General features: G+C 37.8%; 1 protein-coding gene, 2 long non-coding RNA genes and 1 pseudogene across 3 annotated transcripts; 1 reads left to right on the forward strand and 3 right to left on the reverse strand.

The window, feature by feature from the left end:
- The first annotated feature begins 8,524 nt into the window (after nt 1-8,524).
- Nucleotides 8,525-24,551, forward strand: LOC125258541 (annotated as a pseudogene).
- A 2,488-nt stretch (nt 24,552-27,039) lies between these two features.
- LOC125258090 lies at nt 27,040-28,821 on the reverse strand. Its single transcript, XR_007182531.1, has 2 exons — nt 28,716-28,821; nt 27,040-27,229 (listed from the first exon to the last, which is right to left on the reverse strand). It is a non-coding gene; the product is annotated as an uncharacterized LOC125258090 (long non-coding RNA).
- A 3,656-nt stretch (nt 28,822-32,477) lies between these two features.
- LOC125258074 lies at nt 32,478-40,117 on the reverse strand. The gene is made up of 7 exons (XM_048174897.1): nt 39,960-40,117; nt 39,526-39,582; nt 37,323-37,495; nt 35,869-36,023; nt 34,989-35,446; nt 34,650-34,858; nt 32,478-32,962 (listed from the first exon to the last, which is right to left on the reverse strand). The coding sequence occupies exons 2-7, from the start codon at nt 39,539-39,541 to the stop codon at nt 32,765-32,767; spliced, it is 1,209 nt and encodes a 402-aa protein (XP_048030854.1). The 5' UTR covers nt 39,542-39,582; nt 39,960-40,117; the 3' UTR covers nt 32,478-32,764.
- A 4,894-nt stretch (nt 40,118-45,011) lies between these two features.
- LOC125258089 lies at nt 45,012-53,728 on the reverse strand. The gene is made up of 2 exons (XR_007182530.1): nt 53,657-53,728; nt 45,012-49,706 (listed from the first exon to the last, which is right to left on the reverse strand). It is a non-coding gene; the product is annotated as an uncharacterized LOC125258089 (long non-coding RNA).
- Between the last annotated feature and the right edge of the window lie 18,361 nt (nt 53,729-72,089).

Genomic DNA, 72,089 nt, shown 5'->3' on the forward strand with positions numbered 1-72,089 from the left:
TGAAACCCTTAAGCTCAACTACAAGTCTCTCAGTGACATTGTCATTATTTACATCATTTTAAAAATGTAGTGTATTTTCCCAATTGCAGTCTCTAGGTCTTCTGCATGGCAGCAGATCTCCAAAACTGAGACTGAATTATGACCAAATCTTTTCTTTTATAAATTTTTAGTTTCACTCTGTTTTGCCCAGCTTTATATTTCACACACAAAGGATTCCAGTGAGAGATTTTTCTCCTTTTATCTATTGGTTCATTCAATCAAAAGATTTTTTCAAGTTAACGTGACCATTTGCTTATTTTCACTGTTGCAACATTGTTACAGCAAAGCAAATAAACATCTAGCTAGGTTTTAATTTACACCCCTTTTGTTGAATACCAGAATAAAATTTGGATGCTGTTACTCCATTATAAGGTTAATCTCTTGTTGTGTAGGCATACATGGGTTGCATCGTCTATTTCTTTGAGATCTTCTCTCCAGATTATTATTTATTTATTTATTTTCTTTATTGCAGGGTGCTTGATCTCAGTTTTTGTCTTGCAGGAAAATCAAGTCTTACAGTCCACCCCTGGCCCCTTGTGGCAAATTCAATCAGTTCTGAGGGACTACTTTCCTGCTTCCATATATTGGTTGTTGTTTTCAGAGTGTTCATAGGCTGGCACCTAGCAGCGTCAGTCGATGGGTGCAGGAGTCAAGTCGTCACCTGAAATAAGAACATTAAGGCAGGTAAAAGTACTGCAGAATGCATCTCTGTGGCACACAGTCCCTTTAGGTGTGTACTGTGCTGACTGGATGCTGCAGCCGCTGGACATGATGTCTGTGATCCTCTTGGTCAGGTTTACTTCCAACTGCACTTGGCTGTGATGGTATTGTGTCTGAAGAATGACTGTTGTACCACGTCTGTTGGGTTGGTCAGCAGAACGTGTCAGGAAAGTCTCACTACACTTTATGGAAACATTTGTGTCCGCCCCAGGTTTAATTGATCCTGTGACAAGTCCTCGGTTACCTTCAAGCAGAAGGTTTGGTTTGCCGGGCAGGCCAAATCTCAGTGGGATTAATTTCACTGATGATGCTCCATTGCGTGCAGGACACCTGAACAACTTCTGAGTGACCATTCAATACTTGAACACTAATGAATTTGGTGTCATTGTAAGATGAGAAAAAGGGTTGTTGGATGAACACAAGAACACAAAATAACACATGATAAACATGTCAAAAGTGCGAGTGGTAAACAAGGTGTCTATCTTTAGTGAGCAGATCTCATTCTAATCACCCGATTCTTCGACATGGTACTGAAATTGGTCTGGATGAGTTAAAGGAAAAGTAGCAAAGAGTCAAAATAACTAGTATATTTACCAGTGGTATGTATAATTAATATATCACATACTTAAACATAGAAATGCACAATTTCATGATTACAATTATAAAACTGTCTATAATAGTTGTTTTAACTGCTAATCCTTAATGCAAAACTAAGGTTTCAATCAAGATAATTAGAGAATGGAATTTACAGAAACAGAGATTTAAAATGTCTTGTTTAGCTTTTACAAGCATCATATGTGCATTTGATGTACAGGCTAAGTCACACTCACGAATACAGGTCTGGGAATTGAGTAACTGATTTACAGAAATGCCTGCATTTCAGTTGTAATTTCTTAGTTAAATTTGTCATTAGTCATATGCTGGAAACTAGGGGGCCCTCCTAGAATGCATAGCATCTAAACATTAAACCTAACTGTGTCACACATCACTTACAGTAAAGCAGTCATGTGTTTTAAAGAATAAACTCAACTAGTCTAGATGCACATGTAGTAACACAAACAACTAGAATGTGTTCTATGAGAACAATGTGTCTAACACAATTACAAATTCGAATCCTTCCATGGATTCCTTATAATTCTTCCAGCACTGATAGTGCTCCCAACTTCTGTCTACATTCTGTTCCATCTTACATCAGATGCTTCTAATTGCTTCTGCTCTTCTTTTAAAATTGTTTCTTTTTCCAAACCATTGCTTAAATTATCATGAGATTAAAGACAATCCCTGTTCATTATAATATAATATATGTCATAATATGATCATTATATTAAAATAGTATGAATTAAAAATAATTGTATTTGCTCAACAATTCTAAAAGGCAAATAAGAATGGATTTACCACAACAGCTAAAGAAAGAGAAGATGATCAAACCTCTTGCTTGTTGCAAATCCTAATTTTCCGCTGAAAAGACACTCGCCAACTGGAAATGGGAGATCACGTCAGGGTCACCACTTTGTAGGAAACCCCCATCGGCCCAAAAACGAAATCCGATGGCCTGGGCAAAGGTTAACGTGTGTATGTCTTTTCAGCGTCGCTGTGATGATCACTTAATTTCACTCGTTTCATCTTACTCCAATTTCAATGGATTATTACTCTTAGGTTGTGTTTCCAATTAGAAATTAATCATTGGTTATGTAATAATTTAGATATTTGATTATTCTAGGTATCCCATACTTTCAATTATTCGTTCATTAGTTAGTTAGTTAGTTAGTTATTTTATTTATAAGGCACATATAAAAACAACCACAAGGTTGACCAAAGTGCTGTACATTAGAAACAATATATAAAAAGAAAACTTCAAACAGCAGAGTAAAATACACACAATAAAATTAATTTGTTGTTAAACACCATAGATAAAAAATAAGATTTTAGCTTCGAATAAAACATGGAAAGAGATGGTACCGTTCTAATTGACATTGGTAAGCCATTCCATAGATTGAGGCCAGCCTTTGCAAAGGCTCTGTCCCCTCTATGTTTTAGCTTAGTCCTGCACACAGAGAGTAATCCAAGATCCCCTGACCTAAGTGACCTAATTGGGTTATGAAGGAGTACCAAAAGGGAAAGGGTCATTAAGGACCCATATTGCTTAGAGTCACACGCCCCGGGTTTGCGTGAATCTCACAAAACAAATTCGCCAGTTCAGATTCTTAGTCAGAGGGTGCAGAGTTTACTAATGCATTTGAGTCAAACCGCCACGTGCTTGTTCATACAAAAACACAGTTTTCTTAGTGACAATATTGCAACTTGCAAGGCCAGCTGTTAGACAAAAATCAAAAAGTTCCATGATGTGCTTACATGCTCCTTTCACGGGCCTTAAGTTTGAATCTATCCTGACACAGATTTGCGGAAATATGGACTCCAATAATCTACTGGTTATAATGATTTCAGAGGAATCCAGAGTAAATCAAATATAAAATTTGTCAAGTAAAAAATGTATCATGCTAAATACATAGTTGAACAATTAGAGTTCAGAAATAATAAATGGTTAACATTAATTGAAATGCACATACACACAGTGATGTGTGAGTGTCTCCAAACATTCACCAATCTCTGCATGGGGGTTTCTGGCTACAGAAGATCCCACATGACTGCTTTGCACTTTACCTTATATACCAAGACCAGAACAAAAGGATTGTACATTTTTATTACACCAACACCTGTTTTGGGGGAAGAGGAGTGGGTTTTCAGATATCTTGAAGAAACACCACTCAAAAGGAGGACAGAATTCTCCTTAGTGTTCAATCTTCTTCATAATACCAGTGACTGCTGTGAAATTGAGACCATATTACCAATCGAATTGAGAAATTTGAAATGATACCAAACATGAAAAGAAAAAACAATAAATACACAAGTTACATTGTACATCTTGGAGAACTTTCAGTGACTTGAGTCAGGGGGAAAGGAGGGTGTGTGTGTGTGTGGGCGGGGGGGGGGCAGGGGTTGCATCCCGTAGATGTGTGAGGGCAAGGCGTTGTTCTATGCTATTTCTTTGAGATCTTCTCTCCAGATAATTTTTATTGTTTTATTGCAGGGCGCTTGATCTCAGCTTTTGTCTGAGCAGGAAAATCAAGTCTTACAAAATAACTAGTATATTTACCCAGGAGCGCTGCTAAGTGGGGGGGCTTGTAATTATTTACACACCTGTCATCTATCATCATCCACTCATCACCACAGCCCTACATAAGCACACCACTCACCTCACTTAGTTGTCCGTTCTCGTTTATACGTATTGGACTGTTCCCTGTTGATACCTACCTATTCCATCCAGCATGCTTCCCAGTCTTCGTGCCTTGTATCTGTGTGTGTGTCATCCTACCGTCTACATGAGCCTGATTCACCACTCAGCTTCCAGCCATCCACAAGTCATCTACCTGCAATACAATAGGTTAAAGAGAAAAAGTATCCTCCTTGTCCAGCCCCATCAGAAACACATGTGGCCTGGTCAGCTCAACTTCCGCCGGTTCCCTCCACATACCCCTTCAGCAACTCTGTCCATTCCTGCCTGCCTAAAGATCTCCGAAATCACAAGATGGCCACCATCACACTGCCTCGACATAAGATGGCTGCCACTACCTCAGAGCCTCGGTGCAAGATGGCCGCCGCCACACCTGAGTCGCTTCGCAAAATGGCCACTGCCACTTTAGAACCTCGGTGCAAGATGGCCATTGCCAAATTTTATAGTTTTATAATTGTAATTATTAAATTGTGTATTTCTATGTTTAAGTATGTGATATATTTATTGTTTAGCAATTGTCATTCAAATACTTGAACCATTTGGACCTCCACCTGATATTAACATTTCACACAACTTTAATTACATGTCCAGTAAAATAACTTCCCTGATCAGGTTGATTGTTTTAGTTGATAAATACTGGGCATCTTTAATTTTTCTCATTTAAGATTCTTGCACAGATAGAAGATGAAGAAGTTGTTTCCCATTAATTAGATTTTCCCTTCCATTTTCTTTCCTAACAATTGAATTAATGAAATTGTGAAGCATGTTGTAGCCTTATGGCAGTTATATGCTCCTGTACATGGTGTAACTGCAGCTATACAGAAGATAGCCCAGTGTTCCACTTAGGAAACAAACAAATTCAACATAGACACACATACAACTTGAAATTGTTGTACATTTTCAGTATTACAGTTATTCCAACTTACACAAGATAGATGGTCTAGAATGCATAGCATCTAAACCTTAAACCTAACTGTGTCACACATCACTTACAGTAAAGCAGTCATGTGTTTTAAAGAATAAACTAAACTAGTCTAGGAGCACATGTAGTAACACAAACAACTAGAATGTGTGTTCTATGAGAACAATGTGTCTAACACAATTACAAATTTGAATCCTTCCATGGATTCCTTATAATTCTTCCAGCACTGATAGTGCTCCCAACTTCTGTCTACATTCTGTTCCATCTTACTACATTCTAATTGCTTCTGCTCTTCTTCCAAAATTCTTTCTTCTTCCAAACCATTACTTGAATCATCATGAGATTAAAGGCCATCACTGGCCATTATAATATAATATATCATAATGTGATCATAATATAAATTATATTATATTAAAATAGTATGAATTAAAAATAATTGTATCGGCTCGGCTACAAGTCTCTCAGAGAAATTATAAATATCATTATGTACATCAGTTTTAAAATTTAGTGTATTTCCCAATTGCAGTCTCTAAGACTTCTGCATGGCAGCAGATCTCCAAAACTGAGACAGAATTATGACCAAATCTTTTCTTTTATAAATTTTTAGTTTCACTACTCTGTTTTGTCCAGCTTTATATTTCACACACAAAGGATTCCAGTGAGAGATTTTTCTCCTTTTATCTATTGGTTCATCCAATCACAAGATGTTTTCACAAGTCAATGTGAATATTTGCTTATTTTCACTGTTGCAATGCAAATAAACATGTAGTTGGGCATTATTTACCTCAAAATTTAAGTTTTAATTTACAGTCCTCTGTGGAATACTAGAATAAAATTTGGATGCTGTTATTCCAATTTAAGGTTAATCTCTTGTTGTGCTGCTATCATGTCCCTGATAAAATGTGGTTATCTTATTCTCCACCCCCACCGGATTTCGGTCTCCGGTCTTAAATCTGGGTATGCTGACCCATTCTACTAATGTGTCTATATTGGATGCGGTTAGCTTTACCTCAACACTTCTAAAAGGCAAATAAGAATGGACTTACCACAACAGCTGAAGAAAGAGATGATCCAACCTCTTGCTTGTTGCAAATCCTAATTTTTCGCTGAAAAGACACTCGCCAACTGGAAATTGGAGATCACGTCGGGGTCACCACTTTGTAGGAAACCCCCATCTGCCCAAAAACGAAATCCAATGTCCTGAGCGAAGGTTAACGCATGTATGTCCTTTTTTTAGCACCCCCTGGAAATGGGAGATCACGTCGGGGTCACCACTTTGTAGGAAACCCCCATCGGCCCAAAAATGGAATCCGATGGCCTGGGCGAAGGTTAACGCATGTATGTCTTTTCAGCGCCCCTGTGATGATCACTTAATTTAACTTGTTTAATCCGACTCCAATTTCAAATGATTATTACTCTTAGTTTGTGTTTCCAATTAGAAATTAATCATTGGTTATGTATTAATTTAGATATTTGATTATTCTAGGTATCCCATACTTTCAATTATTCGTTCATTAAGTTCACTTTATTTCACTCGTTTAATCTGACTCCAGTTTCAAATGAATATTACTCTTAAGCCGTGTTAAGACTGCACGATTTTAGCCCCGATTTTGGCTCACCGACAGGTTTTGGGAAATCGCCGACAAATGCCCGAAATCACAGGCAAATCGGTGCTCGTTCACGCGAGTGACAATCACGCAGTGTGAATGAGCAAAGACGCGATCTGAGAGAATCGCCGACGAGTGGCCGACGCCCGTGAGATATTTGGCATGCTAAATATCTGGACCTGTCGGCGACTCAAAATCCTGCAGTGTGAAAAGTGTTCTGACTGAAAACTACATCGGCGATGACCGACAGCCAATGAGAGAGCAAGATACAGAGCAGCGGGGAGGAGTTATAAACCAAAATATCAGCAAGCATGGCTTCGTACATAAACATTACAATTCTATCAAACAGAACCAAAGCACAAACCTTTGCTTGACCATCAACAGCAGCACATTGAAAAGTTATGTATTTACCTCCAACTCTCGTTGCAGAACACACACTCCACAGTCTCCCCAACCATTTCCTCCTCCATATTCTTTTTTTCTTTTTATTGTTTTCGCTGCAAATCAGCACACCGGCAATTCATATTGCAAGCTTCTTGCGGGGTACCGTTTTTAATAATAATAATAACTCCGGTCTTGCACGCATGATATCGCGTTGTTTCCTTGTCACATCTCGCATGTGTTTGGTTGTGAAACGTAGTTTGCATGCCAGACAGAGTTGTCGGCGATTCTTCCTATTGTAAAGTCATGGAGTGTGAAACCTTCTGTCGCCGATCCATCGTGCAGTTTGAACACAGCAGCGACTGAATGCTGGCCAAGACAGTCATGCAGTGTGAAAAGAACAGTGACCCGACTGCTTTGAAAATCGCGGAGTCTGAACTCGGCTTTAGGTTGTGTTTCCAATTAGAAATTAATCATTGGTTATGTATTAATTTAGATATTTGATTATTCTGGGTATCCCATACTTTCAATTATTCATTCATTACAGACCCATATCGGTTAGAGTCACACACCCTGGTTTGTGTGGATCTGACGACACAAATTTGCCAGTTCTGATTCTTAGTCAGAGGGTGCAGAGTTTACTAATCCATTTGAGTCGAACCGCCACATGCTTGTTCATACAAAAACACAGTTTCCTTAGTCACAAAATTGCAACTTGCTAAGCCAGTTGATAGAAAAAAATCAAAATTTCCCATAATGTGCATCAATTGAAATGCACATACACACAGTGATGTGTGAGTGTCTTCCAACATTCACCAATCTCTGCATGGGCGTTTCTGGCTACAGAAGATCCCACATGACTACTTTGCACTTTACCTTATATACCAAGACCAGGGGCCAGATTCCTGAACATCTTCTTAAGAAAGAAGTTAAGAAAATTCTTAAGATAAATACTTCTTAAGATAAATACTACTTCAGAAGTTCTTAAGAATGTTCCTAAGTGCAATTCTTGAAAAATTCTTAAGAAGATCTCAAATATTTTCTTAAGAACATCTTATTTTTTTTCTTACGAATAAAATTAAAATAGCTATGGCTACAACAAATTTATTATCGCCACATTTTAATTGTATCACTTTATTATAGCCTACTTCTTTAAAGTAGCAACCACATCCCAATCGTGCTTTTGAATGTAAAGCGCATGCATGTGTAGGCTAGTTTAACGAAATTAACCGTCAAAAGAGAATTTACTCTCAGGAAAGCTAACATGGATGACAAGAAAAGAAATAAAAACGTAACTAGGCAAGAGCTGGAGGTTCTTGTCGAGGAAATTATTGCAAGAAAGAAAGTACTACTTGGGAGACTGGATAACAGTATTTTGATGCACAATAAGTGACATGCATGGGAACGGGTGGCGGAGGCCGTTTCGGCTGTGGCCAACTCCATTAGGGATGCGGATGGGGTGAAAGAAATGGGCAGACCTAAAGTCGGCTGTTAAAAAAAAAGGAGCAGAAAGATCAAGGGAGCAAAAAATGACAGGTGGTGGATCACCATCTATTATTCTTGATGCGTTTGAAGAGAAGATTTTGTCAGTCATATGAGATGCAGCGGTCACAGGCATCAAATCCGGTTTGGATACTGAAGAAGGTAAGCAGTTATCCCTTTCGCTTAGGTAGAGCGAACATTCAGATAACTATTTTTTATTATTCACATACCAGTATTTTTTAATGAAACATTGCTAGTTACATATGCTCATTTAAATGTCCGTTAAAACGTCAATATGCCTCTTTATTTACTGTTATAATCAGCGACAGAAGAAATTTTTTTAACATTGACCCAAATATCAAGTCAGCAAGCGCTAACGTTACTGTTTGATTTACTGTGCAGTGACCGTGACTTTGGAGCTCTTACCAGTTGTTTCACCTTCCACATTGGACCTTTCTGAGGAGAGAAAAGTTGGAGAGGTAATCTCTCATGAATTTTATAATTATTACGTATCCTTGTGTCATGAAAGTTGCATTTATTTTGTTTAAGGCCCTCCTGGAGCCTGAGATGAGTTTATCACAGATCCTGTTAGATGGCAACCCTCCTCTGTGCCATACTCCCAAACCAAAGAGGTTCCGCACAGAGGAGATGATTGACATCCAGACCCAGCTGTTGAAAGAAGTTGCTGCACTCAGGAGGAGTTGCTTCAGGTGGAGAGAGACACTAGAAATAAAGAAATGTAAACTGTAGTAATTCAATAAATATTTATGACAGTATCTCTCAAGAAATATATTTTATGACAAAATTATAATAATTCCATAAATATTTTGTGACAGAATTGCAATTGTATTGTATTGTAATATTTTTTACTAGCAAAAGTATTTATTAACCAAATGTGTCATTGTTCTAATTAACAAATGCAGTTAAGTTTTTAAAGTAACAGTATTAACAGAAATTATTATTTATTAGTATTATTTAGTATTATTAAATAATTAGTATTAGTATTATTTTCTCAGGTGAATCATCTGGCTATAAGATTATTGCGTGCTTGCAATATCTAAAAATATAACTTATTCATGTATTACATATTATTTAGGCATACGTTAATGGCAATGTGTGTTCCATCCTCTGCACCCAGTACATTTGGAAATGCTGCAATCTCAAAGAATTTTAACATGGATTTGTTCTGCTGCTGTTGATGGTGTAAGTCGACAGAACCTTTTCAATGAACCATTTGAACAAAGCTTCATTTTGCCAAAAGATCCATTTCCTGAGAAACACCTAGCCTTAACCGGAGTTGACACTTCTTTTAACAAAGCTGTCTAAAACAATTCTGCACACACTGGATTGATTCTACAAAACCCTCTTGATTATCGGACGGAACAGGAAAACACCCATAACGGATTTAAAGACCTGTCACAATACCTCCCTTGTATTACCCGGTTCGTGACCCCGGTCAAACTGCTTGGAATGATCGAGAAGCAAAGAATCATAGATGTAATTACTAACATGCAAATGTATTCAATATGTGGGTTTTCATTATCTGAAGTATCAGTAATATGTGTGTAAGAAGTGTGTCGGGAAGTGGAGAGGATGTTTTTGTTTTTTGTTGTTAATAAAACAGGAGAATGTTCTGCAAATTATCTCTCAGAATATGTGCCAGATACATTACTGAGTTTCTTGGTAGCCTATAAAGTCTAAGCAGAGCATGATCAGGAAGGGTGAGAGGACCACACCAGCCAGCAGCATCTGCTCGATCTCTAAGAGGCCTTTCTGGCTGTCTCTCCCTATTGACAACCCACGGCACTTCCATCTGGAACATGTATGTATGTGTGTGTGTGTGTGTGTTTAGCAGTTTCCTGTACATCTAATTAGCCAAGTATGCTAGTTTATATAGTTTATGTAAAATACTCTAACCTAATTTTCGTAAAATATTTAAGTAGTTACACAGTTTAATATAAGTTTTATAATTTTGTAAGGTTTAATATTTTTCCCAAAAAAAACTGCATACATTTCATTAAAAACGGGAAGTGGAGAGGATGTTTTTGTTTTCTTAACTTTTGGGGATTTACAAATAGTATTCAGTTATCCTAACTTTAAGAAGTTATTTAAGATGATTTTTAAGAACGTAAGGTTTATTTTGAAAAAAGCATTTTTAACTTTTGGGGATTTACAAGAATTTGAAGTTTTCTTAAGTTTTGTCTTAAGAAAAATCTTAAGAAAAAAGATAAGATTTTTGGGAATACAAAATATTCTTATCTTTTTTCTCAAGTTAAAAAATAAGAAGAAATTTGCAGTTAAGAAGAATTTTATTCTTAAGAACATTTTGTGAATCCAGCCATAGAACAAAAGGATTGTACATTTTTATTTCACCAACACCTGTTTTGGGGGAAGAGGAGTGGGTTTTCAGATATCTTGAAGAAACACCACCCAAAAGGACGACAGAATTCTCCTTAGTTTTCAATCTTCTTCATAATACCAGTGATTGTTGTGAAATTGAGACCATTTTACTGAGAAATTTGAAATGATACCAAACATGAAAGGAAAAAACAATAGAAACACAAGTTACATTGTACATCTTGGAGAACTTTCAGTGACTTGAGTCAGGGGGAAAGGAGGGTGTGTGTGTGGGCAGAGGGGGCAGGGGTTGCATCCTGTAGATGTGTGAGGGCAAGGCGTTGTTCTATGCTATTTATTTGAGATCTTCTCTCCAGATGATTTTTTTTATTTTATTTTTTTATTGCAGGGTGCTTGATCTCAGTTGCTGATTGTCTGAGCAGGAAAATCAAGTCTTATAAATTGAATTACACATCAGAATATGTTGTAATTCAAAATTTTGTTAGAGAATGTGTTTATCTACCCCTCTATGTGCTCATTCTTTTGGGGATTCTTTTGTTCTGGGGATTATATTTCATTAATTATACATCAGAATACAGTATGTTGTAATGCAGGATTTTGTCAGACACTGAATATATCTATATATATCTCAGAAGTTTTTCTGAAACAGTGTTTTACCATGGTTTCAATTTGAACATCTCCATTCTTTTTTTTGTCTGTCATTGTAATTACCAATCCACTTTGTCTGAAACATTTTTCCTACTTTTCCTACATTTAGCTGTAATGCACTAGCACCTTTTGGTGTTCTCAGTACCTCTTTGTTCATAGCATTTGGTTGATTTATTACAATTATGAATTAAACCTTCATTTGAGTCATTACCATACTATATTATTCTAGTTTATATACAAATTTTAGTAACTGTTTGTTATTATTCAGAGTGTTATAATTTTATTTGTTGCAATCTGCTTTTAAGGACTACACCCTACCTACACTGTTAGACCTTGCCAGGCTTTTTTACAGTAAACCACTGGCAACAGTGTTACAGTTTATAACTGTTAAAATACATTTTGTGGGTGTGTCTTTTTATATTACACCTCTTAACCCTTTTAAACCCCATGGAAACATCCTCTAGTGTCCACGCTACAAGAGTAAAAGTAACATTGACACTGTGTTGCAGTTGAGATAATTAAGTTAATATGTAAGTGATGATTGAGCATTAATGATGAACACCTGCTGTTAACAAGCAGAATCACTGAAAAAAAGGAACAACAATGGGAAAAACAATCAGAAACTACAACTGACTTCCAGCCATTACACATTATTACACTTATTACTGACTGTTTAACTTCAATCAATTTTTATTTTCAATAAAACATCAACATCCATATCTGTTAATTCTCAACAAGAACTTCTGTACATGTATGAAAGAAATAATGTTACACACTGGTTTGTGAACTGGTTTCACACTCAGTGTGGCTGAAGTCAGTTGTAGTTCTTGTGTTTCTGCTCGTCTCATTTTTCTGGTCTTGTTTCTCTGTCCTTCAAGTGATTCTCATTATCAGGTGTTCATCAGTGTCTGAATTCACTCATTAGTGGAATTGCTTTGGCATGGTTCAAATCGTACTTATCTGACCGTTATCAGTCTGTAATAATTAATGAAGAGATGTCGTATCGATCACAGGTTCAGTATGGAGTACCACAAGGCTCAGTACTAGGACCGTTGCTTTTCACTCTGTACATGCTGCCCTTAGGAGAGATAATTAGGAAGCATGGTGTTAGTTTTCACTGCTACGCTGACGATACTCAGCTCTATATTTCCTCGCGCCCTGACGAAACCTACAAATTCACAAAACTAACAGAATGCATAGCTGACATTAAAAACTGGATGACAAGAAATTTCTTATTATTAAATTCAGAAAAAACTGATATCCTAATCTTTGGACCAAAAACTTCCTCACGAAAAAACCTTGAATACTCTCTAACACTTGACGGGTGCTCCATTAAATCTTCGTCCTCAGTTAGGAACTTGGGTGTGCTCTTCGATACCAATCTTTCATTTGAAAGTCATGTTTCTAGTATCTGTAAAACCGCCTTCTTCCATCTAAAAAATATATCTAAATTACGACATATGCTCTCAATGACAAATGCGGAACAGTTGATTCATGCATTCATGACCTCAAGACTAGATTATTGTAACGCTCTACTGGGTGGTTGTTCTGCTCGGCTTTTAAACAGACTACAGTTGGTCCAAAATGCGGCAGCTAGAGTTCTTACTAGAACCAGAAAGTATGACCATATTAGCCCAGTTCTGTCAACATTACATTGGCTCCCTATTAAACATCGTATAGATTTTAAAATCTTGCTACTTACTTATAAAGCACTAAATGGTTTAGCTCCCCAGTACCTAAGTGAGCTCTTAATGCATTATAGTCCTTCACGTTTATTGCGATCTCAGAATTCAGGCCAGTTGATAATACCCAGAATATCAAAATCAACTGAAGGCGGCAGATCCTTTTCCTATTTAGCACCTAAACTCTGGAACAATCTTCCTAGCATTGTTCGGGAAGCAGACACACTCTGTCAGTTTAAATCTAGACTAAAAACACATCTCTTTGCTCTTGCATACACATAACACATTATCAATACATTAACATTTTTCAAATCCGTTAAAGGATTGTTACGCTGCAATAATTAGGTCGGCCGGAACCGAGAACATTTCCTATAACACTAGATATACCTGTACATCAGAATAAGAATGGCATCTACGCTAATATCTGTCTCTCTGCTTATCCCGAGGTTTTCCGGGTGCTGGATCCAGGCCGTATCCAGATCAGATGGAGAACCTGTGTCTGGACCTGACTACAACGCAGCCCAGGAGACAATGGGCCTACAGATCCAGTTCTGGCTGCATAGATTTTTAAATCCCCGTATCCGCTTACAAATATATATATATAATCTATTTTTAATCTCTATAATAAAAAATTATAATTCAGATTTTGATCTCCATATCCATTTACATATATTATATATATCTTCCAAGGGGTTTTTTCCCTCCTAGGACTTTTTTCCCACGCTGGGTTTTCTCCTAGGGGGTTTTTTCCACCCCTGGGAGTCAGCCGACATTGGCTTAATGTAGCACCATCTTGTATATGTTACATATTACCACGCTTGTTTGTACAGCTTATTTTTAACCACTTCCCTTTTTTTTCTGTGCTTCTAATATGTAAAGCTGCTTTGAAACAATTACCAATTGTAAAAGCGCTATATAAATAAATTTGACTTGACTTGACTCTCTTCTTTTCATTCACTCTCTTAAGTGTACTATATAAGTGAATGAGGGTATAGGATGTGATTTGAAACACAGCCTCTGAGTGTCGATTTTGAGCACTGTTAACTCACAGTATATTCCTGTAGGCTACTTTCTTAGAAAATGACAAATATTACCCAGAATTCATTGTTTTCTACAGTATATTGTACAGTATATACAGTACTGTTTTAATGGAAAATGGTTTGTTGAATCCAGCTGCTCTCTGTGAAGGCGTGCACTCATTTCAAATGTCAATCCACTGAAACATGGCATGCCGCAATATGTAACGAAGCAGGTGAGAACCAATGAGCGTTCGATATCAGTGCCGTAAAGCTTCTCGAAGGTGGCGCTACTTTCACATTTGAATCATAACGAACGCAGGCTTTGACTGTGACGCTGCTGCTGAGAATAAAGATGAAGATTGATGGATAAAGGGCTGAATTCGGATCTGTTTCTTATAAACATATGGATTATAAAGATATGAAGTACAGCAAACAAACAAAATTGATGTGATTTGTTAATTTAAGTTGTGCTTTGCTGTATCTTATGGTTGTATTGTCAGTTGCTGCATAGGAGAAAATGCTTTCTAAATATTACAAAATGATTAAACAAATACAGAATTTATTTCCATAAGGTTTTAAATTGTAGTCTTGTTTAACATTTGTAATCTTCCGAGACGAGTTTGCAGCACAAACAGAAATGTTATTTTCATATTAAGTAGATGAGTAAACTGCATTCAGTAAGTTCGACTAAAACATGTATTGATATCACAATTGAATACAACAGAATTTAAAACATTAATGCCATGATTTTAATATTAATACATGGGAATTCATATATATTCACACTTTACATAACACGTTTTATTGCTGTTAATACGTGAGTATTTTTACATTTTAGTGCTATAAATACATCTATCTTACACGTTTTTGTGTGTATGAAAACGTAAGTAAATGTACGTGTACCACACTTTACGTCAGTGTTTCTCAACCCTGGTCCTGAAGGACCCCCAACACTGCAGGTTTTGTCTTTCTCCCTAATTAAACACACCTGATTCAACTCATCAGCTCATTAGAAGAAACTCCACTACCTGAAATGAGTGTGTCAGACAGAGGAGACTTTCAAAATGTGCAGTGTTGGGGGTCCTCCAGGACCAGGGTTGAGAAACACTGCTTTACGTGAAAACACACATGTGTTCTCATGAGATCACGCTGGCCAGATGTGGGCCGGATCTGGGCAGACACAAAGTTGTTATCTGGGTTTAATAACAAATAATTTATCGGTTTATGCTGGGATGTGTAGGTTGTGGCTAGGCGACATGTAACATGAAATTTCATGGACGTACAGAAAAATCTATTCATACATTTTTGCAGGTGGGAGTGGGACAGAACATGAACGTTGCAGGCGGGAACAGGAGAACGTAACGTTTTCATTCTCTCTGAGGGAGTAGACATGGTGGACATATAGTATAAAAGCACCAGATACCTCGTTCTCACCATCACTTGCTCAAACAAAGGTAAGTGTTTCACTTAATATTTTTATAATAATTTTCAGATATCCTTCTAGTTACATACTGCATTTTTAATAAAACTGTTTTTCCCATTGCATAGCTAAACCGACTAAGGATGGCTGATAGCAAAAGCAAGTATTAGCTTATTTCATCAAAACAGATTTGAAAACAATACCAGCCATCATTTTTTAGTCTTTGAAAATATAGAATGTTTTTTTTTTTTCACCAGTGGCTGTGACCCAATGGAGCCCAGAGTTTGTACAAAGAGCTTCTCCCTGCTGCAGAGAAGACAGCCCTTCTCTATCCATCTATCTTACCTGTGCCTGGCCAACTTCCCCAACCTGGAGAGAATCATCCGGAGTCGGGCTGTGGAAACCCAGCTTCTGTTTGGCTCCTCTGATGCAACTATGTTGAAAGTAAGTTTCAGATTTCTCTTGATTTCAGTATTTTCATCTCTGTCACCTAGAAGAAAAAAAAGAGAGGGTGAAATCTGTGTCAATTCTAGCTAGAGATTAAATTTAGCTAAATTAGTTATGATAGTCTTGCCCTTTACTGAAAATAAATACATAATTTGTCACAATATCATTTTTTTTTTTTTTTTTTTTTTTTAACTGATATTTTACATAAAATCTTTAAGAGTCTGTACACATCATCTTGGTTTGATATGCTTATACAATTTTAAATGCATTTCTTACATTTTTCTTTACATTTTAACTTAAATTATAATAAGAAGAAGTTAATACAGCAGCATTATGAACAGCAAGATTTACCGGACAAATACAGACAATAATAGTTCTGAATGTTTTTGAATGTTTCGTCAACCATCATTGTCATTTTTTTAAAGTCTGAGATACTTGATCTTGTGTCTCTGTCCTTTCTCTCAGTGTATTTTGACCAGTCAAAACCTGGTTGAGTCGCTGTTTCCCATGTTGGTGAAAGCTGTGGAGAAAAATAAGGCTATTTTGGCAGTTAAATTCCTAGAAAAAGCACGAGTCTGGATCCAAGACATTATCACTGATGTGGAGAAGATAGTGGAGAAGTAAGAACATTTTCCTCATGAAAACGTTTTTCAGAATTGCCTTGAGCAATTGAATTATTCTTCTTCTATAATCCGGCAAAAGTATGAACATGTTTTCAGCTAAACTTTAGTTACACCAGCCCAATGTTATAAAATGTTAATTTCAATGCAACATTTCTTCAACATTGTATAGATATGATTTACACAACAAAGATGTAGCATCGTCCACCAGTGATGTTGTCAAGGAAAAAGATGATACAGATAAAAAGATTACAAGTAGCAAGACCAGGAGTTGAAGCTGACTGAAAGTGCACTGAATACTCTGAAATCTCTGCACCAAAAAACAATAGAAGAGCTTGCTGAAACTGAGAAAAAGATAAACCAGCAAAAGCCAAGAGATTCAAGAATTTGCCAGATCCATGAACCAAAACAAGTAGAAGGCCTCGGCATCTTCGCTGCACTCGTTCCATTCATCGGGCTAATTGTTAAAAGCATTTATGATGCTGTACATGATCCTGAAAATATTGCACGAATGAAGGCTCTTGAAGCTGAATTGAATATCTTAATCGCTGATAAAACTGCTCTGAAACAAAAGGAGTGGCAGACGAAACTCCAAGTCGATATCATTGATGGGCAGATGAAGGCTGCCAAAGCCAGTTTTGACCGGAGTGAGTCTGTTTTCTTTTATGTTTAAAGTATACCTATATGAAAAGTCATGCTTACAGGAAGACTGTGCCAAGATTCAAGTCTAGTTTAAGAAGGGAGCAAACGTGTGGCTTGTTAAAACATTTATTTCTCCCTCTGCAGATTCCATACCCGAACCCCATCCATACCTAAAAGAAGTTCAGAGTAGCTTGTCAAAAATTCAGGCAATTCTCATTCAGCTTAAATACTTCTGGCTGAGTGTTTCTGAAATGCTGGACTACCTGGAAAAAAAGACCTTTGTTGGAGAAGATCTTATTGAAGACCTTGCTGACCTAAAAGATGAATTTCTAGAATCAATCGAAATAGCCAAACAGGTAAAATTCATGTTTACATGATTACAAAAACATTTCCAGTAAGATATTCTAATATATACTAAGGTTTCATCTAAATGTTTAATGTGTAAATGTTTTATTTCCACAGGCTTGGAGCAGTTTTGGTGAAGGCTGTAAAAAAGCATCTGTCATCTTTAGGCTCCAAACCAAAGATTCCTACAAGTTTCTGGAGGTCAGTCCTTCCTCTCTCTCCAAGGTGGAGTGGGAAAAAGAGTATGAAAGTGTAAAGGAACGACTGGAGAAAATAGATCCACCAAAAAGTGTGCCATCCTGTGTTACACCTGCTATTTGTCAATGATCAGGGCTGGGTTTCCCGAAACCTTCTTAACTCTACGTCGTTCTTAAATTATACCTTAAGCTGTACCTTAACGTTAATACGTGTTTCCCGAAACGTTCTTAGTTAAGTATACCTTCTGTAAGTCATACTTTCGTAAGGTTGGTCTGGACCACTCTTAGCTATACCTTATCACTGTTTATAGTCAATACGAATATAATTCTGAAGCTGTAATACACCCAGTGTTCGATTAGGATTATGGCAAAGAATAAAATGCAAAAAATTCACTGCTAAATTCAAATGTGCTTTAGCGCTGATCCAGAGACAGACGCGCGCTCTGCGCTTGTCATGTAACTTTATCACAACTATTCGGTGTTTTTAACCTCATCGCGCTTTATTTTAGGTTTCAGACATTTAAATACACATTTGAATTAAGTAGGCTACTGCATAAAAAAGACATTTATACTTTGTTAAATTCAAATTACACTGATGTCTACGGAAGCTGCAACAACCCTTTTTTCATATTTGATATGTTTTATTCATATCAGATACACATTGTTTATGAAACAATAAAGTTTACTTCTCCCAGTTCACCGGCCACATACTTTTATGTATTTCGGGGAAGATTTCGTATAGGCTATCCGACAGCTCTAACTGCCGTGCAAACTCATCGCGTGACAAAACACATTCACTTCCACATATTTTACAATCGTAAATTCATGATATAGTTAACAAGTTTGTGAATATTTAAAAAAAAAAAAAAAAAAAAAAAAAACGATTGTGGCGAGGGGGGCGTGGTTCAGCGAAGGTCTGCAACAGGAGAGAGAGCGTCTGGGGACGCGCGGTTGAGTGAGTGGGTTAAATGCAAATCACGAACACCTGTTTCTCATTCCAGTAATTGGCGTGGAGACAGGATAAAACGCCAGGAGAAGGCAGGAGTGGCTGAGAGAGAGAGGACTGCTGACTGAGTCGTGTGAGCCGTGCTCGCTGAGTGCTGTGAAGCTCGTCCTGGATGTGGAAAGTTGAGTGAAGCCCGTCCTCGGATGTGGAAATTTGAGTGTGCCTGTCTGCACCGTCCTTTTGTTTGTTTTATTTTGATATTTGCTCTGGTGAAATAAAGACTGTCAGCAGTCAAAGCCGATCCCTGTCTTCTTCCTTCCTGACCCCACGAGAACCTTACCACACTGGTGCCGAAACCCGGGAAGGAAGAAGAAAGCCGTCGCCATGCAGGCATCCCCCGCCGCTGGAAAGCCGTTTGCGGACATTATCAGCATCCTCGCGGTCCTTCATCAGGAACAACATCAGGCCCTGGTGGATCTCCGGCAGAGATCAAGGAGCGCCGCTTTTCGAAGGCCATCGTCCAGGGCCAGCAGGAGGACCGCGAGAGGTTCCGGAGCTGGATAGACCGGGAGGTTCCTGCGGAGACCACGTGAACAGCTGCTGGTCCCCTCCAGCTGCCACTTCAACAGAAATGGGCCCACAAGACGACCCGGAGGCCTTCCTGGACCTATTTCGAAAAGTCGGCGGAGGTGTCAGGTTGGCCCCGGGACCAGTGGCCCATGCGGCTCGGTCCCCCTGCTCTCGGGCGAGTCGCCAGGTGGCAGCACAGCAGCTGCCCATCCAGAACCTCCTGGTCTTCGACGACCTGAAGAGGGCCATCCTGCAGCGGGTCGGCCGGACCCCTGAGCAGCATCGTCAGCGCTTCCGCTCGCTTGGAGCTGGCTGAGTCCGGGCCGGCCCTTCGTGATGGCCCAACAGCTCCGGGACTCCTGCCGCAAATGGCTGATTGGCCGAGGGAGGCGACGTGGAGCAAGATCGATCGATCGGTGGTGCTGGAGCAGTTTACCACTCGGCTCCCGAAGAAGACAGCCGAGTGGGTCCAGTGCCACCGGCCCACGTCGCTGGACTCGGCCATCCAATCTCGCGGAGGACCACTATGGTGGCGTGCCCAGGGGTCGGCGAACCCCTGCCATCTGCTTCTCTCTCTCCCTCTCTTCCCTCTCTCTCTCTCTCTCAGGCCTGTCCCTGTTACCCAGGTCACGTCCGCCCGGATATCCCGCCTCATGTTCCCGCCCCGGGGGCGGGGCGGAACGGATTACCAGGCCAGTTCGTGGACGCCGAGGTGCCCCGCCCAGGAGGGCGGGACCTCGGTTTCCACGCCGGGCTGGACCCCACTCCTGCTTCTCCCCTCTCTCCACGCCAATCATTTACCGGCCCGTTCTCCTGCCACTGGAGCGGCGGGCAGGTCTGGGCCGGCCTGTTGGCGTTGCGGGGACCCGGAGCACTTTCATAGACCGGTGTCCAGGTGATGGAGGTTGGGACGCTGATCCGGGTCCCGGACGACCTGCAGGCTGCCCCCGGTCAAGCTGGCTGGTACCAAATACCTGTGAGTATCAAGGGGGGTACCTATCAGGCTTTGGTGGACTTCAGGATTGTAACCAAACCTCCGATGCATCAAAGCCTGATTTCATCCGGGGCATTGGATACAAGGCCGCATGGTTAGGGTACGGTGTGTGCACGGGGATATCGCGAGTTATCCGTTAGGTGTCAGTCGGGATTATCCAATTTAGGGGACAAAAGCATAGTGTTGGAGGTGGCAGTTAATCCGCACCTCCGGCATCCCGATAATTTTGGGGACGAATTGGCCCGCGTTTAATAAATTATTGGGACATTTATGTTCGGATGCCTCTTGGGGGACTAGATGTTCGCGAGGAAGGGAAGTGCGAGTGCAGGCGGGGGAGACTGATCGGGGACCAGTGAGTGACTGCCTCAGGGGAACAGAGCGGAAATCGGGAGACTGAATTCTCTCGGACCGCGATGATTTTCCCCTGGAGCAGTCTCACGGATGAGACGCTTGAAAAATGCGTTTGAGAGGGTCAGCACGATCGACGGTCAGCCTCTCCAGCCTGGACGACCACTGACTTATCCATATTTTGCGATTATTAAAGATAGGTTGTATCGAGTGACCCAAGGACACTCAGTCAAAAGAAGATACAACCCAGTTGTTAGTTCCAAAGAGCCGCAGGGAAATGCTTTTCCATGCGGCTCACTTCTAATCCCAATGGCTGGACACTTAGGACAGGCAACAGCGACACTAAATCGCCTCATGACCCGATTCTTTTGGCCGGGCATTCACGAGAACGTGCGCAGGTGGTGCGCGTCTTGTCGTGAATGTCAGCTGGTGAAATCCACCGGCCACTCCAAAAGCGCCTTTGCGCCCCCTTCCATTAATGCAGGTCCCCTTCGAAAGAATTGGTATGGACCTCATCGGGCCATTAGAGCGATCAGCGAGAGGGCATCGCTTTGCATTAGTCATTGTGGACTATGCAACACGATATCCAGAAGCAGTGGCTCTCCGCAACATTTCGGCTAAGAGTGTTGCGGACGCACTGTTCAGTTTAATCTCCCGAGTGGGGATTCCGAAAGAAATCCTCACTGATCAAGGCACGGCGTTTATGTCACGTACGCTTACGCGAACTGTACGAATTATTGGGCATTAAATCGATTCGTAACCAGCGTCTTTCACCCACAAACGGACGGGCTGGTCGAACGTTTTAATCGCACGCTTAAATCCATGATTCGTAAGTTCGTTCAAGGAAGACGCCAAAAATTGGGATAAATGGTTAGGAACCCCTGTTGTTCGCTGTGCGAGAGGTCCCGCAAGCCTCCACGGGGTTTTCCCCCTTCGAGCTTCTCTTTGGACGCCAGCCCCGCGGGGTCTTTGGATGTCCTAAGAGAGTCTTGGGAGGACGGACCATCTCAATCAAAAAACGAAATTCAGTATGTGCATGGACTTGAGAACAAAACTCCACACTTTGGGGCGGCTGTCTAGGGAGAATTTGTTACAAGCCCAGGACAGAACAGAGCCGGTTGTATGACAGGGGAACTAACCTTACGTAAATTTGCACCGGGAGAGAAAGTGCTTGTATTGCTCCCTACGTCAAGCTCAAAATTACTTGGCGAAAGTGGCAAGGACCATTTGAGGTCACACGGCGAAATGGGTGATCTCGATTATGAAGGTAATACGGTCCGATAGGAGAGGGGCACGTCAAATTTATCACCTCAACCTCCTGAAAAAATGGAATGAGGCGGAGTCAGTGATGCTGGCGACGGTGATTAGCGGAGAGGATGATCTCGGGCCAGAGGCGAATGTAAAAAACCAATCCCTCGCTCTGGCCCCGGGGGAGATCACCTCTCGCCCTCACCAGCTCACTGATGTTTCTAAATTACAAGGCAGAGTTTGCAGACGTGTTCTCTCCCCTACCGGGCCGTACTGACCTCATTCAGCACCACATCGAGACAGAGCCGGGCGTGGTGATTCGCAGCCGGCCGTATAGATTACCTGAACACAAGAAAAAAGTGGTTCAGACCGAATTAGAGGCAATGCTTGATATGGGGGTAATAGAAGGAATCCAGCAGTAACTGGGCGAGCCCGATAGTTTTGGTTCCCAAGAACAGGACGGCTCAGTTCGGTTCTGTGTGGATTATCGCAAGGTGAATGCAGTGTCGAAATTCGACGCGTATCCAATGCCACGTGGTGGACGAACTTGCTTGACCGGCTCGGTACAGCTCGCTTTTATTCGACACTGGACTTAACGAAAGGGATATTGGCAGATCCCCTTGTCGCCATTATCCAAAGAAAAGACAGCTTTCACGACGCCGTTTGGATTACACCAATTTGTGACCCTTCCGTTCGGGCTGTTCGGGGCACCGGCTACCTTTCAGCGACTCATGGATAAGGATCTTACGGCCCCATGCTGCATATGCTGGCTGCCTATCTAGATGACATTATTATTTTTAGTAATGACTTGGCAGCGGCATATGCAGCATTTGAGGGCCGTCCTGAGATCGCTGAGAGGGGCTGGGCTCACGGCCAACCCGAAGAAGTGTGCAATTGGGCGCGTGGAAGTAAGGTATCTGGGCTTCCACTTGGGATATGGACAGGTGCGTCCCCAAATTGATAAGACAGCAGCAGTTGCGAACCTGTCCGCGTCCCCAAGACCAAAAAGGAGGTCAGACAGTTCCTCGGGCTGGCGGGATATTATAGGAGGTTTGTGCCTAATTATTCGGACCTCACCAGCCCGTTGACTGATCTGACTAAAAAGGATGCACCAGATACGGTCCAGTGGTCGGAGCTGTGCCAGCAGGCCTTCACCCAGGTAAAGGCTGCTTTATGTGGCGGGCCGCTACTTCATTCCCCTGATTTCTCTCTCCCTTTTATGTTGCAGACAGACGCGTCGGACAGGGGGCTGGGTGCGGTCCTGTCCCAGGAGGTAGAGGGTGGAGGAGCGGCCGGTGCTGTACATTAGCCGCAAGCTCTCTAAGAGAGAAGCTAAGTACAGCACCGTGGAAAAGGAGTGTCTTAGCCATCAGGTGGGCCGTCCTCACCCTCCGCTATTATCTCCTGGGACGGGAGTTCACCCTCTGTTCGGACCATGCCCCTCTGCAGTGGCTCCACCGCATGAAGGATACCAACGCGCGGATCACTCGTTGGTATCTAGCTTTACAGCCTTTTAAATTCAAGGTGGTCCACAGGCCGGGTGTTCAGATGGCTGTGGCCGACTTTCCTCTCCAGAAATGGGGGGGGGGGGGCTGCAGGCCGGACGGCTCCCCGGCCTGAGTCGGGCGGTGGGGGTATGTGGCGAGGGGGCGTGGTTCAGCGGGGTCTGCAACAGGAGGGAGCGTCTGGGGACGCGCGGTGATTGAACGGGTTGAATGCAAATCACGAACACCTGTTTCTCATTCCAGTAATTGGCGTGGAGACAGGATAAAACGCCAGGAGAGGCAGGAGCGGGGGAGAGAGAGAGAGTCTGCTGACAGTCGTGTGAGCCGTGCTCGCTGAGTGGTGTGAAGCTCGTCCTCGGATGTGGAAAGATTGAGTGAAGCCCGTCCTCGGATGTGGAAATATTGAGTGTGCGTTGCACCGTCCTTTTGTTTGTTTTATTTTGATATTTGCTCTGGTGAATAAAAAGACTGTCAGCAGCCCAAAGCCGATCCCTGTCTTCTTCCTTCCTACCCCACGAGAACCTTACCACAACGATATAAACGAAATATGTCTGTCAGCTGCATGACGCGTCTCCAAGGAATTAAAACTTTATTCTAAATAAAGGTCGCCTTAAACTCACGCTGATGGGAGTCCCGAGCCCCCAGAATATAGATAAATTACAATATAGATTTAGTTTTCATTTTGGATTACTTTTATAACATCCCATGAATCCTGATAAATGCAATTTCTACTTTTGAAGTGCTTATTTTTATAAAGAACACTGATTTCTCACATAACGCAGTGAAGCAGCCCCTGTATAGAGTGAATTATCGATTCTCGAGCCATCGATATCAACCAAATCAGCACCGCCGCCATGGACAGCACCTGATAACGTCGCACTTAAGAAGATATACCTTAAGCAACCTCCTAAGGGATAGTTCGGGGAACACGCCTAGAAACGGTACATCTTCAGTTAAGGTCTACCTTTAGAGTCTTCGTAGCGCGCTAAGAGACAACGTTATCGGGAAACCCAGCCCAGAGCCCTGACACACACAAGTACATCATCCTATTTGATTTCTGTCTCATGATGCTGGTAACCTGCTGATGATGTTTAGCCATTTAAATACTGTACTTGTAAACTGCAGAGTTCTGTATTTTCTTCTACTTAACATCTAAAACAGTGTTCACATATACTCTTCTCCTTATGTATAATCCTTTTATGAGCTTTAGTAAAAATACTCTTGTTGAATAGATATGAATGGATAAAAATGAAATAGTTTTCCGAATAAAGTTTGATAACATCATTATTGACTTTTGTCTCTGTTTTAAACAATCTTGTCTGATTTTTTTAAATGTTTGAAGCCATAGTTTTAAGATTCTGCAGCAAATATTTTGTAATCTCAAACTACTTTTGATGTCACTGGTTACACAAAAATTGTCACATTAACACAGGTTACAAAATATTTCCTTGTTTTCTTCTGATAATGAATAAGCTCCCTTATGCAGATGATTTTAACACTGCACTGTTAAAAATTTATTGTAATTTTACAGGGAATTCCAGGCAACTAATTGCCGTAAATTTAAGGAAAGTAATATACTGTTTATATATATATATATATATATATGATATATCATTGAATTCTTCTTCTTCTATAATCCGGCAAAAGTATGAACATGTTTTCAGCTAAACTTTAGTTACACCAGCCCAATGTTATAAAATGTTAATTTCAATGCAACATTTCTTCAACATTGTATAGATATGATTTACACAACAAAGATGTAGCATCGTCCACCAGTGATGTTATCAAGGAAAAATGTGATACAGATAAAAAGATTAAAGAACAAGACCAAGAGTTGAAGCAGGCTCAAAATGCACTGAATACTCTGAAATCTCTGCACCAAAAAACAATAGAAGAGCTTGCTGAAACTGAGAAAAAGGATAAACAGCAAAAGCCAAGAGATTCAAGAATTTGCCAGATCCATGAACCAAAACAAGTAAAGGCCTTGGCATCTTCGCTGCACTCGTTCCATTCGTCGGGCTAATTGTTAAAAGCATTTATGATGCTGTACATGATCCTGAAAATATTGCACGAATGAAGGCTCTTGAAGCTGAATTGAATACCTATATTGCTGATTTTATTTTTATTTTATTTAACCTTTATTTTACCAGGCAAATTATTAAGAACATGTTCTTATTTTCAATAAAGGCCTGGCAGGAGAACAAAAAGTCTCCTGAAGGACATACAGCCATACATTAAGATATACATACACCAAAGAGAAAAAAAAAAAAAAAAAAAAAAAATCAGTTAAAACATTTACAGGTTGTAATAAGAGCACTCATTAATAATTTTTTTAAATGCACAAACTGAAATATATGTCTCTAATTTCAATAACTTCTGTAATACATTCCAATCATTTGGGGCAGTAAATTCGAAAGCAGAACGACCATAAGTAGTTTTCTTTCTAGGAATAGTCAAGGAGATATAATTAGATGATCTAGTTGCATATGTATTAGTTTGTAATTGCAGTAAAATTTTGATAATTTGGTAGTAACCCTAGTAAAGCTTTATAAATAAAGATATACCAGTGTATTTCTCGTCTTGTATGCAATGATGTCCAGTTCAGAGAAGAATATAGTTCACAATGATGCGGTTCTGTAGGGTGCATTAGTAATCAATCTAATTGCTGCATGATACAACACATCTAATTGTTCCAGAACACCTTTACGTGCATTTCTATATATCACATCACCGTAATCAAACAAGGGTAAAACAGTGGATTCAACGAGATATTTCTTAGCTGATATAGTAAATACAGATCTGTTTCGATATAAAAAACTAAATCTTGATTTAACTTTCTTCTGAAGTTGATTTATATGATAAGTGAAAGTCAAAGAACTATCGAGCCAAATTCCGAGATATTTATATGAAGGTACTACTTCAATTTTTGCCCCATCTAAGGATGTAATATCTAAAATCTACCTTGTTGATTTTTCCCGAACCACATTACTTTCATTTTTGTACTATTTAGAACCAATTTGAATTCATTAAAAGCTTCTTGAATTTTATTAAAACAGTCCTGTACCCGGTTTAAGACTTCATCGTATGATGATCCTACAACGTAAAGAATAGTATCATCTGCATATAAATGGATATAGGTTTTCTGACTACAGATCACCTGAGAGATATTGTTAATATAGATTGAAAACAAAGTTGACGCTAACACAGAGCCTTGTGGAACACCCGTGTTAATAGTTAATGGTTCAGATAATTGCTGATCAATCTTTACATATTGGGATCTATTAGATAAATAATTAAAAAACCAAGATAAAGTTGGATTTGACACACCAATATTACTTTAACCTAGATAATAGTACAGAATGGTTCAACTGTGTCAAACGCTTTAGCAAGGTCAATAAAAATAGCTGCGCAGAATTGTTGTGTTTCTAGTGCATTATAGATATCATTTATTAACTATTTTGTAGACCTAACACAGTGTTTCTATGTTGAAAAATCAGGTTTTCTTGAGATAAGTTCAGGCGTTCCTCAGGGTTCCATTTTGGGAACTGTTTTATTTTCTATTTTTACAAATGATGTTGAAAAAAAGACATTCAAGCTACACTTGTAATCAGATGACTCTATTATTTATTCATATGCTCCCTATAGGCAGTGCAAAAGCTTCAGATTGCATTGTTTTTCCAGAAGGTTTGCTTGCAGATGGTTAATGATGCTAGTGTTTTCAGGTCAGATGGTAAATCCATTGGAAGGGTGTTCTTGTGCCAGTATTTGGGTATAATTTTTCAGGTAGCAATAAGAGGCTGGAAAAGTTAAATGTACATATAAGGAACAGCTGGATGGACCAATTTGCAACTTATTAATTTTCTCAGAGAAAAATTGCAAAGAGTTTGAAGTTATCATCATCTACAGTACATAATATCATCCAAAGATTCAGAGAATCTGGAACAATCTCTGTGCGTAAGGGTCAAGGCCGGAAAACCATACTGGATGCCCGTGATTCTTCAGGCCCTTAGACGGCACTGCATCACATGCAGGAATGCTACTGTAATGGAAATCACAACATGGGCTCAGGAATACTTCCAGAAAACATTGTCAGGTGAACACAATCCACCGTGCCATTCGCCGTTGCCGGCTAAAACTCTATAGGTCAAAAAAGAAGCCATATCCAAACATGATCCAGAAGCGCAGGCGTTTTCACTGGGCCAAGGCTCATTTAAAATGGACTGTGGCAAAGTGGAAAACTGTTCTGTGGTCAGACGAATCAAAATTTGAAGTTCTTTTTGGAAAACTGGGATGCCATGTCATCCGTACTAAAGAGGACAAGGACAACCCAAGTTGTTATCAGCGCTCAGTTCAGAAGCCTGCATCTCTGATGGTATGGGGTTGCATGAGTGCGTGTGGCATGGGCAGCTTACACATCTGGAAAGGCACCATCAATGCTGAAAGGTATATCCAAGTTCTAGAACAACATATGCTCCCATCCAGACGTCGTCTCTTTCAGGGAAGACCTTGCATTTTCCAACATGACAATGCTAGACCACATACTGCATCAATTACAACATCATGGCTGCGTAGAAGAAGGATCCGGGTACTGAAAATGGCCAGCCTGCAAGTCCAGATCTTTCACCCATAGAAAACATTTGGCGCATCATAAAGAGGAAGATGCGACAAAGAAGACCTAAGACAGTTGAGCAACTAGAAGCCTGTATTAGACAAGAATGGGACAACATTCCTATTCCTAAACTTGAGCAACTTGTCTCCTCAGTCCCCAGACGTTTGCAGACTGTTATAAAAAGAAGAGGGGATGCCACACAGTGGTAAACATGGCCTTGTCCCAACTTTTTCGAGATGTGTTGATGCCATGAAATTTAAAATCAACTTATTTTTCCCCTTAAAATGATACATTTTCTCAGTTTAAACATTTGATATGTCATCTGTGTTGTATTCTGAATAAAATATTGAAATTTGAAACTTCCACATCATTGCATTCTGTTTTTATTCACAATTTGTACAGTGTCCCAACTTTTTTGGAATCGGGTTTGTACATAAAAAGTAGACTGAAAGTACACTTTATTTTTAGTTTAAAAGAAGTATATAAAAGCACACTTTTTTTAAGTGTAACCATGGTATTTGTAGTAAACTTTGATTTTACAAATGGTAAATGCGATTTTTGCGATAATAAAACCATAGTTAATTTTTGTAATGCTAGTTGGTTTAACCTAATTAGGATAGCCACTACAAAGTATATTTAAAGTAAATTGTGAATAGAAAGTATAATACACTTACCGTATTTTCTGTGTTCTCCTGAAAGACTTCAGCTGTCTTACGCTTACAGACAGCAGTATTTATGCCTCAAATCAGATATCATGTGATGATGTGGTGAATCAAGGATGGAATTATGACTTGCCAAGGCCCTGGGGCCAATTACCTGAGGGCCCCTCCCCTACACATTTTTCCATTCTTTCCCGTAACTGCACATTCACAGTAATAGAGAAAAATGATGATGATGAATATTCAAACTATTCTGAAATCTCTTCATATAGATTCATAACAAGCTGAAAATATTTTCCAACTTCGTAACAAAAGAGGTCTTTAACATTGTGTTATTTTCCAATACTTGTCTCACAAATACTGAAGCACAAAGAGTGGTTCAAATAAATAAAATGGGATGGGACAATAGTTTCATAAGAGGTTTTTGAGGCCTTCAAACAGTAACAGAGCCGAGAGCCTTGTTTAAGAGGCCTTGTATATGCTATGAGACACTTATATTCAAGCATAAATAAACATTTCTTTTCACTGTTGATGGGTTTTCTGAATGAATTTTTTTTATTATATTATAAAATATAATATTTTTCTTTTCAGTAGTACATTGCAAATATGCTTACAAATTTTTTTTTACCATCTTTAAATATGTAAAAAGTATATTTGCATCATGCTTTTACCTATTTTCACAATACGACTTTTAACACTTTAAAATAGTTTTCTAAATAGTTAAAAATATTTAAACTTCTGTGTAATTTTTAGTGTCCTTACTTGAACATTCCCAGGTAAAAAAAACAAAACAAAACACTTCCATAATGTACTTAAAGTGCTCTATTTTCACACACAAATTTTGTACTAAATATACTAACTATTCTTCTTTAGTTTAAGATCATCTTAAGAACACCTAAGTGTGCTCAACTGTGCTATTTTGAAACACCATGAAATATGAACTAAATGTGCTTTTAACATACATTTAGTTAACATTTGTAGTACACTAAAAGTACAAAAAGAAGAATTTTTAGTTTATATTAAGCACCAAAATTAGTGCGTGAAAATAGAGCACTTTAAGTACATTATGGAAGTGTACTTTTTTTCACCTGTGTTATTTTAAAATATATTTCAGGTTTATTTTAAAGCTGAGATCCCACAGTGTGACATGAGGATCATGTTCGTACAGTATGACAAGCAACTATCGTAAAGGACTGTTATAAATCGCACAGTGTGAACCCGGCTTTAGTTTTTCAAGACAAGCCATATTCAAAATTAATGATAGAGATGCCTTTTTCACCGTTTCAGTCCTGCGTGTAATGCAGCTAACTCTTTCTCATGTTGTTCCATACCTGTAATAATTTCTTTCTTCTGCTGAACATTTTGAAGAATGTGGGTAACTAAACAGTTGCTGGTCCCTATTGACTTCATAGAAAAAATATACTATGGAAGTCAATGTTATGTTTATGTTCAACAGAAGAGAGAAACTCATTCAGGTTGAGAGTGAGTAAATGACAGAATTTTCACTTTTTGGGCAAACTATTCCTTTAAAGGGTTAGTTCAACCCAAAAATGAAAATTCTGTCATTTATTACTTACCCTCATGCCGTTCCACACCCGTAAGACCTTCGTTAATCTTAATTAAACAAAATAACGACTTATTTAGTGATGACCGATTTCAAAACACTGCTTCAGAAAGCATCGGAGCATTGTGAATCTGTGTGTCGAATCTGCAGTTCGGAGCGCCAGAAGTCACGTGATTTCAGCAGTTTGGCGGTTTGACACGCGATCCGAATCATGATTCGACACAAAAGATTCATAACGCTCCGAATCTTCCTGAAGCAGTGTTTTGAAATCAGGCCATCACTATATAAGTTGTTATTTTGTTTTTTTGCCGAAAAAGATGCCCTGTGCTGTCTGACAGCATTCACCAAAAATATTCTCGTGGCTTTATAATATTAATATTGAACCACTGTACTCACATGAACTGATTTAAATATGTTTTTAGTACATTAATGGATCTTGAGAGAGGAAATGTCATTGCTGGCTATTCAGGCTACTGAGCCATCGATTTCAACTAAAATATCTTAATTTGGTTCCAAAGATGAATGAAGGTCTTACGGGTGTGGAACGGCATGAGGGTGAGTAATAAATGACAGAATGTTCATTTTTGGGTGAACTAACCCTTTAATGTTAATAAATGTATTACTGGTATCTTGTTACAGGTCCATCTGAACTTCATTTTATGTCATTATTTAAGTATTTAATTTAATATTTGCATTTCGTACATTTACATTTCTTTATATATATATATATATATATATATATATATATATATATATATATATATATATATATATTTTTTTTTTTTTTTTTTTTTTTTAACCAAGGGACCCCCATATAAAATTCTGGTTAGGGTCCCATTAAGGATTGGGCCGGCCCTGATCGAGATCCTTAGGAATATGATTTCCCCTTTGTTTTCCTCCACCTGTTCTGGCATTCTGGCACACAGCAGCTGTCCAGCATAAGTTTTGTAAGGTCTAAACATGTCTGGTTTTAAATTATTGTTCGACTACTATTGATACCAATGCTACAGCCTCTCTAGCGCTCTCTCCTGATGGCCTGCCAAAGTGGCGGAGTTTAGATTACGTGATGTCAAACTCTGGAGCTCTATGATTTTAGCCATCAAAATGATTAAATGACCTTTGAAACTAATGTCATTACACTGTTATACCAGTAGATGGCAACCAGTGACTGTTAAAATGTATTTGATGTATCACAGAATCGTTTAATTCAAGAGATTTGTTCAAAAAACACTGTCTTCATTCATTTCAAACGATTTTTAATTAATTGTTTTAAATTAATAAATTAATGCAATTTAAAATTACAATTAAAAATATTTTTAATATGCTTTTAAAACATTTTACACATTTCTAAATAGACTGATTTATAACATTAAATTACTTGTTTAATCTTTTGTTTTAAATTCATGTTTAGGCTGATTTAATGTTTTGGTCCATGATGGTTTTGGATAAATCATTCAGTGGGGTTTGACCTGTAATGTGATGCAGTTAGACAAACAAGCTTATTATGCAAATCCACAAGCGCCCCATTCCGAGCCATTTCTAAGATAGGCAGAGTGAGAGATCAACTCATTAATACTCTTTAAATTCTGAGAAAAAAAAATAGATTCAGCAGATTATAAAATATATAAAATGATAAATTAAAAATAAATAAATTTCAACCCTTTTAACCATTGTTTAAGAAAAGGGATGAGTCAATATTATTAGATATTCTAGATACATTGTTATCCAAATCGTTATGATTTTTAGAATGCACAGCTTCCCTTAAAACTGGATTCAACTTTAAACATGTTTATAATAGTTGATTTTTTAAGCAGTGAACTGAGAGGTTGGCATCCAAAATATTCTACAGTTCATTGACCATCTTGATGTTTAAGAAAACATTGTTTGGAGGAAATGTTATATATGTTTAATGTTATTATAGAATATTGACGAGTCATTGAAGTCATTGAAAGTAAAACAAACAAACAAAAAATCTTTTCAACTAGAGTCCCCTTAGTGAATATCAGCCATTTCCAGTGCTGCCTGTAACCGATCACGTCAGCGTGCCGGCAGGTTTTAGCATATCATTACTGTGCTGGGAGTCTCAAGAGAAGCCAGGTTATCTCAGTATATTTTTCTGTTTATATTTAGATTTAGCAATATAGCAGCTGAATTATTGATATGATGATTCTTTTCTCCAGATGCACTTACAAATTAGAGAAAGACTTTTTGAATGATTTTGCTGCAATGAATGTTTAATGTCTTTTAAGCATTGGTCATGTGACCAGACCACGCGATTTATAAACCATAATGAAATGCAAAGCAATTTTAATAGAGATAGAGAAATACATTCCTAACATCAACTCAATTTAAAATATGCATGTGGAAGTGTAATTGAGCATGTAAGAGAGCAGTTATAATGATTAAAAAGCATTACAAAAATGACAAGTTAATTGCATTAATATGCATATACCTTATAAAGAGCGTTTAAAGTGTGAAAGAAGCGTCAGATCTCTGTCTGTCACTCAGTGATGGTGGCTGTGGTCGAGCCCTGAGGATTGATATTCTTCAGCTTCTCCATGATACACTCATAATGCTCCATCCTTTCATCCTCTGAGAGTGAAGATGGATTGATCTCCAGGAATTGATAAGCATCCTTATTCTGAATGCTGAAGATGCCCTGTGCCCTCTGACAGCATTCACCAAATGTCTTCCAGTACTGAAAGATTGAAGGCAGCATTAATCACACTGTTAATTAAACGGTTGAATTCTTTTTGCTGGTGGGATTCTCTGTCCTCCAGCCATGATTAAAGCATGTTCTAGGACAACAACTGGAGTCTCTGGTTATTGTGCAGCACTGCAACTTAGACACAACTGAGAGACTCTTAGGTTTGCAGCTTTTTTTATTCCTGCTCTTAAAGTCCAATGTGGGGAAAATAAATTTTTAATGCTGTTTGTGTGGTGTTTTTAATATGCTTTAAGACAAATTCATCAGTCAACACCATTGCTGAGTATCTTCTCTTTAAAACTGCAGTGATCTAAAGACATGCGGTTTGAAATCACTGGTGTTTCTGACGTCACACGTTGGTACATTGTAACCAATCACGTCAATGCGCCGGCATATCATTAACTATGACGGCTCTTAAACAAGGTTATCCCTGTATAGTTTTCTGCTGATATGAAAAATCGTGTAGATTTAACAATATAGCAGGTGTATGATGTATATTACAGTGTCATGATGAACTATATGTCTTTCTCCACCAATATTTTGAGCCAGACAAGTAATTTCACTCGGCAGCCATCTTTAAAACACCTCTCGGGCATTCAAGTGCAGCTCCTATCTCTTTTAATGGAGAAACATCAAATTCCCAAGCTTTCAATTAAATTTCTTATTTGAAATCACCAATGAAACCTGACAACATCTGTCTCATAAATTTTGTTTCTAAACGCTTGAATCATGACAAAAAACTGTATTTTTCAGGCTGGATCAAGCTGTGGAAGAAATTTTGAGTTTCTGTATAATTTACATATGTTTTACTTATATGCTTGCGGCTAAATTATTTTGTTTGTCTCAGAAAGGTGCAATATGTAGGATTTCTGTCTGCTAGGGCTATTCAAAACAAAGGTGTAACTTGATGATGCCATGTTTGAGACGTGTGGTCTTCATCTCAACGGACGGTGCAAAAGAATAGGGATAGGAAGAAATCATGTTCATGGATGCGATTATTAACGTTACTGTAGTATGAAGCAGAGCAGGAGCGAGTGTTGTGGAGCTGAACGAGGAGCTGGAGCGACTGATCGACACACGCCTCACGAGCAGCGGGACTTTTATTATGACACAGTCGCTGGCACTCGGTCCTGGAGGGTTCAAACGAACTCTCGTGTGGTTCGAATGATATATGAATGCAACATGGACCAAGGACATGTAAACAAACCAAAAACAGGAAGATGACACCCTAAAAAAACAGAATGTTCATGCATATAGTTTTTTCTAGTCATACTCATCTAGTATCTACTGCCCATCACAGTTCGGTACAGATGCGTGTCTAGTCTGGGCCACAAATGGGCCGTCATTCTTTAACGGTATGAGGGCCGAGGGAAATGGGGTTGTGTGGACCGTAACTGGGCCAGAAAAAAAAAAATGCTATGTGGGATGATAACTGAATGGAGTATATGCACATTTGGGTTTTTGTTTGTTAGCCAATTAGCCTGTACAATTTTAGTGTTTGAAATTTTGTCCAATTTTGACCTGCACAATTAAATTCAAAACAATTCACCCAATCTGGCAGCACTATCAATAATACCCAAAATAAAATAAAAAATAAAAAAAGTTTCTTTTTAGTTTCTTATAGAGTTACTTAATAATAATCAGGGACATAATAAACTTTAATAAGCATTTAAGTTACCATTCCTGCTGTTTTAATAGAGGTCAGAAACTCCTCCTTCAGGTCATCCAGCTCTTCAATCAGTGCATCTCCAGCAAAGGTCTTGTCTTTCAGTGTGTCCAACGCAACACCCACTTTCTCCCAGAACATTTTAAGCTGAACCAGAATTTTCTGGATTCGAGAAAGGCACTTCTGGACATCGTTCAGGTGGACAGGACTGGGAATCACACCTGGACAAACAACATACAACGGATTTTGATTTAAACTCTCATGATCTCATGAACTTGTAAAAGCCATGATATGTATTCTGTATGTGTTCCTTTAGGTGCTTCAGCACAAGTTCATGAGAAAATCTTTCACCCATCTGTATTTTGGAAATCGCCAACTTCAGCTGAAGGTCAGTCAGTTTGACTTGGATGTTCCACTCTCTGTTTCGCAGATTACTCTTTTCAGAGGTGAGACGGGACAGTTCGGCGTTGAGATATTGAGTTTGAGCAGCAACACCAGGAGAAGTATCATAAATGGACTGAATAAGGGGTCCAATAAATGGCACCAAAACAGCCAGGATACTCATACCAATGTTGTTTCTAGAAAGTTCTTTAATATGATCCTGCAGCTCAGAGTTTATTCCATCAATTTTTTTCTCAATTTCCTCTACATTTTGGGCAGTTTTTCTCAGCTCCTCTTCAAGCTTGGCCACGGCCTCCTCCAGACTCTTCATCTCTTCAGAGTGTTGAGTTAGTTTTACTTCTGTCTCTTTTTGTTCTTGAATCACGTCACTGGTGCACGACGCCACACTTTTGTTTTGTTGATCATACCTGAAAATGGTGCATAAATGATAGGAGTACAATTATATGATTTATACATCACTGTGTGTAATTCCTGACTGAGATATGGTGCTACTCTGTTTCAAGTTTTCAGAGCCGCACGACTCACAATGATATATGTATAAAGATATTAGGACTTCAATCTATTTTAAAACAAAGCTCACTAAACATTCATGATTAAAAAATAAAAACAATTTGCTAGTTGTATTTTCTTGCTTTTCAAGACAATGTTTTTCTAAAAGACAAAAACTTATAAAGATTTTTTATCTGTGAAATAGGGGGAGAGTGGGATAAGATAAGCCAGTGGGTGACCCACCCCCCTGTATCTTGGCAACCACACACTTGAGCCACAGGAACACTTTTTTTATAAGAAGATACATACTTCAAATATTCAAATAAACTAATGTTTTCACCTCTTCACCATGTCATCCACGGCTCTAATGATGTCATTGATCCACGTTCTGGCTTTCTCCAGGTACTTCACAGCCAGAACGGGTTTGTTCTTCTGAACGGCATTCCTCAGCATCGGGAACAGGGAGCAGACCAGGTTGCAACTCGTGCAGACACACTACAAGAAAACTCTTTATAAGTCATGACAATTCACAGTGACCAGTGACCACTTAACAGTAGAAGAGTTAAAAGCACCAAAGCAGTATCATAACTGTAGTCTGTGTAACTTGTGAACCATATTCCAAGTCGTGTTCATTTCTGTTCTGAGACTCTAATTTTGAAGTTTTTTTCGATGAGTTTTTGCTCGATTGTATCTAGTTTGAGTCAACATTGTCCTGTGTACTTGTTCTCCTTAGTTCTTCAGTTCACTGTAGGTTGTTGTCTTTGTCTTTTGATACAAAGCCGGCATGTTTAAGTTTGCCATTGGATTATTATTATCTTCATGGATCAACTTGTTTTTAGACTGCTCCTCAGTTCCCTGGCTCCGCCTCCTTTCCTGGTTCCATCCTGTCTTCTAGTCCCACCTCCTCCACTGGTTCCATCCAGTTCCCTGGCTCCGCCTCTTTACCTGTCCTTTCTTGTTTCCATCCGGTCTCCTTGCTACACCTAATCTGGGGTGCATTTCCCAAAGTGAACTATGGTCGCAAGTTCCGTCGTTCCCAATAGAGTTCAATGGGACTTGCGGCCATAGTTGGCTAACGATGCTTTGGTGGTTACATCAAGTTCCCTGGCTCCACTTCCTTCCCTGCTTTTATCCATTCTCCTAGCCCTTCCTTCTGCATTGGTTCCATTCGGTTCCCTGGCTTCACATCCTTCGCTGATTCCATTCAGTCTTATAATGGAAAACATGAGACCAAATATGGAAGTGGCCCATATCAGAATCAAAAAGATCAGATTCCATGTGGTCTGTGCTGTTCACACACTGAAAATATCATGTCTGCACATTATTTGTTATGATCATAAGCGTATTCACGAGAGTGCAGAATTTAGTGAGCACCGGTAATTGTTCACTGCATTGGCTACAATGCTCAATGCTGCAAAAGCATGTTGATAATAGAAATCTTTGAGACACAAGGAGTAGATCTACATTTAATGCAGTAATCCGCAGTTTTCATGATTAGGTAAAGGTGGTTCTAAATCAGGCTCAGACTCTAGCTCAAACATGCATGGCTGTATTGTCATTATTCATAATCCTGAGTTTTAAAAACAGTTATTCACTTAATACTTTCCCATATATATATATATATATATATATATATATATATATATATATAATGCTTTTATAAATGCTAGTGGGTGTTTACATTGAAGTCTTAAAGGAGAAAATACCTTAAAATGGAACTTTTAAATCGGAAGGCCAGATGGACACCTCTGATTGTTGACATTGATGGTTATGATATGATTCATTATGTCTCACCTTCAGCAGAACAGTTTCAGAGGATCCAAACAGCATTTGTGTTTCAAGAGCTCTCTCTCTGATCATATACTCCAGCTTTGGGAAGCCTCCCAAACACAGGTAAGACAGATGATAGAGGAGAGCCGTTCGCTGTGCAGACGGAAGAAGATCCTGGACGAACTCTGGACTCCACACTGAAAAAAAAAATGTGTTAGATTAACAAAAAAATACGTACATTGGTTGCACATATTTATTTTATGTTTTCTCAACATGATTTATCTTCATTCTGGTTGCCTAATTTATGTGTGTCAAATGAACATGATTTTTAAATATTGTATTAATGCTTTTTGTTAAATGTTAATTTAACATTACTTTTGTCTAAATAAAAAAAAAATTACTTGGGAGCCATGGATGAAGTTTGTATTAGGTTAGTACCCAGCATGCATTGCAGTATTAAGCCTTAAAAAAGGGGAAAAAGGAACTGTCACCATTGTTGTGATTCCTACGTTGATTCTTAATGTCTGTATGAGTCAGCATGATGCAGATAAATTCATATCGTCTGATTGCCACAGCACTGCTGGTTCTCATGTTGTAGAATCACAGTTCAACAGCACAAAGCTAATAATGCATCATCCATTTCATCAGAGATTAAACTCTGAATAAGATCAAGTCACTAAATGATCCCTAACATCACTTAACCATCAGCACTTTATCATACATTCTCTTGACTTTTGTGCCATAACAAACGTTTCAAAAACACTCAATTTCAGCAGGCAGAAAACAGCTGATGCAATAAAGAGCCCAATTAAAGCCAACACTGACTTAAAAGATGGTAACTTCAAATAAATCTCAACAAATCATCAACATCTAAACATCTGTTAATTCTCAGTAAGAACTTTTGTAGATGTATGACAGAAATAAAGTCAATCTGGTTAATAATGAGTGAAGCTGGTAATGTGTTGAAGAGTTTGTAAAGTTGTTTAATCAGATCTTGAGAGATTAAATGTCTTTCATCGAAGGTAGTAGGCTTGTTCAAGATGATCCCGTTTAAAGCACCAGACAAAATGGTGATTTGCAGCAGTTTCATAACTACTTTATTTAGCTTCAACACGACTAATTTTAATTGATTGAACATTCTTAATAAATAAATAAATTGAACAAGATTCAATTATGTTTAGATGAGAAACATAACTTAATCATGTAGGAAATACGGAATGCATATTTAAAAATTCAACAACCTCACCACTGCCATTTTTTCAGTGCATGGTGAATCACAAATGACAAGCTCTGAGATACAAACCAAACATTAGTGATGGATAACAACCACTGAAATTCAAACAATAGGTGAAACGGGTCAGTACTGCATAAGTAAAAGGATATTGTTCAGTTTTGGTTTTAACTTCTTTTAATTAAAGCATGTGTGTGTATGTATGGGTGGTTATGTGCCAGCCTGCTGAGTCTTGATTCCTCTCAATGTTTCTTGCTAATCTACAGGGCAGCTCAAACATGCAGAAGACCTTAATTGCAGTTGTTTGTCTGTTACGAAGAAGCAACTCTATAATACTCAGGGGTCAAGAGCTCAACTAAAGCAAACACTGATCCCCATGATGGTGACCTCAAACCAAACATCTAAACTTCTGTTAATTATCAATAAGAGCTTCTGTAGACGTGTGACAGAAATAAAGTCAGTCTGGTTAGTATTAAGTGAAGCTGGTAATGCTGTTTGTGGAGTTGTTTAATCAGATCTCCAGAGATTTAATGTCTTTTATCTTCAGATCATCTAAGGCTGTGGCTGAAGAAAGTTAGTTTGTTTTCTTATTTCTCTTTCTTTCAGTGTTTGTTCACAGCAGGTGTTTGAATGATTGAAAGAATGTTTCAGGAACATCACAATAACCTTTAAATAACATTCAACTAACATTAAGGAAACTGGATATTTTATGTTCTTGGAATGTTACAAATCAACGTTCCTACAATGTTGAATTCTCAATCAAAGTTGAAAGAATGTTTGAGGAACGTTATACCTTATAAAAACGTTCCTGTAACATCAAGAAAACTGGATGTTTTTAATGTTCCCAGAACAACACTGAATATTTAGAGAATGTTCTTATAACAAAATTCTGTTAGCTGGGTCTCCACCTATTAACATTCCCGGCATATGTAATGTATACACACAGAACTGTTATTTCAGGCTAAATTAATTAGTTTGAAATGGAAAGTGACTCACCTTTGGAATCAGCCATGTTTATAATGATCGTACACTGCAAGTGTCCAACTGTAAGAACTATAACAGAAGTACATTTATTGAGGTAATGTTTTAAATGACTCAATGGCAATATTTTATCACTATATATAATGGGTTATGTTTGCATCTGTTGTGTCATGCCGTTTATGCCTGGTGTAGACACAGTGGTTATTTTTAGCTTTTTAACCACAAACTAACCTTCCCAGAACATTACGTGCATGCTGTTTAACTGTTTTCTAATGGTTACACTTTTAATAATCAAAAGCAAGCAATACATCAATTTGGACAATGACTGACAATAGCGTAAGATGACATTAATTAAATCCAAAATTTAAAAATGATGTTTTATTGTATATAATACAATTATTGTTATAATAAAATAATATCCTGAAAGGAAAAGTTGGTAGGCTGCTTACTTGTGTACTGTCCAGCAGCAACTAAGTCAGCCAAAAATATATGATGGTGAAGATACAAATTTTAAATCAAGTGATTTATAATTTGAAGAATTATCCAACTGCAGAGACGCAGCGCAGTCAGCCAGTCTGACAAGTAGGATGGAGATTATATACAGTCTCGTTGTTGTGGTATCCATGAAGGGTGGAGTTTAGTTCTTTGGGGGTGTTTTTGCAAAAAGGTCTTTTGTGGTATCATCCACGCATGCAAATTTGTTAAAGTAGCAGCCTAGTTAACAAAGTGTCATGGGAAGTCAAACTATCTTTACTTAAAATTTTTAATTTCCTGTCATCTCTTGGAATATCTGAAAGCCAGGTTTTTCCTAATATCTGTCATTATTAGCAGAACACATTTTACACATTGGGAAAACCAACTGTTTAGTCAATAATTCAAGAAGGTCCTCACTTGTAATTGTTTAACTATAGCATTTGTTATAATTAAAGGTAAGACCATTGATGGCTCCTTATTACCATGTTTAGGCCAATGTTAACTTATTTCTTTCTATATTTTTTATATTTAGCATTTGTTATGAAAAATAACAACATATACATTTACTGTAGAAACTATAGCTACAACATGCAGTTGTAATATAAATCTTTAGTGAAAAATGTATTCCCTTAACAGATTATCTATTATAAATTCTAGTTGAAATTTACCACAATAAATACAACAGAAAGTGAAGGTAAAGATGGTCATGAGTAAATCTTTCCAATTTATTTTGGTGCAGAACGATGTTTTCCTCTCTTTTTATCAGTCTGTTTAGTTTATGTGGCTTTTTTAGATCATGTTTGCCTTTCTCCATAGAGTTTTACTACATTCTTAAATAGAATTTGCACATTTTGTTATCAGCGTAGCATTTTCTCTGATCACCGCTGCGTGGAGACAAGGAACCGAGCAACTGTTGAACTCAAAAGTGAACTATAGCAGTTCTACAACGAGAAGGCTCGAAGCTGCCAGATCAGACAAAAAATAAAAATAAAAATAAAAATTCAAGATGCTCTGAATCCGGTAAGAAGACATTTAATCGTTCGAGTGTGTCCTAATGCAATTTATGTGCTTTTTAACGATTAGATTATTATTTTCACTTCATTATATTTAGATTGAACAGGTCCGTGCTGTTAAAAAAATTAGTTTGTATCATACTCTGTCAAACTGAGTGACGTTCACAGCGCCGTCATTAACATTTTATAAAGCCCATTCGCAATTTAAAGCATGTTAACATCATTGCAAAGGGTCAACTATAAATCAACATCTATTCGCCTAGTATGATAATAGTAAGTTATCTCTTCCTCGTGTCCCTCATTGTCCCGCAAAATCAGTTCTGCTGACCTGCAACAGAACAAGAGCCAGGTGTTCACCCTATACTACAGAGATTTCATTTGACTCTGATGTGAGCACCAGTTATCTGAAAGCAGTAGCGTGTTTACCCACCACGCAAAGCACGCACGCAATTTCTCCCGAGGGGGACCCCACACTGGTGTAATCTACAGGTATATGCCTTAAAAAAGCGCGAGCATACGGATTCGCCGCTCTTTGATGTGTCGTCGTGACCATACACTGTAACAGATTGCTGTAGCGCAGCTCAGTTAAGAGAAGAGGCAGCGTGAAGCGCACGTGAACTGATCCTCTCCTCCGTTTTAACACCGGGTTACAGCGCGAAATAAGCATAAGTGATCATCTAAAGGTATGGTAAAAAGATACAGCAAATCCGTATCGTGTCTCGTGTAATCGCTCAATCAGTGCTTCAACCTCGGAAAGAAGTCAATAAAAAGCTGATAACGTCACATTTACCTCAGAAAAACATATTTAGTTACCATAAACTCATTAGTCAGCTAGAAAAGTGGAGCATTTAGCTAAATATATGCACCATATTACATATTAATTCTAATTTTTAATGTTCTTTAATGCATGTTTGAATAAATCCATAAAGATGACAGCCACCATTTAAATGTTTATGTTTCAAAAAACGAATAGAAATATAAATAATTTTAAATTTAGTAAACCTATTATAACTTTATTATTATAAAAATGTCCTTAAGTGGAATTTAACCTTGTATACAAATCAGTTCATTTTAATTAATATAATATTAATATGATTCCCATGTATATTTACAGCATTTTTTTTTCTTGAGTACTGTACCTGATATACAGTATAACCAAAATAACTGATAGCCTATCAAATTGAATTGCAAGCTTGTGAATCGAAATGCAAAACTATGATGACAGACTGACAGGAAATGTGCAAAACAGAAAACAAAGTCCAAAGAGGGTGATTTTGTGACATACTGATAAGCCTCATCTTTCCATTGTTGTTAATAATAATTGCAACCTGCACTCTTAAATGTGCATTGAAAATTATCAGCTGATAAACCCCCGGGGACCCCAATAACCTGAAAGGATGTATCGGATCACAGAAACATCATTCGCCCTGTCTACAACAGAACTCTGGACCTCTAATCAGTGATGGTGTGGTTATAGCTGTTTGCAGATTTGTATAGTCTAGTCATAGCTTATGTATGTATTCCCTGTCCTTTTGCCAGGCACCACTGCTTTGGCTTTCTTCTTACATGATTTATAATTTGAGCACCTCCACAAGAAAACCCCCAACACTATAGGTATCCATGAAAGGAGGATTTTGGCTCGTTGTAGTTCATGCCATATTAGGCTAACTCATCGAAAAGAAAATCCTTGGGTAAACATGTTCTTTTCTCTAGGCAGCAAGTTATCCTTCACGTGATTTCTGCATCTGTGGGTTGGCTATAATTACCACTGTGAGTGAGACCCAGTTGAAGACTGCTTTCAGAAGAACACGGAATATAGGCACTGTAAGTGTACCAAACTTTCTATTTACAATTTAGGCTACTTTAAGTATACTTTGTATATTGTATATAGTATCCAAACTAGAGATAGGCGAGATATGTAGGTGTAGCTAAACTAAACATTTAATATTTGACAGTTGTTTTACGATAGAAATGTTAAACGACAACAGAAATAATCAGGGATGCAAACTAATAAACTTTTGTCTAATTTCACAAATTGAAAATATTTAATTTACGCGATTCATCATGTAATGTATTTTTGTAACTGTCACGAGACAAGAAACATCAATATTTCCATTAGCCTAATATTAATAAGGAATGTTTGTGAATGAATTTAATGAGTTACTTAGTTGCCTAACTTTCCTGATAGGCTTCAGTAAATTCACTTGTCTAAGAATATGATTCATAAAACATATATCAGTTCACCCTATATTTATACACTCAAAAAAATGATTTTTGATGCTGTTCAGTTTATTTAAACAACTTATTTTGATTCAACACCATTGTATCAGGTTTCTGGTTTAAATGTGATTGATACATGTTAAATTGACTTGAAATGATTACTTTTTGACTTAACTTGATGTTTTCATATTGGAATAACATGTTTCAATCAAGTAAACCCAACCAGGACTCAATCAAACAGGATTTTCACTTCCCAACATGCTTTGCAAAGGGGCTGAACTAGGAGTGTAAATGTTGAAATAAAGTGTTATTTTAAGCAGTTTTTAGGAAGATGAGAAAATGGAAAGACTTTTTAATGTTTACTGTTCTATTATGTTGGTATTTAAAAGTTTCTGTTAATTAATAGTTTTGGGGTTACCATTGTTGTGAAGTGTTGCACTTGTGCTTGGGTTGAGGACCTGCTAACAAACTTTCAAATTGCTTTAATAAGAAAGTAATCACTGTGTTAGTGCTTTGGGTTGCATTTCCCAAAAGCATTGTAAGTCTATGTTGATTGTAAAACCATTGCTACCTATGGACTTATGGTCAATTTAGGCTTTACAATGTTTTTGGTTAAGGCAATTTAGGATGAGTTCAGTATCACATCTAGATTTCTAACACAGAACAATTATGTAAATCACAAAATTAAACAAGAATAATTAATTGGAAAAATCAATGTATATGAAAACAATTTATTTTTTATTTATTGCTTTTTATTTATTTTATTTTAAATGAACACAGTTGATTCTAGTTAATTTAACATGGTTGATTCTATTGGATTTTACTTGTGTCAATCATGTGGAACCACTGTCCATGATTGAATTCAGTAAATTGGACATAACTATTTTACATAGATTCTTCCTTAGTCAGTTGTTTTGTCACAACTCAAGGATTTTGCATAGAGTAAAAATAAACCTTTAATGTTAATAAGAACTAAGTTGGCTGTGTTGACCCAACGTAAGTACATTAAATTGGAATAAAAGAATTGCATAATGCTGAAATAAAGCAACTTAATCATGTGGAAATCCTTTCCATGATTTTTTTTATGTTCGTTCAAAGAGTTTTTTTTGAGTGTACTTTCTTCACTGACACGAAAATGAAAAGACTATCAATCAAAGTTTAGCTTTGCTGAGGGAGATACAGGGCAAGAAAAGGAAAAGAAAAAGAGATGGTGATGGAGATGAGAGATGAAGGAAGGTATTTGGAAGAATGTTTGCTTTTTTATTGAGGTGGGAACTTTATATATACAATCTAAAAAATGCTGGGTTAAAAACAACCCAAATTGGGTTGAAAATGGACAAACCCAGCAATTGGGTTGTCTTAACCTGCTGGGTAATTTTACCTTAACTCAACTATTGTTTAAAAATTACTGTATTGCTTGCTTAAAATGAACCCAAAGTTGGAAATTAACATTATTATGAATTTTATAAATAAAATAGCCTGTAGCTACTGAAAGCTACATTATTTCTCAGCATTGAGGTGATAGCTTTGCTGTTTTTGTAATTAAACCAACAAGTTTCACTATTGGGCTACTCTCTCTCTCTCTCTCACGTTCATTAATTCAAATTCAGTAAAATAAATGCCATCTTACCGTGCTACTTTCATTTCATTACAGAATTCTAGATAATGAGCCGTAGATAAAATAACAAATGAAAATTTCAGGGCCTATCCGTTCAGTCAGATTTTGTGCTGCAAAACCTCCATGACAGCTTTTAACTTATTCATACTGGCAAGTAATCATGGCCACCCGACGGGAATTATGAAAGTAATTTTAATAGCACAGGCATTCAAAACCTGAGGGTCATAGTAAAGCGACCACAGACAATAATTTTGGGCAGGGATTAATGTAAAGGCAGATATCAGATACCAGTTCCTTCTAAAGAGAATGTAAACAGTCTTTTTTTGTGTGTCTCTAGAGTCCTTACTCTTGGAGACTTCACCAGTATACACTCTGTAAAAAAACATGGCTGACGGCAAAGGTGAGAAACTCACTGGATTTTCCAGTGAAAGTCAGACTTCTCTCTGGTGATGTATTCTTCAGTCATTTCAAATTTCATTCAGATTCTGCCCCTGAAATCTCACACTCATCTGCATACACTAGAGTACCATACCCACATCTCAACATTCATTCAACAAACAATTGATCCATAGAACCAAGTCAGGATTATTGCATGTATTTTTTCAACTTCTCCCCTCTTGCAAGCAGCAAATGTTGCCAATCACTTAAATCCAACCGCAGCCGAAGTCAAACTCCTTATTCACATTTAGTAGGCCTACTAATATTTGTATAGGCTCCTTCATCATTGTCATCACAAATATTACCATATTAGAGTACAATACCTGCAGCAACAGGGACAACTTTTGCTTGTTTAGTGTTGCTAGCCTAAAAATGAACCAAAGCACTAACAATGTTTGGTTTGTATCTCAGAGCTTGTTTCCAGTGACTCCACAAGCAGTCCAGAGTTCATCCAACAGCTTCTCCCGTCTGCGGAGCGAACGGCTCTCCTCTATCACCTGTCTTACCTGTGTTTGGGAAACTTCCCAAAGCTGGAGCGTCTGATCAGAGAGAGAGCTGTCGAAACACAAATGCTGTTCGGATCCTCTGAGGCTCTTCTGATGAAGGTATTCATCCATGATCATTTTCCAACAACTTCATGGTTCATGATACAAACAGTGAACAATGATCCCTTCTTCTCTCTTATTTCTGTCTTTACAGTGTGCAGGAACCAGCGAGAACCTTGTCACATCTCTCCTGCCCAGTCTGAAGGTGGCTGCTGAGAAAAACAAACCACAATTAGCCCTGAAATTCCTAGAAAAAGCCAAAGAATGGATCGGTGACATCATAACGGATGTTAAAGAAATTGTGAAGAGGTAAGAATATGAATGAGGAAAATTCCAAATGAAATAGTTGCGTAATGTACAATAACCATAACTGATTATTAAAATTAAATATTTTGAAATATCTGACGCACATCCAGGTACGAGAAACACAACAGTGATGTAGCCGCAACGACCAGTGACATCATCACTGAAAAGGAGGAGACCAAGAAGAAGCAGCAGGAACTAACCAGTCAGATGGAGGAGCTTCAGAAGATTATTGATGTTCTGGAAGCAAAGCATGGTAAAATCAGTAAAGACATAGAAGACTATGAGAAAAAGATTGAGGTGAAAAACGCAGAGATACATAAATTCATCAGCAGCATCACTGACACCAAGGAAGAAAAGACGACGCAGATGCCTGGTGTGACGCCCGCGATGGGATCAGGTGTTGCTATATTTGCAATGATTGTGCCATTTGTGGAAAGTGTTATGAGTTACATTTCCAAAATGGTGATGGCTACTTCACAGGAATCTATGGTCAGATCTCTTTGTGCTGGTTTATCTGAGCTCACCACAGCACAGCAACGTATGAAAGAACAAGAGTGGGACATCCAGAACAAGTTGATGGACAACCAGCTGAATCTGGCCAAATTAAAAATTGAAAATGGTGAGACGCTGCTGTGTTTTCTTGTTAATATTTAAACCTCATGTGGATTTTAGGTTTGCTCATCTGTTTACTTCTGTATTTGACATCACAGGTCAGGTGCCTGACGTCATACACCTTGATGAGGTCCAGAAGTGTCTGTCTCGCATCCAACAAATCCTGATTCAGCTTCAGAAATTTTGGGAGAAAGTGGGATCTTTGCTGGATATGCTGAAGAAAAGGACCTTTGCTGGGGAGATTTGGATTGAAGATCTTGAAGATCTGAAGGAGCAGTTCCTGGAGTCCATCACCGCAGCTAAAGAGGTAAAAGATGATGATGTTGATGATGTTTCTGAAGTTCTGCTGTTGTTCAAACCTCTGATGTTTAATTTAATTTGAACAGGGATGGACAAAGTTTGGCATCAGCTGCAAGAAGGCCAACAACATCTTCAGCATTCAGGCGAATGACGCCTACAAGTTTCTGGAGATCAATCCTTCATCTCTGTCTAAAGAAGAGTGGCAGAAAGAGTATGAGAGCATGAAAGAGAAACTACAGAATATAAGACCAAACGCTGGCAATCCTCCAGCCATTACACAGTGAGATCTACAAAGATGATTAACCAGGAAATATTAGTGCAGCAATGCTTTTGCTTTCTTTCATATTAACTCTGACCTGTCATGATGAGTTGAGCTTTCTATAACTATAGGGCTTTTCACGCTTGAACTCATTAACCCTGGGTCATTCTAAACCCTGGGTAAATGGAACACAGGGTTATTTCACACTGCTCATAATTTACTCAGGGTTAAGAATAGAGTGAGTGCAGGGAAGACGTCAGAACCCAGAAAACTAATTAACCATTGGTTCCTTCGAGATTTTCCTATGGGGTTTTATAATTTTCAATTTTTGAGTGAAATAGATCCTGTGGTAAACATAATTTGATGATACTTTGACGTTTTGTTCTACAACATAAACTGCACACACTCACAGCCCAAAACTGTCTTATCTAGTTACTTATTAAAAATGTATGTTTTCAAAAATGGACATAACTGCTTCAAAATTCTAGTTTTCTGTATGGGTGTGTGTAATTTACACTGTAACCCTAACCCTGCAGAGTTTAGCTCCAACTCTAATTAAAAACACCTCATCCCGCTAATCAGGGTATTTAGGTTTACTAAAAACTTCCAAACATTGAAAAACAAAGGAAAAGTAGCGCATCAAAAAAGCGATGCTAACCCTGCTCTGGAGCAGGGCTTCATAACCCTGGGTTAAAGTGCTAACCCTGCCTCTAAATTACAAGTGTGAAACGTTACTTTACAAGTGTGAAAAGCCCTTTTGTGTCTAATAGCAAGGGTGATAAATGTAGGCTATTAATCTAGTCCTGTAATCTCAATATTTTCTGCAGCAGCATGCTTCATGTGAAATAAAAGCTTTTATTTGACCACTTTGTGTATGTGTAATTTTTCATATTTGAATTTATACAGTTATATTCTTTTGATTGTCTTTTATTCATTTCTTTAATTAATTTTTCCTTTTTATGAATCTTATTAATCTTTTCTTTATGAATTCTAGTCAATGATACACTGTAAAGCTTTGCAGTGTAAATTTGCAGTAATTAACTAGCAGCAGCTTCATCTGCAAAGTACTGTTGTAAACTAATAGTAGTTATAAACTAATAATGTGATTTACTCACCCAAAACTTGTCATCAAGGCTACTTTACTTGAATGTGAGTGCATTAGCAGGTAGTTTCTGATCGCAGGTGTTTGATTTATTAGATGAGGAATTGACTGCAGCTGGTGATGAGGCTCAAACCAGAACATACAGTAGACTTTGACTATTTAATTTGACTTAACATTGTTTTATTTATCCGCTATATTGACAAGACCTTTTTGATGGATATTGGTTTACTTATGGCCTTTTTGTGCACTTGAGCTCAACTGAGACTTGAGAGTTTGTAGACGTTTAAAAGGTTGTTGTGTCGACTTTGATTTATTGCGACATTGAGGTGTTCAGTTTTATTTGCCCGATGGGAAACTTCCCTCTAAAAACTTTATAAGGATGTTAGGGAATAATGTTCTAACAATGTTATCACTAAACCTTTTTACAATGTTTGTAATTAATGTTATCCTACATTTTTAGGAGAATATTCTGGGAACAACAATAAAACTTGCTGCTGAAAACATTTGCAGAACATAGCATAATGTTCTCAAAACATTCTTAGAACAATAACATTTATTGCACTGGATGTGGACTCCAACGTCACCCATAGACGTCAAATTTTGATTGAATATGAAAATCAGGTTGATGTCTAAAAACAAAATTGTTTTGATGTCAATGTCATTAAACAACTCCAAAACCAGCATTACCAGCTTCACATTACAAACCAGATTGATTTGATTTCTGTCATGTGTGTATAAAAGTTCTTATTGAGATAAAAAGAGATTTAGATGCTGATGTCATTTGAAAGTAATAGTTTGGTTTGATGTCACCATTATGGAGAACAGTGTTTGCATTAGTTGGGTAGTTCGACTTAACTTTTTAATGTTAGATTTTCTTTGGTCGCTGTAACTGCTTATTATGGTAATACAGCAAAAGGTTTTTTTTTTAATACAGATTATTTGATTAAAACACTGATGGTTGTTATGTTGTAGAAAAATATCAGCACAATCAAAAATATGAGCTTAATAACATCGATTAGACTCTGGATGAGACCAGTTGATCAGAACTTTTATACACTAAAGAAATAAAGTCGATCTGGTTTAAGTTAAGCCGTTTTTTGAGTTGCTTAATAATGTTGGAGCTTGACATCAAACAAAGGTTGGGTTTTCACTTTTAATCAACATTTGAAGTCTAAGCAACATTTGAGTCCACATCCAGCGGCCAATGGCAAGCTTCCCGCTAAACACTTCATAAGAATGTTAGGGGATAATGTTCTATCAAAGTTATCACTAAACATTTTTACAATGTTTTTAGAGAAAGTTTTCCTACCTTTTAGCAGAACTTTATGGGAACAACCTGCTGTTGAAAGATCATTGCAACACTTCTCATGTGTTTCTCTTGCTTCTTACTCATGTTGTTCCTCTTCTTCTTTTTCATTCTTTGAATTCTGTGTATATTAAAAGAAAATGCAGCACACCCACACATGACCTCACCATTTACTCATCTTTTACCCTCACGCCATCCTAGATGTGTACGACTTTCCTTCTTCAGATGAACACAAACAAAGGTTTTTAGAAAAATAAATAATTTCTGCACACAGGAAAAAAAGGGTTTAAAATTGTAACTTTAGGGTTACAACAGCTTGTCGCTGGGGCAGTACCTTTAAAGGGACATTTTTGTACCTTTTTTACTCCCAAAGGTGCTAATATCAGAGGTGTAAAGGGTAACACTTTAGAATAACTCACGCTATGAAGCATTAGTTAAGCATTAGTAAATAGTTAATTCATCATTTATAAAACATTAATAGACATTAGTAAGCCCTTTATAAATACAGCTATAAATGCTTTGTTCTTGATTTCTAAGCATATCTATAATGAGTTTAATAATTGTATTTTCATACTTTATTAATGATCAATTTATCATTTCTAAATTATGTATTACATTATTCACAAACCAGTAATTTAGGAGTTGTCAGTGGTTCATAAGATCATTTAGGAAGTGTAAGTAAATGATTAATAAAATATTTAAATGTACATTTATGCATCTTATTATTTAGACATATAGTATTAGTTACTCAGTGTGTTAATAAATGCTACCTCGGTACTAACTTTAAAACATTAGAGAACAGCAGTGCAGAAGATCACTGAACCTTTAAATCTCATTTATAAAAGCTTTACAAAGCATAAATAGTCCTCACTTTAGATGAGCTCACAAAAATAGTTAACTGACTGCTTCTAAATGTTTTATAATTATCTGAATTAATCATGAATTACAGTAGGAATGTGTTAATAAAACATTTACTAACACACTAAGTAACTATTACTATGTGTCTAAATAATAAGATGTATAAATGAATGTTTAAATAGTTTATTAATCATTTACTTACACTTACTAAATGAACTACTGACAACTCCTAAATAACTGGTTTGTAAATAATGTAATACTTAATTTAGAAATGATAAATTGATTATTAATAAAGTATGAAAATACAATTATTAAACACATTATAGATATGCTTATAAATCAAGAATAAAGCAATTATAGCTGTATTTATAAACTACTTACTAATGTGTATTAACGCTTTATAAGTGATGAAATAACTATTAACTAATGCTTAACTAATGCTTCATAGCGTGCAGTTATTATAAAGTGTTACCGTGTAAAGTCCAGGTTCTGAAAGTAAAAGTCCTCCTCAGTATTTTGTTCCAGTCACCTGGATTTGCTAGCAGTTTTTCAGCCAGGAGAAGCACAGCAAAAACTCCGGTGTTAAATGAACTCTCCTGGGAGTATATATGAGACCATACTCAAGAGTGTTCAAGTGTTAAAATAAGAGTACTAAATGAACACTGAAGTGGTGTTAAACTTATTGAGATAATTAGGTTGTTAAATGAGTGATGATTGACCATTATTGATGATACTGATGTTAACAAGCAGAATCACCAAAGGAGAAATTCACAATTTTAAGTCACCATCATGAAGATCAGGGCTCTTGACCCGTGACTTTTTAATAATAGAATTAATAATAGAATAATAGAATAATAGAAAAATAATAGAATTTGTTTGGGTTGTTGTAATTGAGTTTTAACAGCCAGACAAGCAAAGTTAAATGATGATCAGGTGGTGTTGGTCATGTTTTCACATAATCATTATTTGATCTGAATCACTGAACTCATTTAGAGCTCAATCTCTGAGTTAGATTGACATTATTGATTACAGCTACAGCACAAGATCAACTTTTACAATACAATGCTAAGGATTAAAGATGTTCTGATTTAAAAAAAAAAAATAATATATTAAAAAAAAGCCTCTTTCAATTAGGGACACAGATATCAAGAATCAATCTGTGAATCTCAACAATGGTGAGAATAATAAAGCATGTTGCAATGCATTCTGGGTGCCACCAATCAAAATTCCTCCATGCCTCCCATCATGCATTGCTGCATGAATAAATTATGAGCTGAACTGTTTTAGTAATTTCCTTTATTATTTTTTTCTGTGACTTTTTAGTAGCTTGTTTTCTAATGTTCAGAGTTTATCTGTTTATCAGAATATGTTGCTTGTCACCGTCGTTGAGATTCATACGCTGATTCTTGATGTCTGTGTGTGCCTAAAAGAAAGATTAAAAAATTCTTTGGATTATGTTTTTTTTTTTTTTTTTGCTTTAAAAACTGCTAGCAAATCCAGGTGACTGGAACAAAACTCTCTGAACCTGGACTTTTATACCTCTGATATTAGCACCTTTGGGAGTAAAAAAGGTACAAAAATGTCCCTTTAAAGGTACTGCCCCAGCGACAAGCTGTTGTAACCCTAAAGTTACAATTTTAAACCCTTTTTTTCCTGTGTGCAGAAATTATTTATTTTTCTAAAAACCTTTGTTTGTGTTCATCTGAAGAAGGAAAGTCGTACGCATCTAGGATTGCGTGAGGGTAAAAGATGAGTAAATGGAGAGGTCATGTTTGGGTGTACTGCATTTTCTTTTAATATACACAGAAGTCAAAGAACGAAAAAGAAGAAGAGGAACAACATGAGTAAGAGGCAAGAGAAACACATGAGAAGTGTTGCAATGATCTGGGAGTGATTTCAGCAGCAGGTTTTATTTTTGTTCCCATAAAGTTCTGCTAAAAGGTAGGAAAACTTTCTCTAAAAACATTGTAAAAATGTTTAGTGATAACTTTGATAGAACATTATCCCCTAACATTCTTATGAAGTGTTTAGCGGGAAGCTTGCCATTGGCCGCTGGATGTGGACTCAAATGTTGATTAAAAGTGAAAACCCAACCTTTGTTTGACGTCAAGCTCCAACATTATTAAGCAACTCAAAAAACGGCTTAACTTAAACCAGATCGACTTTATTTCTTTAGTGTATAAAAGTTCTGATCAACTGGTCTCATCCAGAGTCTAATCAATGTTATTAAGCTCATATTTTTGATTGTGCTGATATTTTTCTACAACATAACAACCATCAGTGTTTTAATCAAATAATCTGTATAAAAAAAATATTTTTGCTGTACTACCATAATAAGCAAATACAGCGACCAAAGAAAATCTAACATTAAAAAGTTAAGTCAAACTACCCAACTAATGCAAACACTGTTCTCCATAATGGTGACATCAAACCAAACTATTACTTCCAAATGACATCAGCATCTAACATCTAAATCTCTTTTTATCTCAATAAGAACTTTTATACACACATGACAGAAATCAAATCAATCTGGTTTGTAATGTGAAGCTGGTAATGCTGTTTTGGAGCTTGACATCAAAACAATTTTGTGTTTAGACATCAACCTGATTTTCATTTTCAATCAAAATTTGACGTCTATGGGTGACGTTGGAGTCCACATCCAGTGCAATAAATGTTATTGTTTATTATGGTAGTACAGCAAAAGGGTTTTTTTTTTTTAAATTATACAGATTATTTGATTAAAACCCTGATGGTTGTCATGTTGTAGAAAATAATCAAAAATATGAGCTTAATAACATCGATTAGACTCTGAATGAGACCAGTTGATCAGAACTTTTGTACAGTACAGAAATAAAGTCGATCTGGTTTAAGTTAAGCCGTTTTTTGAGTTGCTTAATAATGTTGGAGCTTGACGTCAAACAAAGGTTGGGTTTTCACTTTTAATCAACATTTGAAGTCTAAGCAACATTTGAGTCCACATCCAGCGGCCAATGGCAAGCTTCCCGCTAAACACTTCATAAGTATGTTAGGGGATAATGTTCTATCAAAGTTATCACTAAACATTTTTACAATGTTTTTAGAGAAAGTTTTCCTACCTTTTAGCAGAACGTTATGGGAACAAAAATAAAACCTGCTGCTGAAATCACTCCCAGATCATTGCAACACTTCTCATGTGTTTCTCTTGCTTCTTACTCATGTTGTTCCTCTTCTTCTTTTTCATTCTTTGAATTCTGTGTATATTAAAAGAAAAAGCAGCACACCCAGACATGACCTCTCCATTTACTCATCTTTTACCCTCACGCCATCCTAGATGTGTACGACTTTCCTTCTTCAGATGAACACAAACAAAGGTTTTTAGAAAAATAAATAATTTCTGCACACAGGAAAAAAAGGGTTTAAAATTGTAACTTTAGGGTAACAACAGCTTGTCGCTGGGGCAGTACCTTTAAAGGGACATTTTTGTACCTTTTTTACTCCCAAAGGTGCTAATATCAGAGGTGTAAAGTTCAGAAAGTAAAAGTCCTCCTCAGTATTTTGTTCACCTGGATTTGCTAGCAGGTTTTTCAGCCATGAGAAACACAGCAAAAACTCCAGTGTTAAATGAACTCTCCTGGGAGTATATATGAGACCATACTCAAGAGTGTTAAAGTGTTAAAATAAGAGTATTAAATGAACACTGAAGCAGTGTTAAAGTTATTGAGATAATTAGGTTGTTAAATGAGTGATGATTGACCATTATTGACCATCTTTGGATCATTAGAAAACAAACTACTAAAAAGGCACATAAAAACAGTAAAAAATAAAATTATGAGAATAAAGGAAATTACTAAGACAGTTCAGCTCATAATTTATTCATGCAACAATGCATGATGGGAGCCATAGATGAATTTTGAATGCACCCAGAATGCATTGCAACATGCTTTATTATTCTCACCATTGTTGAGATTCAAAGATTGATTCTTGATGTCTGTGTGTTTAAATTATTATTTTTTTAAATCAGAACTTTAAAACAACAACAACAAAAAATTGTATTGATAAAGTTGATCTTCTGCTGTAGAATCACAGTGCTGCTGTAATCAACAATGTAAATCTAACTCAGAGATTGGGCTCTAAATGATTCAGATCAAATAAAATAATGAAAATAAAAAAAATGTGAAAACATAATCAGCTTTATTATTATTGCTTTATTATTCTCACCATTGTTGAGATTCACAGAAGATTCTTGATGTCTGTGTCCCTAATTAAAAGAGACTTTTTTTTTTTAAAATTAAAACTCAAATTAATTCACTTTATTATTGCTATTTGAATGTATAAACTAATAATGTGAGCATAATAAAACTGTAAACTTATTTTATTTCTATTGTCTGAGAAAAATTCTTTAAGTAAACTGAACCAAATTTTAAAAAAGCATTAAAAGGGGGCTTCCGGTTATGTCGCCTGCAGAGTAGACGCGTGTGCGACGTGCTCCCTTTAACTTTTCATTTACGTATTTTCTAACCTCACCGTTTTTGTTCTTTCTGGGCAGCTTATGTTTATTAATAGTTTTTGCACTAAAATCTCACACAGTATGTCAAAAGGAAAAGGTAAGCAGGTGGAAAAAGATCGAGAAGGCACTTCATCACCTGGCACTAGCATCACGCTAGCTGAAATTAGTGCCTTGCACGAGGAGCTCAGAGCCTCTTTAGCCGCAGCCTTTAAAGCCTTGTTTGAGAGCCTGGATACCAAGTTAGACAACATTTATTCCACGGTTGCTGCTCACGATCAACGTATCGAATCCCTTGAGTCCGGGCTCATGGAGGTGGACCAACATCTCGAGCATCTAGAGGCTGCTTGCTCTGGGCTCTGAAAGGACAACGAGTGGCTGCGGGCTAAAGTTTTGGACTTAAAGGGGCGTAGTCGACGGCAGAATGTTCGCATCATGGGCCTACCTGAGTCCATTGAAGGTCCACGCCCGACTATCTTCTTCTCCCAACTTCTTGTTGAGGTTTTCGCGATCATATTCTGTCGTCGCCGCCTGAGCTGGACAGAGCTCACCGAACCCCCGCTCCCAAGCCAGCTTCGGGGCAGAGACCACGTCCGGTTATTCTGCGGTTCCATCGCTACCAGGTGAAGGACTTGATTATTCGCGAGTCCCGTAAAAAAGGCACCCTGACCTATCAAGGCCACACAATTCGGATCTTTGAAGATTATAGTCCTGATGTTGTGAAGCTGCGTGGTGAGTTCAAAGACGCCATGGCGGAACTTTACAAATGCGGACTTAAACCTGCTCTTCTTTTCCCAGCCAGATTACGCATTACACTTGCCAATGGTGAGAAAATGTGGTTGCTATCGGCTTCTGAAGCTAACAACTTCGTTCGCAGTTTAGAAGCACAGTAGTTTACATTGAAGCTTTGGGCTGCGGCCAGCTACTTGGGTATCTTATTGATGATATGTAGTTTGTTGTTGTTGTTGTTTTCTTTTTCTTTCCCCTGCGCCTGGCTCATGTTAGTTTAATTAAGTTTTGGTTTCATCGCATCTGCCACTTGAAAGGGCTACTGTTTTTGTATAATGCTATCTTCCGTAGGCACTTAATTTTTTAGTTATCTTCTGAATTATGTCTTTTTGATGTTTTTTTATGTTTTTTTTTTCTTTCTTTTTTTTTTTTGCCGATTTTGGAGCCACTTAACTGCAGACAATGTGACCCTTGTAAATAGTTTTTATTTGTATAAATTCCTTATCCCAGTGCTCTGTTTAATACACTTAACATTTGTGCATTTTTTATTTTTTTTTCCTTTTGTTTATTTGTTTGTTAACTGTTTATACAGTTGTATATGGTTGGCATAAATATAATTGAGAGGTTGCGCTGCAAAATATAGGGAGGGCTTGTTGTCGGGAAGTTTGCTGGTTAAAGTGTTCTTCGAAGCAGACCATTGTATCCGCATCTGATAGGGGTCTTGGGGTGGGGTCATGTATGTGGGTCGTTTTTTTTTTTTTTTTTTTTCTCTTTATATTTACTTTCTTACTACTTACATTTATTTTGGGGGTACAACCTTTCCCATCCAACCTATGTGCTACAAGCAAAGAATATTTGTCTCCGACAAAGGGTTATAGTACATTCATAACAGGGTTTTATGCCTTCTGTAATTAGAGCTACACCACCTAGTGGTTCACTTAGGTTCACCAGCTGGAATGTCAAAGGGCTCAATTCACCAGTAAAACATAATAAAATTCTCAATCATTTAAAGCATTTAAACACCAAAATAGCTTTTATTCAAGAAACTCACCTTACGATTGCAGACCACTTAAAGATCAAAAGGGACTGGGTAGGCCAGCTTTACCACTCTTCTTTTTCTAGTAAGTCACGGGGCGTGACTATTCTTATACATAGATCAGTCCCTTTTTCTATGTCCAAGGTCATCTCTGACCCAAATGGACGCTTTATTATTATCACAGGCCATATTAACTGGGTGCGTCTAGTGTTAGCTAATGTGTACGGACCAAATTGGGACAATGATGTTTTTTTCAAGAATTTCTTATTTTCCCTCCCTGATTTAAATTCTAGCCAACTCATTCTAGGTGGAGATTTTAATTGTTGTCTGAATCCTCTTTTAGATTGTTCTTCTTCAAAACCTCGAGCTCAATCTAAATCCTCAAAAGCAATTGAGCTGTTTATGGAACAATACGCAGTCTCAGATGTTTGGCGCTTTTTCAATCCCAGTGCAAAACAGTTTTCCTTTTTCTCACTTGTTCACCAAACGTTCTCTCGTATTGATTATTTTATTTTTGACAACAAATTACTACCACTCGTCCGGGACTGTACCTACAACCCTATTGTAATTTCGGATCATGCCACAATTACAGTGGATCTCTCGCTTCCTGGTGGGGCAACATCCAGGGCTTTCTGGCGTCTAAATTCTTTATTACATAACGATGCAGATTTTGTAAATGTTATTAATGACCAGATAGAATTTTTTATATCTACAAATGTCACCCCTGATACTTCAGCTGTTACCCAATGGGACGCATGCAAAGCCTTTTTGAGAGGAGAAATTATATCCTTTTCGGCGTTTCAGAGGAAAAAGGCTGCGGAGAAGAAATCATCTTTATCTAGGTCTTTGGCTGAGCTTCAATCAAGAGTGGTAGCTTCGCCCAGCCCAGATTTGTTTAATAAAATTCTCACAACAAAAGCTGAATTTGATCTGCTTGCAACGAGCGAAGCAGTTGAAGCTCTTCATAAATCTCGTTACCACTATTATGAATTTGGTGACAAACCAGGTAAATTGCTTGCACACCAACTACGTCAATCTTCCGTCCTGAATCATATTACTCAAATTTCTACATCTTCCTGTCCCACAATCAATCCTCTTACCATTAATGATCAATTTAGGGATTTCTATAGTTCTTTGTATACCTCTGAAAGTTCTACTGAAGATTCTCATCTTGAAAGTTTCTTTAATTCACTTGACATTCCTACTATTGACCCCGAATCAGCCTCTAAACTGAATGATCCCCTTACTTTAGATGAAATCAAGACCTCATTGAGTCTGCTGCAAAACGGAAAGTGTCCAGGCCCTGATGGGTTCCCCATAGAATTCTGTAAGACGTTCTCAGATAAACTGTCCCCTCTTTTATTAAACATGTTTAACGAGTCTTATAAATCTGGTATTCTTCCCCAAACCTTGCGCCAAGCCATAATTTCCCTGATTTTGAAAAAAGACAAAGACCCTTCTCAGTGTAGCAATTATCGCCCAATTTCTTTACTGTGCGCAGACGTGAAACTGCTAGCTAAGATACTAGCACGTCGTATGGAGCCGCTCTTACCAACTATCATTTCACAAGACCAGACTGGTTTTATTAAAAATAGGCATTCATTCCATAACGTCACACGCCTCTTGAATATCCTGTACTCTACTCCCCATAAAAAGATCCCAGAGTTGGTTATCTCTATGGACGCCGAAAAGGCATTTGATAGAGTTGAGTGGGATTATTTGTTTTATACTTTAAAGAGATTTGGTATTTGTGATTCCTTCCTATCTTGGATCAGACTTCTGTACACTTCTCCCATAGCCTGTGTGTGCACAAACAATCATTACTCAAAGTTTTTTCCTCTTGGTAGAGGAACAAGGCAAAGTTGCCCGCTCTCCCCGCTGCTGTTTGCTTTGGCAATTGAACCATTAGCTATTGCTCTCAGAGGTAGTCCGATGTCAGGCATTTCCAGTGGGGGAGTGGAGCACAAAGTGTCCCTATATGCGGACAACCTTTTGTTGTTTGTTTCTGACCCGGTCAACTCTATTCTTCCGGTGCTTACCTTGCTGTCAGAATTTGGTCTAATTTCTGGCTATAAGCTTAATTTGTCTAAAAGCGAACTAATGCCCATTAATAATGCTGCATCTGTAGTTCCTCTATCTTCTATGCCATTCAAGGCCTCTTTACATAGCTTCAAATGTTTAGGCGTACAGGTGACAAAGTGTTTTGCAGATCTATTTCATCATAATTTTTTCACCATTGCTTAGCCGTCTTACAAAGGATTTTTACTATTGGTCTCTTCTCCCTTTGTCTTTAGTTGGTAGAATTAACTGTGTGAAGATGAACGTGCTCCCTAATTTTTTATATCTTTTTCAATGTATCCCTATTTTTATTCCAAAGTCTTTTTTTGTCACACTAGATAGCTCTGTTTCTCAATTCATATGGAATGGCAAGACTCCAAAGATTCGAAAAAGTGTCTTGCAGAAACCAAGGCATTTGGGTGGTCTTGCCCTTCCTAATTTTCAGTTTTATTATTGGGCAGTGAATATACGGTCCATGTTATACTGGATTAAGTCAAACAATTTTGACAGCGCCCCAGCATGGTTTAACATTGAGAGTGCCTCTTGTAAATCCTCCACATTGATCGCTCTTTTATGTTTTCCAATCACACTCTTTTGAAATATTCGGATAATATAATAGTGAAAAATAGTCTCAAAATTTGGACTCAGTTTCTACGTAATTTTGGTTTTCAAGTTATGCCCCTGTCTTCCCTGATACATTTTAATCCATTGTTTCTCCCATCTTACCTGGATGGTGCATATGCTTATTGGAGGAATCAAGGCGTCCACTCTGTTGCTGATCTTTACATCGAAGGCACATTTGCCTCATTTGAACAGCTGAGTGTTATGTATAACATTCTGAGAAGCCATATTTTTAGGTTTTTACAAATACGTGACTTTGTTCGTAAAAATTTTGCAAACTTTCCCAATGCTCTGCCTCCATCTACAATTGATACCATATTAGGTCTTGATGTCTGTTCTAAAGGCTCAATTTCTAAATTAATCAATACTTTCGCTTCTTTACAGTCTTTTCCCGTTGATAGTTTGCGTATCAGTTGGTCTTCAGACCTTAATATTGAAATAGATCAGGAAACATGGGAGGAAGTGCTGGACAGGGTCCATTTGTGCACGTCATTGCCTTATTCATTGTAAGGTTGTTCATAGAGTTCATTGGTCAAAATGTAAGCTAGCACGAATTGTTCCAACCATTGACCCGGAGTGTGATAGGTGTCACTTAGGCCCAGCCACATTAACCCACATGTTTTGGACCTGTCCAGCTCTTTCTTCGTTCTGGGGGTCAGTGTTTAATTCTCTCTCAGCCATTACATCTGTAGACATACCACCATCACCTGTCATAGGCCTTTTTGGGGTGTTGCCTGCTGGCCTTCCACTGTCCTCTCACTTTTCTAACTTTGTCGCTTTTCTCACATTGCTTGTTAGACATGTAATCTTATTAAATTGGAAGAGCCCTCAGCCACCATCTCACACACGTTAGATAAAAGATGCCCTGTTTTTCATGAAACTAGAGAAGATTAGATACTCTTTACGGGGGCCTAACAGTGCTTTTAGTAAAATCTGGAAGCCTTTTCTTGCACATGTTAAAACTCTTCAGCTGGATTCAGTCTGATTAACCCTTCCCTTGTTAATATTCATACTCTCTGGATGTTTAGTTTGTAAACCTCTGGAATCTTTAAGATTTGCTCTGGGATGTAAATATACAGGTTTACTTGTATATCTTTTTCTGTACGCCTGCTTGTGTACATTTATCTCATTCTCGTCACAAATTATATGTGTGTATATATATATATATATATATATATATATGTTTTTTTATTTTATTGTATTTATCTATTTTTATTTATTTATTTTTTCTCTTTTATTTTTTCCTTTTTCCTGTTTTGGTATCTGTATTGTAACTCTGTCAATGTCATCCTTTCTTGTGACTTATTGTTTGTAAAACATTTAAAATTAAGAAATAAATCATAAAAAAAGCATTAAAAGCAACCATTTAAACTTGTTAACTAATTAGCAAACAGGTTATCACCGCATCAGCAACTACACAGTTACTGCTTTTAAAGTAAGCAACATGCAGCATAACATCAGTGTTTGTTGGTCTTCTGCTGGACTGAAGCACAGGCTCTGCTCTGCAGCACAGCAATAACCTCACAAAACTCAGACAACAGAAACACTTTCAAATCTGCCATAACAGAACATTAAACACAAACAGATCACCCCATATCATCGTCAAGTCACCTTTATTTATATAGCGCTTTTTACAATGCAGATTGTGTCAAAGCAGCTTTACAGTGATAACTGGTATAAAATTTTGGCTGCACAGCAGCTCTTAAAGAAAAATGGTGTCATTGTCCATCTTAAGTAAATTCAGTATTGATTCATTCTGATGTAAGAATCAATAGTTATTAATTTAGTTAATTTTTCTATATCAGCACTGGAGTAAATAGTGATGTCATCATCCAGCTCAGGGGTGCGTTTCCCAAAGCGAACTATGGTCGCAAGTTCCGTCGTTACCAATAGAGTTCAATGGGACTTGCGACCATGGTTCACCAACGATGCTTTCGGGAAACTCACCCCAGCTCAGTTCGCATACAGTGGTGTCAATGCAGGCAGACCAAAGCACTGTTGAATATCAAATGTCAAGTGTCCCCAACTAAGCAAGCCAAAGGCGACAGCAGCAAGAACCCAAACTCCAACAAGTGACATCTGTTGTGTATTTTGTTAACGCTGTTTATTTAACTACATTTCCTATAATGCACATTGTTACATGTGTTTCCAGAAATGTTCCGGTGTTACGTCTCTGATGCATGTGAGTAAATAGAGCAGTCACGTTAAGTGTGTGTGTGTCATCCTTGCCTGCATGTGCCATTATAATCTCCGAAAAGATACAATAACATCAGGTGACAAACAGGTGTTAAAATGGAGAAAAACACCTTAGGAGAAACCAGGCTTAGTCGGGGGGGCCAGTTCTCCTCTGGCGAACAGTGCTTTGTTACGATTCAGATTGCTATCATAAGTCTGATAGGAACGCAACAATCAAAGTATTTATTCCAGTTCCATCCAGTTGAGGATCGCATTCATCAGCCGTGCTACTGGCTGTCGTGTCGATGAGGCCTTCACAGTGGATGATCTAGTTGACTCGATCTCTGCTGATACTTCAGGGCTGTGCTCTGTCGCAGGGGCGCCGCTAGCAATTTTGGGCCCTATGAAAGAAAATGAAGTTGGGCCTCCTACCGCACCCATTCCGCACAAAACATAAAGCCAACTAAAATCTTTGTCTACATTTACTAATACTGACCTATTACTTTTGCTATTGGTTTTGACCACTAGGTATCAGTATTTAGTCAGAGACCTACTATGGCAGTAGCTAGCAGATGAATTATTATTAAAATGTAAATGTTTTAGACAAATACAGTACAGTAATCAGATATTCATAGAAAATGCAACTTTCTTAAACAGTGGTTAAACATATATTAGCTATATTAAACATGAACAAAGTGCAGTATGCAATACACTGCAACAGTTACTTTTAATAATCAGTTAGACACTAGAGACAACTAGAAGCCTAAAATTACAGCAAAGGAAGCTCTCTTTCTCTCTTTCTCTCTCTCTCTCTCTCTCTCTCTCTCTCACTTCCGGTGTGATTGAGCGTGGGTGGACGGAGGTGTGCTGTGAGTGCGAGTGGAGTGCTGTGAGTAGAACTTTTCTTTTTCTTTCTCTTTGCTCTTTTTATCTTTATCTATAGTTGTTTTTGTTTTTTTGTGTTTGCTGTTTTCGGGCTGTGTGCTGTCCGTTTCTTGAGGAAGCATGATGGCCCCATGCGGGCAGGTTCTAAACTCACTTACGCGGCGACACGCTGTAAAGGTGGCGTCCGCGGTGGGTGTGGAAGAATGTTGTTTGGCCATTGGAGAGGTGGTGGGGCATGAAAGTGTGTTATCGGCCTCCAGAATGAATAGTGCTGTTGTAGTGTTCCTTGACACTGTTGATAAGGCTAATGAATTAGTTGAACATGGTATAGTTATTAGTGACAAACTTGTTCCTGTTCTTCCCCTTGCGTTACCAGCTAAGCGTGTTACTTTATCGAACGTTCCACCTTTTGTGAGCGATGATATTTTAATTCAGGCTTTATCCAGGTATGGTAAATTGGTTAAAAAAATTCCAATCAGTTGTGAATCGCCTCTGCTGAAACATATTGTCTCTTTTAGACGCTTCGTCTATATGGTTATCAAGGATGACGGTGAGCTAGACTTGACTTTGAATTTCAGAGTTGATGACTTTGAGTATGCGATCTTTGTGAGTCTTCCGACTCTAGTATAACACTTTCTCAGAATGAGTTTGTGGGTCACAGTTATGAGCTTGATGATATCAGGCTTTTTCTCAGGTCAACAAAAAACAAAAGAGGTGTGCGTGTGCAGGAATATTTTCCTGATCTAAAACAGTTTGTTGAAAAGGCAAAAGACCTAATGGCAGAAGGCTTATTTACCAATAAAGAAGTTTACCGTTTGAAGAAAATTGTGAGGAATATTAACAATGCTCTGAATGACGACGTCTGTTAACTCCACAAGTAGGAAGGTTGATGTTTTTTGGCTCTATGGTTTTTTTTTTTCTTTTTTGTTAGTTATGAATGAAGTGCTTTTAGCTACATTGAATGTTTAATGGTGCAAGGGATGTTAGAAAAAGAACAATAATATATGAAGTGATTCAACAGAAAAATATTGATGTTACTTTTTTACAAGAAACTCATAGTGATTTAAAGAACGCTGTTGATTGGGCGAGAGAGTTTGATGGAACACCTGTGTTAAGTCACAATACCTCAGTTAGTGGGGGAGTGGCTATTTTATTTGCAAAGAATTTTAGCCCAGTCTCCTATGAGGTGGATGAAATTGTAAAAGGTAGGCTCCTAAAAGTTAGAGCAATTTTTGAAAGATATGCGCTAAATTTTATTTGTGTGTACGTTCCAACTACACCTTTTGAGAGAATGCTTTTTTTGGACATACTCTGTTCAACTTTAAAAGACTGTTGCTCTGTTACATCACACCAGTTAGTTTTTCAGATCACAGTATGGTGCATTGTAAGTTCATTTTAACTTAATTAAAACCAAAAAGTGCTTATTGGCATTTTAATACCAATTTGCTTAATGATCAATTTTTTAAAGAATCTTTTAAGAGTTTTTGGGAAGAGTACAAAACAATGAAGGGTTCTTTTTATTCTTTGCAACAGTGGTGGGATTTTGGTAAGGTCCAGATAAGGCAGTTCACTCAACAGTATACTCACAACGTCACTAGAGAGTTGAATCGGTCCTTGGAGTTTTTAGAAAAAGAAATAATTGAATTTATGAATTTGGCTCAATCTACTGGTGAAAGTCATTTTTTGGAGCTATGCTCTAAGAAGAAGGCTCAATTAGCAGATCTACTGGGGTATAAAACACAGGGGGCTCTGGTCCGTTCACGCTTTCAAAGCACTGATCAGATGGATGTACCATCCAAATACTTTTTCAGCATGGAAAGGAAGAATGGGCAGAAGCGTTTTATTTATGCATTGCGCTCTGAAGATGGAGTGTTAATGTCAGATCCTGCCGAAATTCGTAAGAGAGCAGTCAATTTTTATCAAAATCTTTATAGTAGTGAGATTGAGCCAGGGTGTTGTGTGGATAGTGTTTTTCTTGACAACTTACCAAGAGTCTCTGAGGAGGGTAATGAGGTTCTTTCAGGAGTATTGGCCCTGGGAGAGCTTCATAAGGCCCTGCAAAGTATGGAGTCAGGAAGGGCACCAGGAGTGGATGGCCTTCCAGTTGACTTCTATAAGACTTTTTGGTTGGAGTTGGGAATGGATCTGCTAGAGGTACTTAATGATGGCTTGTCAAAGGGCAGGTTGCCGTTGAGTTGCCGAAGAGCAACTCTTATTCCAAAGAAGGGGGACCTTACTGACATTAAGAACTGGCGCCTGGTCTCATTACTTTGTAGTGACTATAAACTGCTTTCCAAATCATTGGCTAATAGATTGGCTGGAGTGTTGGATCAGGTTATCCATCCAGACCAGACTTACTGTGTCCCTGGTAGATCTATTTTTGATAATGTTTCCTTAATTAGAGACATTTTCTATGTCTCTAATTTGTTAAAGTTAGATTGTGGTTTGCTGGCCTTAGATCAGGAGAAGGCCTTCGACCGAGTTGAGCACTCTTATTTGTGGAATGTTTTGGCAGCTTTTGGTTTTTCCCAAAAATTTGTGGACATGATAAGAGTACTTTATAGTGACGTTGAGAGTACACAAAAAATGAATGGTGGTTTATGTGCTCCTTTTCAGGTTCTTAGAGGGATTAGACAAGGTTGTTCCTTATCTGGAATGTTGTACTCCTTGGCTATTGAGCCACTACTTCAGCAAATAAGAAATAATTTATGTGGTTTGTGTTTAACAGATTGTAACAAAAATGTTCGTTTGTCAGTCTATGCTGATGATATTGTAGTGATTGTCACTAGGCAAAGCGATGTACAAGTTTTGTTTAACCTAGCTGAAGATTTTAGAGCACTGTCCTCTGCTAAAATAAATTGGAAAAAAAGTGAAGCTGTTTTGTTAGGACGATGGATTGATGGAAAACCTTGCCTTCCGGATGGGTTGTGTTGGAGTAAGGGAGGTATAAAATACTTAGGGGTTTATTTAGGAGATGACAGTGTTTTACAGAAAAATTGGGAGGGGGTGTTGGACAAAGTTAAAGCACGTTTGGATAAATGGAAATGGTTATTACCAAACATGTCTTATAGAGGGCGTGCTCTCATTGCTAATAATTTAGTGGCGTCGTCTCTTTGGCACAGGTTGGCATGTGTTGACCCTTCGCCAAAATTTTTAGCTGAAGTTCAAGCGGTTCTTGTGAACTTTTTTTGGGACAAATTACATTGGGTCCCACAGAGTGTTTTGTACCTCCCCAAGGAAGAAGGTGGGCAAGGTTTAATTCACTTGCAAAGTAGAACTGCTGCTTTTCGTTTACAGTTCCTGCAGCGTTTTTTGGACGGCTCAACAGATTGTAGCTGGCGTGCTATCAGCTGCACAATTTTGCGTACCCTTGGAGGTTTTGGACTGGACAAATCCCTCTTTTTAATGGACCCAAGGAAACTGGATTTATCGGATTTGCCGCTTTTTTATCGGAATCTGTTCAAAGTGTGGAGCCTCTTTCGTGTTAAGACTGATAATTCTTACTCTCTCTACTGGCTGCTACAGGAACCAATGATCTGTGGGGCCTGGTTGGACATGACTACACATTGCAACTTACCGGGGTTTAGTACCTCCCTTCAGGCTTCTAGAGTTTTCACTTTGGAACACTTACTGACTTTAACTGGACCTTATTTTAAGTGTGTGGAGGCAACATCCAAGGTTTTGGGAATTAGATCTGTTCATTTGTTATCTCAGTTTTTGGTTAAACTTAATTCATGTCTTACAGTTGATGAAGACCATTTGTTGAAGGACTTCTTTACAGGGAGTGTTTTTCCTGATATTGAGGATCCTTTTCCCTGTTTAGTTGTTGAGCCTGATCTTGCTGACAGTTTTAATTTTTTTTCATGTGATTCTTTGTGCTTGGATTTCTTGTCATGTGTAGGAAAAAAAACTGTATAGAGCATGTGTTTTAGTGTTTAATAAGAAGCTTTTTGACAGAAAATTTGACACACCATGGCGTTCTGTTCTTAAACTGGGCAACGATGTAAAACCTGAATGGAGATCTCTATATAAACCACCATTATCAAAGAGGGTAGGTGATATACAATGGAGAATTCTCCATGGTGCCATTGCTGTGAATTCTTTTATTTCTGTGTTGAATCTGGAAGTCAGTCCTGAATGCCCATTTTGTATGCAAAGAGAAACTGTGTTTCATGCTTTTATGTTTTGTACTAGGTTAGAGCCTTTATTTATTAAGTTAAAAGAATTGTTTTCTATGGAAACAGTCATTTTGGGTTTCAAATATTTCCAGAAAAAACGTTTTATTTGTCAGTTGTTGAATTTTGTTTTAGGACAAGCTAAATTGGCTATGTATAGTAGTCGTAAAAACAAGATTGAACAAAAGTCTAGTGATGATGTTATGCTGTGTTTTGTATCTTTTATTAAATCAAGAGTGTTGGTTGACTTTCAGTTTTATAAAGCAATGAATGATCTTTCCACTTTTGAGCAAATATGGTGTAGCCATGGTGCTTTGTGTGTAGTACATGAAGGTGTTTTGGTTTTTTTCTAGAGTTTTAAGATTCATTATTATTATCAATTGCTAATGTGCTATTGTTGATTGTATGGTTTGGTTAACCCATTTGTGTTAAGGTTTTATGGTGTATTTGTAATAAAGCTTTTTTCAAAATCAAAATCTCTTTCTCTCTCTCTCTCTCTCTCTGTGTGTTTGCGCATGTGCGGAGCGATTGGGGAGGATTGCGTGAGTGCTTGAGCGAGTGGCGGCTTGTTTGAGTGAGTTTTCATTCTTTCTTTCAATTATTTTGAAAATTTAGTGTTGTTTAGTTTACTGTTATTTGTAATTAGTTGGGGGTTGTGAAAATGCCGTCAGATTCTGATGGGTTTGCTACCTTAACAGCACGGCATGGTTTGAAATGTTTACCGGACGAATCAATCACTGTTGAAGACTGTTTGAAGGCTATTAGTAGCGAAATAGGTGCTCGAAACATTTTGTCAGCATCCAGAATGAATAAAGCTGTTGTCGTGTTCGTGAGGGAAGAGTCTATGGTTCACCATTTAGTGGAAGTTGGCTTATCTGTTGGTGACGTTTTTTTGCCCGTTTTGCCGCTGTCGAGCCCTTCAAAGAAGGTAACTCTTTCCAATGTTCCTCCGTTCATTTCAAATGATTCACTTGAGCGATTACTTAGCCGATATGGTAAAATCGTGATGCCAATTAAAATGATCCCTCTTGGTGTTAAAAATCCAGACTTAAAACATGTGATGTCATTTAGACCAGTGGTTCCCAAACCTGTCCTGGAGGACCCACAGCCCTGCACATTTTCCATGTCTCCCTATTTCTGACACACCCATTTCAGGTCTTGCTGTCTCTAGTAATGAGCACATGAGTTGAATCAGGTGTGATATATGAGGGAAACATACAAAATGTGCAGGGTTGGGGGTCCTCCAGGACAGGTTTGGGAACCACTGATTTAGACGTCAAACCGCTATGATTTTAAATGCTGAATTTCAACACTTAGACGTGTCGGCGAAATTGACTTTGGCAGGTAAAGATTATTTAATTTTTATCAGCATGGAATCAATGAAATGCTTCTCTTGTGGGGTCTATGGACATACCAAATTGAAATGTACTAATAATAAGGTGGCTGAACGAAATGAGACTGAGCCTGAAACACCTACTGTGCAACTGCAAGTGGCTCCTGTAAATGATAATCAAGATGGCAGTGATCAAACTGATCAGCGGGCTGAATTGGATTCATTGTCAAAGGACGATGAAATTCCGAAAGAGGACGCAGTGATCAGTCATGCTGAGAATGAGGCAAAGTGTTCAGTGAACGCTAACGAATGTGCCAATGTTCACAGTGCGGCGAGCGGTGGATTTGAGACCGTTGCTGCGGGAAACGACGACTCACTCCCTAGAGAGTCAGGTGAGCTTGTGGGAGTTGAAGTGTTTCGAGACTCTCAAGCACCTTTTGGTCTGTCACAGGATGATGTGGATCAGCTTTCTGAAAGAGGTGAGGCTCAGTCTATGGATAAGAGTTATGACAGTGAGGAATCTGATATTGTGGATGATTTCACTGATGTCAGTTCCCAAGGAAGTGCTGCAGAGAAAAAATGCAGCTTACAAATGAAACCACCATATTATACAGTACAGCAAATTAATGATTTTCTCAATGATACTTTTAATCAGCGAAGACCAAAACTAGAGAAGTATTTCTCTGATTTACAGCTGTTTGTTGATTCTTGCGCCATGGCTATGAGAAAAGCTTCATTGGAAGAGCTTGATCAGACTAAAAGATATAGATTAAAGAAACATGTTAGTGCTGTTAAAAAAAGACTAATCACACGTCATAAAAAACAGTAATGTGGTCTTGTATATTTAAAGTGATGTATTTTCTTCATTGCATTCTTTTATTTTTTGTCATGGCAACCTTAAACATTGGAACCTTTAATGTTAATGGTTGTCGGTGCATAAAGAAGAGAGTCACTTTGTTTGATTATTTGCGGTTAAAACAGGCAGATGTTATTTTGTTGCAAGAAACACATACAGATCCGCAAAATCAAGCACAATGGATTAGTGATTGGAAAGGCAGTGTTTTATTAAGTCATGGCACAAATCTTAGTGCTGGTGTTGCCATCCTTTTTTCTTCACGTGTTGGTATACAACCAGTTGCGGTTGAAATTATACCTGGTCGAATTCTGAGAGCTGATTTTGTTTTTGGTGATACTCATTTTTCTTTTATTAATGTGTATGCACCGAATGTAGGTCAAGAACGAATCTCTTTTTTAAAAACACCTTCTGATGCTTTGCTACAGTGTCCTCAGGGAAATATTGTTGTACTTGGTGGTGATTTTAATTGTACGGTTAATTCATGTTTAGATAGGAATCATGATGAACCTCACCATTCTTCTGCTGAAAGTTTAAAGAAATTAATTAAAGAACATAATTTAGTTGATGTGTGGAGGGAGGCCTTTCCTGGAGCTAGACAGTATACATGGTTAAAAGCCAACTCTAATAATGTGTCAGGGGCTAGGCTTGATCACTTTTATGTTAAGAAGGACAATAGGGGTAGGTTTTTTAGCAGTACGATTTCACCATCTTTTTTGTCTGATCATCACTATGTATCTGTAGTAGTTTCTGTTTGTCTTTCTAAATCCTATAAATCACATTGGCGCTTTAATAATAGACTATTGCAGGACTGCACTTTTTTTCACTCCTTTAATCTTTTCTGGAAAGCTTGGAGAGAGGAGAGGTGTAACTTTCAGTCACTGAGTCAATGGTGGGATGTTGGTAAAACACAAATCAAGTCTTTTTGCCAGCAGTACACTGCACATAGTGCTGGAACGCTAAAAGCAAGAATGGAGTCCCTTGAACAAGCTATCCTTGGGCAAAGCAGTGACTGTACCCACAATAATTCAACTTTTATTGACTCTGTTGCAAATGATAAACTTCTTCTAAAGAATTTATTGGAGGAGCGAGGAAAAACAGCCCTTCTAAGGACCAGATTTGTACAGCTGAATGACATGGATGCTCCAACATCATTCTTCTTTGGTCATGAAAAAAAGCCAAAGGAACAGAAGAGTTTTTATCAGTTGAAAATACCAGGTGGCAGTGTGATTACAGATCAACAGGAAATTCGATCTCATACTCTTTCTTTTTATGAGGATTTATACCGCTCGGAAATATGTTATGATACAGCAACTGATGAACTTTTATGTAACTTATCCAAATGAACAGAAGAAGAACGTAGCGAGTTGGATAGGCCTTTGACCTTTGGAGAGATTTCACAAGCTGTTCAAGATTTGAGTTCTGGGAAGTCACCTGGATTGGATGGGCTTACAGCAGAATTCTACAAATCCTTTTGGAATGTGCTTGGACAGGACATGTATGATGTTTTTCTTGAAGGCATCGATCAAGGGACCCTTCCTTTGAGTTGTCGAAGGGCAATTCTAACATTAATTCCAAAAAAGGGGGATCTTGGATGCTTAAAGAATTGGCGTCCGGTATCTTTGTTATGTGTTGATTTTAAGATTTTATCTAAATCTCTGACTAATAGACTCAAGAATTATATGGCATCAGTCATTCATATGGACCAAACATATTGTGTTCCCAAAAGGACAATATTTGACAATCTGTTCTTGATGAGGGATATGATTACTGTGGCAAAAATGCATAATTTAGACATTGGGTTTCTTGCTTTGGACCAAGAAAAAGTGTTTGACAGGGTTGATCACCAGTACTTATTTAAAACTCTGGAAGCTTTTGGTTTTGGTCCTTATTTTAGATCCCTCATTGAAATGTTATATAACGAAATTTATAGTATGTTGAAAATTAACGGTTCTTTAACTAGGTCCTTCCCTGTAACCAGGGGAATAAGGCAAGGGTGCCCTCTTTCTGGTCTTTTGTATGCAATTTCTATTGAAGCTTTATTAGTCTCACTTAGGAGGCAGCTAAGTGGGTTTAATATACCTAGCGCCCCCAGTGTTGATTCAATCAAACTTACAGCATATGCTGATGATGTGACAGTAGTAATAAAAGATTCAGAAGATGTTACAAGATTGAAATTTCAGCAAGCTTCATCTGCACGCATTAATTGGGAGAAATGTTCATCCTTGCTTTTAGGAGACTGGCAGGGTGCAGGACCTCCTAGGCTGCCACAGCAATGTAAATGGGCCAGGGATGGATTTAGAATCCTTGGTTTATATTTTGGGACTAAAGGTTACACGGAAAAAAACTGGGAAGGGCTAGCTGACAAGGTAATTCTTAGAATCCAGAAGTGGCGGTGGATTCTGCCACACCTCTCTTTTAGGGGGAGATGTTTAGTTATTAACAATCTAGCAGCTCCAATGTTGTGGCATAAATTTACCGTATTAGATCCTCCTAAAGAATTGCTTTTAGGAGTTCAAAAAGCATTTCAAGTTGGGATAAATTCAGTAAGAATTGTGGAAGGATTAGTTAGGAATCTTAAGATATCTTTCCCTCAGACTTTCCTTTCCTTTATCAATAATGGGTTTCAGAATGGTTTTATTTCTCAGACTTTTCCTGAGTTTAAAGTAGTTCCTAAAGATTGTGAAACTGATGTTAACAGTCAGACAAAATTGTTAAAAGGTCATGGTGCTTTGGTGTTCCATTGTATTGGGAAAAAACTTTTATATCATATTTGTGTTAAATCTGTACATTTGGAACAATTGAAGCAAAGACCAGATACTAAATGGAGATCTTGGCTTTCTATTTCAGATGATATGTATCCATCATGGAGGTTATTGTATAAGCCTTCGATCTCTAAGAGATGTGGAGATATTCAGTGGAGGATAGTACATTGTATTATAGCCTCAAATTCTTTTGTGTCAAAGATTAATAAGGCTGTTTTACCAGAATGTCCTTTTTGTAATGCTCTTGACAGTGTGTTTCATATGTTTTGCGAGTGTTTTAGACTTAACCTGTTATTTGAATTATTGGAGAAAATTATTGTAAGATTAGGTTTTACATTTACCAATAGTCTATTTATTCTGGGTTGCAGATATAAAAGGTCTTGGCAGCAACAGTGTATACTTGCTAATTTTTTAA

This window comes from Megalobrama amblycephala, linkage group LG22 (genome assembly GCF_018812025.1).
Source record: "Megalobrama amblycephala isolate DHTTF-2021 linkage group LG22, ASM1881202v1, whole genome shotgun sequence".
Classification (NCBI taxonomy): Eukaryota; Metazoa; Chordata; class Actinopteri; order Cypriniformes; family Xenocyprididae; genus Megalobrama; species Megalobrama amblycephala.

Bases quoted from the DNA above. Each gene is read 5' to 3' on its own strand.
- LOC125258074 (XM_048174897.1), bottom strand. The intron at 36,024-37,322 runs GTGAGACATAAT...GTTTTCTTGTAG, and splicing joins CTGAAACTGTTCTGCTGAAG to TGTGTCTGCACGAGTTGCAA. The intron at 32,963-34,649 runs GTAACTTAAATG...TCAATCTTTCAG, and splicing joins CTATTAAAACAGCAGGAATG to TACTGGAAGACATTTGGTGA.